Here is a 60,948-nt window from a genome sequence, read left to right on the forward strand (position 1 = left end):
CCATCCCCTCAGTGCTGGGTCCTCTCACTCCACTCCCGCTTGGCCCAGACTTTGTACCGGGTATTACTAAGGATTTTTTTTCAGGAGACATGGCTGAAATCCTCGCCAAGGGTGCTCCAGTTTTTTCACAAGGGGGCTTTTATTGTCAGGGTTGCTTTGATGAATTGCTTTTCTGACGTACCAATTCCTTACTGGTCATACTTTCAAATCCGCCACTACTTGCAAGAATCAAAAGCCTCGTAAACACAATCCGATTGTTGGCCAACAGAGCATGTGCCAGGAACTTGTCTTGCATACAAACGGTACACAATTGTTGGCCAACAAACACGAATGTAGCGACATACTAGGCGTACTACTTGACTACAAAGAGGAAGTTAATTTCTCAAGTGCCACCCTTTGGGCTCCTTCTGCTAATTTCATGTTAGTAGAAGTTTGGTGAGTGTTGATTTGCGCTTTTCAGTTTGTGCTTTTCAGTTTGTTTCTGAATGACCGTTCCTCAACTGGCCATGTTATGGAATCTGAGGAGAGAATGTGCTATTATTGGGCTTGGAGTTATAGTTTTGACCCAAGTACAATCCAAGAATAGGAGGAGGAGAAGTTCTTGGACCAAAAATTGGTCGCTTAATCGTGACCAATTATGCCATATGACATTGCTGTGTGAGCTTCAGGAGAATAATCCGGATGATTTTTGGAATTATCTCCGGATGACAAAAACTCCCTTCTTGTTTGGTTTCGCTAAAGCCTCCCTGAGCTGTGCATGCCTTTCCTGTCCATTCATTGCTGGAAAAACGTATGTATTCTGAGTGGGATCACCCAGATAAGCATTTTTTTCCTCCTAAAAAATTTTCAACACTTTATCCTATGGAGGAAAAGTTCATAAAAAAAATGGGAAATACCAGCAATTGATGCTACTATATCCTCTGTGAATAAAAGTTTGACTTGTCCGGTAGACAATGCTCAAATGCTTAAGGATCCAATGGATAAGAAATTACTATTAAAAAACAAATTTTTCCTGGCAGGTTCAGTCACTCAGCCTGCGCTGGCAGCAATTGGTGTAAGTCAATCCTTGAGAGACCAGTTTAAACAGGTGCTCAAGGTTTTTCCTGATCAGCAGGCCCAGGATTTGTCCGAACTACCTATGCATTGCAATAGACGCCATGAGAGATACTATTCTTCAGGCCTCACGTCTTACGCTTGGGCTGGTGCATATGCATAAAATGCTATGGTTGAAAAATTGGTCAGCCAAAGTGCCATGCAAAAAACTCCTGTCTAGTTTTCCTTTTCACGGTGAGCGGCTGTTTGGGAATGATCTGGATAAATACATCCAAAGAATTTCTAATGGAAAAAGTACCCTTTTGCCAGTTAGGAAAAGGAGTAAGTGTATTTCATTTAGACAAGCTTCCTCTCCAGTGCTAGGGGCATCAGCCTCCAGGCAAGTACAATCCAGGAATAGGAGGAGGAGAAGTTTTTGGACCAAAAATTGGTTGCTTAATCGTGACCAATTATGTCAAATGACATTGCTGTGTGAGCTTCAGGAGAATAATCCGGATGATTTTTGGAATTATCTCCGGATGACAGACCCCTGGTTTCACCAACTTTTGGCACTGGTAACCCCCTATATTAAGAAGCAGGACACATGCACAAGGCTTGCCATCACTCCAGAGCAAAGGCTTATAGCAACCTTGCATTACTTGGCGACGGGGAGAAGTCTCCAGGACCTCAAGTTTACCACTGGCATCTCCCCCCAGGCTCTGGGACTCATTATTTCAGACACCTGCTCAGCCATTATTCAAGTACTGCAGAAGAACTATATCCGGGCAAGTTTTTCCTTTAAGATCACATTCTATGTATTAATGTTTGCTAATGTAGTGCATTAATTTGTTGATTACATAATTATCAATATTGTAATATACTGTGAATGTCCCCTTTGTCCTCATGCATGCTGTAAGCTTTTTCTGCTCCTTTGTTGACCTACTTTCCATAACTAACCTCCCCAGCATGCTATCCTGGGCCCATACACACCTAGCTTAACTTCACAATTTTGGTCAGCTACAATTTGGGGTCTAAACAACCCCTAAAATGTGTACAAATGTTATTGTTGTCCTCAAATTTAGGCAGAGTGCAAGAGACCATTGTTTGGGGCACAAACTCATTTGGAACCCTCTCTCCCCCCCAAAAAATGCAAAGTCAACAGATAGCAATACTCTTTGCTGACTTTGCCAAACCAATACACACTATACCTCTTTCTTTAACGTACATCACGGGACACAGAGCCATAGTAGTTACTATGTGGATTATAGGCCACCTTCAAGTGATGGACACTGGCACACCCTAAGACAGGAAGTCCACTCCCTATATAACCCCTCCCACTACTGGGAGTTTTTTCGCCAGTGTCTTAGGTGTTGGTAGATCTGAGGTGGCTGGTCAGAGTGAGCCATCAGGGCCGTCAAATTCTGCAACTGTTTCCAACACTGCAACCCCTGTCTTTGTTACCAAAGAGGTTTTTTCCTCAACCATATTAGGATTGGAGCAAAGGTTAGCGGCTTTAATTGCATCCTAGAGCGGGAGAAAGCGCGACAGGTCTCCTTCCATTATCCAGGACCCTCAAACTGAGGAACTGGGGGCGGGAGACAATGACTTTCTCGGGAGACCATGAAGAAGCTGATGACTCCTCTTCTGGGGGTTGGATGTTGGAGGGATCAGCTTCACAATCTGAAAGACTGTTGTTAAAATCTCTTACTGAATTGGTCCGCTCCACATTTATGCTACCCTTAACTGAGTCGGCTGATAAACCCACTTCTTGTTTAGATTTGCTAAAGCCTCCCCAAGCTGTGCATGCCTTTCCTGTCCATTCATTGCTGGAAAAACGTATGTATTCTGAGTGGGATCACCCAGATAAGCATTTTTTTCCTCCTAAAAATTTTTCAACACTTTATCCTATGGAGGAATAGTTCATTAAAAAATGGGAAATAACAGCAATTGACGCTACTATATCCTCTGTGAATAAAAGTTTGACTTGTCCAGTAGACAATGCTCAAAGGCTTAAGGATCCAATGGATAAGAAATTACTATTAAAAAACACATTTTTCCTAGCAGGTTCAGTGACTCGGCCTGCGCTGGCAGCAATTAGTGTATGTCAATCCTTGAGAGACCAGTTTAAACAGGTGCTCAAGGTTTTTCCCGATCAGCAGGCCCAGGATTTGTCCGAACTACCAGTATGCATTGCAATAGACGCCATGAGAGATACTATTCTTCAGGCCTCACGTCTTACGCTTGGGCTGGTGCATATGCGTAGAATGTTATGCTTGAAAAATTGGTCAGCCAAAGAGCCATGCAAAAAACTCCTGTCTAGTTTTGCTTTTCACGGTGAGCGGCTGTTTGGGGATGATGTGGATAAATACATCCAAAGAATTTCTAATGGAAAAAGTACCCTTTTGCCAGTTAGGAAAAGGAGTAAGCGTATTTCATTTAGACGAGCTTCCTCTCCAGTGCTAGGGGCATCAGCCTCCAGGCAGTCACAATGGCCTCCACCATCAGGCTCAAGAGGTAAACCGTTGGGTCAACCCCAGAGACAAAAGAAGACCTGGGGAAGGAAACCTACAAAATAAAATACTAAAGCCTCCTTATGAAGGGTTGCCCCTGCTCGCTCGAGTGGGGGGAAGACTTCTGCAGTTCTCAAGGGTCTGGCAGGAAGAGTGTGGAGACAAATGGGTGGCTTCCTCAATATCTCTAGGGTACAAACTAGAGTTCCGAGAGTCCCAAACTCCTCGTTTTCTCAGATTAAACGTTCCCAAGGATCCAGAGAAAAAGAAATTTCTCTTTCAAGCATTGGACCATCTTTTGTCTCAAAAGGTGATATCGGTGGTCCCCATAGAAGAGCAGGGATTCAAACATTTTCATGGTACCAAAACCAAATGAAGACGTCGCACCCATTCTAGATCTCAAAGATCTAAACCGGTTTCTGAATATCCGCTCTTTTCGCATGGAGTCAATCCTATCAGTAGTCTACATCCTACAAGGTGTAGAAGTTCTGGGGTCAATTGACATCAAGGATGCATAACTCCATGTGCCTATTTTTCCCGCTCACCAGAAATATCTATATTTTGAGGTAGAAAATCTTTATTTTCAGTTTGTAGCTCTGCCTTTCGGTCTAGCTACTGCACCTCAAGTGTTTTACAAAGGTCCTGGCCCCTCCACTATCTAGAGGCGATTCAGTTCGCATTGTGCGCTATATAAGTATTTCATTCATTCATTCATTCCTCTAGCCAGATTAAGAGCCCAAGGTATAACGATTATAGCTTACCTAGATGATCTGCTCTTGATAGACCAGTCGGTAGCCCGCTTAGACCAAAGTATGGTCACCACAGTCAACTACCTGGAATACCTAGGTTGAATTCTCAACCTAGAGAAGTCTTCCTTAAAACCATCAAGAAAATTAGAATACTTGGGTCTGATCATAGATACAGCCCAGAAAAGATATTCCTCCCGCTGGCAAAGATCTGTGCCATAAGGGAACTGATTCAGGTGGTCAAGGCAAGGAAGAGTCCTTCTATTCAACTTTGCATGAGGTTGTTGGGAAAGAGGGTGGCTTCATTCAAGGCCATTCCTTATGCTCAGTTTTAATTGCGACTGTTGCAAAACAGTATCCTATCGGCTTGGAACAAGAAGGTCCAAGCTCTAGTTTTCCCAATGTGCCTGTCTCAGAGGGTGTGCTGGAGCCTCAGTTGGTGGTTGATAACCAAGAATCTGCAGAAGGGAAAATCCTTCCTGCCAGTTACCTGGAAGGTGGTAACAACAGATGCCAAATTTTCAGGTTGGGGAGCAGTCCTGGAAGAGGCGACTGTCCGAGGGAAATGGTCCAGATCGGAAATGACCTTGCCCATCAACATTCTAGAGATTCAGGCAGTGCGCTTAGCCCTGAGGGCCTGAATATTCAGGTTACGGAATTGTCCTGTCAGGATCCAATCTGACAATGCCACGGCAGTGGCCTATATCAATCACCAAGGGGGCACGAGAAGTCGTGCAGCTCAGAGAGAGGTGAGTTATATACTAACTTAGGCAGAAAACAATGTACCTTGCCTATCGGCAGTCTTCATTCCAGGAATAAAAAATTGGCAGGCGGACTATTTAAGTTGTCAGCAGTTGTTCCCTGGAGAATGGTCCCTTCACCCGATGTCTTCCTGACAAAATGCCAAAGATGGGGGATCCAAGCCATAGATCTTTTTGTGTCCAGGTTCAGCAAAAAGATTGACAACTTTGTGTCAAGAACAAGGAATCCGCTAGCATGTGGAACAGATGCCTTGGTGTTCCTGTGGAATCCGTTGTCACTGATTTAGGCATTCCCTTCTATTCTGCTGCTTCTACAACTTCTTCGCAGGATCAAGCAGGAAGGGAAGTCTGTGATTCTTTAGCCCAGAAGATCCTGGTATGCAGACATCATAAGGATGGTGGTAGGGGACTCATGGACCCTACCACTACGTCCAGACCTCCTCTTGCAGAGTCTGGTATTCTATCCTACCTTACAAACTCTAAATTTAATGGTTTGGCTATTGAGAGCCATATTCTGAAGAAGCGTGGGCTATCAGGTTCAGTAGTATCTACCTTGATTAATACAAGGAAGCCAGCCTCCAGAATCATATATTATAGAGTCTGGAAGGCATTTGTCTCCTGGTGTGAATCCAGGGGTTGGCCCCCCAGGAAGTATATCATATGTAGAATCCTTGACTATCTGCAGATGGGGCTATAAATGAAGCTGGTCTTGAGTACTATCAAAGGCCAGGTCTCTGCCTTATTGGTATTCTTCCAACGGCCACTCGCTTCGCATTCTTTGGCTCGTAGCTTTATTCAGGGGGTAACGTGGCTTAATTCTCCGGTTAGGTCACCCCTGAACCCTTGGGACTTGAATTTAGTTCTGTCGGCATTGCAGAAATAGCCTTTTGAGCCGATACGGCATATTCCCTTGGTCCTTCTGGTAGCCATGTCTTCAGCAAGAAGGGTATCAGTTGGCTACTCTTTCTTGTAAAGAGCCATATTTAATTATTCACAAGGATTAGGTGGTAGTGTCAGGTTTTCATCTAAACCAGAATATTGGTCTACCTTCATGTTTTCCAGAACCCTGTTCTACGGAAGAGAAGTCACTACATTCTCTGGATGTGGTGAGAGCAGTCAGTCTACTTGAAGGCGACTGCTCAGATTCAAAATATGGATGTTTTGTTTGTGTTGCCTGAAAAAAGGACAGGCAGCATCAAAATCCACTATTTGTAAATGGATTTGGCAAGTAATTGTTCAAGCTTATGGTTTGAAGAGGAAGATTCCACCCTCTCAAATCCAAGCGCAGTGCACTAGGGCTGTTATTGCTTCGTGGGCAGTGCATCACCAAGCTTCCATGGCTCAAATCTGCAAGGCCTCAACTTGGTCTTCAGTCCATACATTTACCAGATTCTATCAGGTGGATGTAAAAAGGCCTGAGCGCCTTTGGGCGTAGTGTGTTGCAGGCAGCAGTATAAGTCCTCTAGTCCAGGGCTCGACAAACCCCGGGTGCCAGGTTGCATTTGCGACTAGAATTAGCGTCCTGGCGCCTGGAACGGCCCAGCTGGGGGGTATCCTGTCTCCATGCACCCCCCGACGTGATCGCGTTGGGCCGCGCCGGCGGCCGGTAATTGAGGCTGCAGCTTTGAGGCCTTCTGTGGTCCTATGCTTCCTTTGGGAATCTGGCGCCCTCTTGTGGTGGCCATTGGTATGACAACCAGCAATGCTAATGGAGTTTCCCCTCCCTGTTTTTTTCACTACCCGCCCATCTCCTTCTCTTTACTTAGAACCCCTAAACATTATATATATTTTTTATTCTAACACCCTAGAGAATAAAATGGCTGTCATTGCAATACTGTCTGTCACACCGTATTTGCGCAGCAGACTTACAAGCGCACTTGTTTGGGGAAAAATAATTTATTTAATTTAAAAAATAAGACAACAGTAAAGTTAGCCCAATTTTATTTGATATTGTGAAAGATAATGTTACGCCAAGTAAATTAATACCCAACATGTCACGCTTCAAAATTGCGTCCGCTCGTGGAATGGCAACAAACTTTTACCCTTTAAAATCTCCATAGGCGACGTTTAAAAAATTCTAAAGGTTGCATGTTTTGAGTTACAGAGGAGGTCTAGGGCTAGAATTATTGCTCTCGCTTTACCGATCATGGCAATACCTTACATGTGTGGTTTGAACACCGCTTTCATATGCGGGCGCTACTCACATATGCGTTTGCTTCTGCACGCAAGCTCGTGCGACAGGGTGCGTTTTACATTTTTTTTTTCACTGTTCTTTTAAAAAACGAGTGTCACGAATGTTAGTTCTCCATTATGAACGCTAGTTTACAAGACCGACCGCTTCCAGCTCGTCCTTGCTTCCAAGCATGCGTGTTTGTACTTTGTGTGAGGGACTTGTGTACAGACGAGACAAAAATCTGACAAAAGACCGTTGTCTGCCAAAAATTTACTAGCCTGCCATCCAACATTTGTTGGCTGAAAGTTGGACAACTATTTTCTGATGGAGCGTACTAATGGTCGGATTTTAGGCAAACAGTCTGTCATCACACAATTCCCTGCTGAAAATCCGATCATGTGTATGAAGTTTAGGTTTTAATTCTCATTCTCCGGCGGAGGGTCCATTATGTAGTGCTTGGGCAGAGGATCTGGGCTTGCAGCTCACTAAGGAAGAATGGAAGCTTGTGAACCTAACAGTGCACAAAAGTTCTCTTAATGTTAGCACTCAGGAGAATGCATACAAGATAAGGGTCAGATGGTATAAGGTACTCATTCTCCTTTATAAGATCTTGTCTACTTTCTTAGACAAATGCTGCCATTTCCTTTAGGTGAAAGGCTCCTTCCTGCATGTGTGGTGGTCCTGTTTGATCCTAAGTATGTTTTGGACAAAGTTACATGAGACTGCTGCTGCGACTGGGGATGATTTGGATTTCTCTCCGCCATAATTTCTCCTGCACTACAACCAAACAGCATCATGGAGATATTGTAAAATGTTAACTGCTTATATCATCAACTCAGTTTTGCATCCCGGTGCATTGGCTTGACATTCGTCCTCCAAGGATGGTTCATTAGCCTAAATAAGATGGAGGAGATGAAGGAATTGATTCATCTCTCATGACAGAATGCCCTTTCTTAACTGAGCCTGCTAGATTCACTATAAATCTACTGATGCATGTGCATGTATGGGTGAGGGGGCAGCATTCTAGATAAGACTGGAGATTGTATAGAGAGTAAGCATTTACAATTCTATAATTTTTGGACAATGTGACCTGGGTGATGATTTGGATGGCAAGCCTAGGGAAGTCATTTTCCTCCCTCGTTTTGGAATAAGCTTTTTATTTGAGATGTCAATTGGGGAGACCCGTAAGGCAGTAGTGGACATTTGCCCTCTGCTATACTAAAGACTTCCTAATAGGGTCTATTCACCCTATTTTCCTAAGCTGTACCTGTGTCCGCTGTCATATACATTTTCTTTATGTTGGTCAGTGTGGAGTCCCTCTGGGGTGACAGCAGTCTACTTTTATTTATTTTTTTTGTTGTCTTTCCTGTAACCTCTTCCAGAGGTGGTCTAGGGTTGAACTGTTTCATGTGTAAAACTTTTGGAAAAACATTAAAAATTATTATGGAACAAAAGAAAGATTTGTACTGGACACACAACCAAATAAGTATAATACAACACAACTTTGTCCTTAGATTGACCAGGCACATTTTACAGCTATAAAATATCTGTTGTTCATTGCATAAACATGATACCTTCCTTGTGATCTCCAGATGCCTGGATTATAGTTTTCCATAGTAATGAATTAATACATCATGTCACACCTATGCTATGTATATTGAATAGGGAGTAAATCCTCCTAAATTCCAGGCCCACGTATTCTTTATGAATATTAAAAGGATAGACCTACAATGTGCTCAGAGACCTACTCGTCACCCTTGCCCGCTTACTTCATTAGCATCTAAACATCTAGTGATGTATTTGAACCAGTAGTTATAAAATACAACTATTGGCTAGCTTTTCTTTTTACATTTATTATTATTAGTGTTAATGTGGTTTTATAATCTGATTTAGGTGTCCGTTTATGAAGCAGTGATCAGTGGAGAACCAGAGGATGGCCGCTGATCACAGCCCATAAACAGTTTATAAACCAGAGATAATCAGGGGGAGAAGTGTTTGAACTTGTTCTCCCGCCGATTATCTCCACACACTGAGAATACTCATTGAATGACACAGTAATGGCCAGTTTATGAAGCTGGGATCTCAGCGCTTCACTGGCGATCTGTGTCAGAATTAACACTCCCCGATTCACCAGCTCAGAGGTGGAGAATCGGGGAGTGAAGAGAGAATGTGGGGGGATCTGAGGAGGAAAGAGGAAGATAATTAACTTCCTTATGCCTCGTTTAGACCCCCCAACACTGTAACCATGTCCCCCTGTCATATTTATGTGTATACATATATATATATATATATATATATATATATATATATATATATATATATATATATAATATGTGTGTGTGTATGTGTATATATATATATATATATATATATATATATATATGTGTGTGTGTGTATATACATGTATATATAATGTCTGTGTGTGTATACATGTATATATTATGTAGGGGGATGCTTTATTTTACTAACATTAATCACACCGTGTGTCAGTGTATTGAGCTGTAATAATTTATCACTGCTTAATAAATTGACATCTCTGTGTATCGGTGAATTTCTAGTACTGTAATCTCGTAAAGTCTCACGAGATTCCAGTATTAGAAGCATTTGTAGATCGCTTCTCTCCTCCAAGGGTGAAGCGATCTACTCCGCTTTATAAACTGGCATACAGAGGAGAAAGATCTCCTCTGTGAATGCCCGAGAATGGACCAGTGAATAGATTTCACTGCTTCATAAAAGGACACTTTAAAGAGTAGTCACTAAAATTAGAGAAAATTAAGACAAAGGTGAAAAATACTCAAGTTTTCTCTGTGATCTAAAAATTATTTTTGCAAACACTGGTCATGTAATTGAAATATTGGATGAAATGCCATCATTGGTTACATGTGATCAGCTGACAGGGCTGGCAGAATGACATGGCCAACTGCGTAAATTTTAATTATTCCCATGATGACATGTCGGCATTTGGTCAAGATACTGGCATTAGTGGGGAGAATTCCTGGCCTGAACTATGTTGCACTTTTTTCAGTTTTCCTTGCATTACCACTTTTTTATTTTACAATAAGCTTGTAGCTGGGCTATAGGTCTTCTTTAACATTTTATTATTTGACTTCAAAACATTACAGTATTAGCTTACAACATTTGAATACAAACTACAATAAGAATCACGATCTCCCAGCATAACCCCCCATTTTTCAGGGCCATAGCAGTTGACCCATATTTGAGGCCTGTGCTTGAAAACGCCTTCCACAGTGAAATCAATGGAATTCTTTTTGTGCAGAGCCACGTCTCTGGTTCAGCTTATTATTGCTGAGTAGTTCATGGTGGTTAAAAAGTCAGCTTCTATGGTTTTTTAGTTGGATTGTGATCAACTGAACCCAAGTGTAGCAGCAGATGATTTAATCTTATCCCCTAGTGGTGACATTCTTAACCCACCAGCTCCTAGATACTTGTAGGCAGGTATTAGACTGAGAAAAACAAAGCAATCCATTATTTAAAATATTTTATTTAAACAAACTTTATGCTTATAGTATAATAGTTTTATATCACTGTAATGTATTAAGATACTATAGCTTATTTGATACACAGTAAGCTTTGGCAGAAGATGAACTATGGATGGAAGCAAAAGAATAATAATGTGGAACAGAAACTTTTGCTATAACAGCTGTTCAGGAGCTAATTCCTTTATCTATGTTCAGTAGGAAAATTACAGCTGGAATATGGCTAGTTGCTTTCAGCAACAGAGACACTTGATGGCACCTCAACTAGCTGAAGTTCTCAGTGGTATAAGAACACGGTCAAAGGGTCAGTCCAACTGGTTCAGTTTATGGACAATGCTGGATAATGAAACCACCAGATGATAGTTTTTTTTCTTTAGATTTTTTAATATGTCTTGGGGTGCGCTGGTAGCAGGATTTGTGCACTAGAGTTCCCAGGATGGTACACCTGCTGCTGCATGTAGGAGAGCCTCTCACCCCTACTGTTGAATTTCCTAACGTTAGATTATATGGTGTGTAACTGGAGGAGTGGGAACACCTCAAGGTTTGTAGGGACACAGACATTTAGAGTGAATGGGAGCAGTGCCACAAACTATAGCAAGTTGAGCTTGATATCTGAATACACAAGATACAATAAGTCAGTTGGAAAATTTGATCCATCAGACTATACTTATGACTGCAGCATATATTTTTAAATGGACTGCCCTTTTAAAGAAACTACTGTTGCCCACAGCAACCAAACCAATTCAAATTAGCCCTAGAAGAATTACCGCTGAAACTCCTCTTTGTATAAGTTAGCCCAAATGTATTGAATGGTGTGCAGTAGATAAATATACAGTGATACCTCGGTTAGCGAACAGAACAGTTCACAAAAATTTGCTTTGGTTCACGAACACGAGCCGCAGGCATCTTCCCTGCTCTGACACGTTCATATTGAAAAGAGAAGTGAACCTGTCCATTCAGATAGGGGTTTCTGTCCCCTGACTACCATGAGGGTGGGCTCACTTGATTGAGAATCATGGATAAACTCTTCATGTGAGTTCTACAACTTTATCATGCCCTCAGACGATCCTTTCCTGGATGCACAGTGCTGTTTTCTGACCCCTAGATTAGTCATTTAAATTGAGGTTTGGGATTGTTTCAAACAAGGATTAAATAGGAGCTATAGTTTTTTATTTTTATTTTTAGATGTACACATGAAAGAGTTCAGCTTAATGAAAAAGACTGAATGTAATACATGTTTAACCGCTTCAGCCCTGGAAGATTTTACCCCCTTCCTGACCAGAGCACTTTTTGCAATTCGGCACTGTGTCGCTTTAACTGACAACTGTGCACCCAAACAAAATTGACGTGCTTTTTTTCCCCACAAATAGAGCTTTCTTCTGATGGTATTTAATCACCTCTGTGGTTTTTATTTTTTGCGCTATAAAATGAGCGTCAATTTTGAAAAAAAACTCAATATTTTTTACTTTTTGCTATAATACATATCCCCCCAAAAATAAATAAAAAAATATTTTTTTTCCTCAGTTTAGGCCATTATGTATTCTTCTACATACGGTATTTTTAGTAAAAAAAAAAAAAAACTAGTAATGGTGGCGATCTACGATTTTTTTATCAGAACTGTGACATTATGGCAGACACATCCGACAATTTTGACACATTTTTGGGACCATTGGTATTTTTACAGTGATCAGTGCTATAAAAATTCATTGATTACTGTAAAAATTTCACTGGCAGTGAAGAGGTTAACCACTAGGGGGCAATCAAGGGGTTAATGTGTTCCCTATTGTGTGTTCTAACTGAAGGGGGGAGGGGAGTGTGTAGGGGAGATGACAGATTGCTGTTCATACTCTGTATGAACAGACGGTCTGTCTCTTCTCCCCTCAGAGTGCCCCGAGTGATCGCGGGAACCTGGCGGTGATCACGACCACTGGGCACTCACATCGGCTTTGTGGGCGAGCAGGGGGCGCACGCCCCTAGTGGCCAAATATAAGTGTGACGTAACATGGCGGCGATTCGCGCAGCCGAGCCATGTTGTCGCAGTACAGTGGTTGGCAAACGGTTCAAATCCTTTTTTTTTGTACATACATTTCATAATTTTACTGTATATATAAACAAAAAAAAGTTCAGAATGGTTTAACCTGACTTACAACCCTATTGGAAAATTTGCCGAGTCATTTCACAAATTAAGTTAGTGAACCGAGGTATCACTGTAACTTACAAAAAACAAACTCGTAAAGGAAATAGACAAAGTTAAATAAAATTACACATTAAAACTCATGTATATATGTGCAACATATGCATATACAGCATTCAGCACTATGGTCAGTGAGGGCTATGTGTGTCACAGCACTGGGCATCAAGTTAACTGGGTTATACCCAGAATACCGGGAAACTTTTTTTTTTCATAAAAGGAAACTGCGTCAATGTAAGATTCTAGAATATAAAAGCAAATAAAGTAGCTTATATGGATATACACACATAGCCTGTACAACATGCAACCTCTGCTCTGGTCACTGGCATCTCTGAAGCTGTGAATTGTAAAGGATGTCAACAGTTACCTTTTTTTTAGACTAAGTTTCTAATTGATGTGCTTAGGTGTAGGTTAGCTAATTTATACATATCTGTAAACAAAAATGACCTTAAACATTAAATAAGTTATCTCAGTAATAACCTGGATAGAACCTATGCACAGTTATGCCCCTATCACACAGGCTAGTCTGTCCTTGCAAGCAACATTATCTCTTAAGAGACCTTGTTATTCTCTAAACAAATCCTATCTGATGTTCCCTGCAATAGAAAAGGTTTTATACTCACCTGTCTGGCAGCCTCTGTTACCAACTTTTCTCCAGGACTGTATTGCAGTCATTCTGTTTCTATTTCTCCCAGCAAGTGTGTTCACGGAGACAATAATCGTTTAGGTATAATTCCTATTTAAATGCATTTGCAATATATTTTTGATACTGGAATGCAAGAGCTGCATCCCCCCCCCCCCCCCCCCATGGGGTTCAATGTAGGCTCTCTGTGTAGACAGGAAGTTTCAACAAAGCACCATCTTCCTGATACGCTGCATCTTCTCCATATAGCGCACATAAGTGCATTGGCATACATGCCAATGCATGTAACCTACTAAAGGGTTAACAACATATAAAAATACACAAATAAGACCAATGACAAAAGCAAATGGGGGTCTAAACTGTGGATCTACAATTAAAAGAATAATAGGATAATACTGGAATAACCTTTAAAACGTGAAAAAAACACTTCCTTAGACCTCTCTTTAAGCCGTCTCACAGGCTTCCTGGGACAAGATACTTAATATTTAACCACCCAGGTTTATCCAAAGTAGATTTGAAACTGCAGGAAGTTCACCTTGACCCTGACAATTTACAGACTTGTTTGTCCTTTTATGTGTGTCATTTCCAGTGAAAACGCAGATCTCATCACAGTCAGGGTTTGAAAGTTAACGCATGTAGGTTAGCACTATATAATGCAGAAGTCAGAGACTAAGTCCAGCGGTTGCTAGAGTGGAGACTTTGTATTTCTAGCTCTGGATGACCCTACTCCAGGCATGGGTGTTCTCCTTCCATTGTTTTAGAGGCAAGCACTCGCACTGTCTGGATGTCCTCATAGGTTGGTGATTGGTATGCCTCCAGCCCCTGTTTTAAAGACATTAAAACAAATTAATTTTTTCTGCAACACAGAAGACTATAATAATAAAAAAAAAACACAACTCCGGCTTCACTGAAGTCAGATTGGATGGATCCTGATTGGTGATTACAGGTACTGCTTTTACAGTAGCATTTAGATCTGTGCGCTAATACATTGAATAACCCAATTGAATGTTGGATTTCTGTGAGCTTTTTATAGACCGTTACAGAAAGCAGGTTTATTGACAGTTGACCTTTTGCAATATATTAGAGTTATTAGGGAGGAGCGACGTGCTGACGTCACCGCGTTCTCGCAGGTCCCGGAGTAACGGGCTGCAGTTTTGAGCCGGCCGACTTGTTTTTATGTTCTATTTTATCTGCATAATTGTAAGTGCATTACAGTTTTTTACTATTAAAATACCCAAAGATTTTATGCTATGGAAGCTTTTTATTTCTTCATGGTGATCCTGTGTCATTGCGATCTATATGAGTGATGGAAGCTTATGAAGATGCTGTGGCTTTTGCTTTGTCCATTAAAGGCCCTGGCTGAGTATTGAGCCGAAAGAGCTTGTGATCTCCCATCATAGGAGCTCATAGGGAGTCGGTAAGCCGCAGTGAATCTAGTGGTGGAAGTCCTCTTTTTTTCACATCACCTTTCCTTGGGTGTAATATTTGTTATTGCCATGCTGATGTCACTTCATTGGATGAACTCTATTTGTTGCCATTATTCACTTATTTCATTGATATTTTTAGATTATTAGCGCAACTTATTATTTGAAAAGGTGTTTGTTACTGTGTGTATCTCACAGGAAGTTGCTGCTTTTTTGCACGTTTATTTATCTATTTTTGCGGCAATTACTTTTTTCTTTACAATATATTAGAGTTAGATTCAAATAGAGGCTTTTTTTTGCTAGTTTCAAAACTGCAAATCTTTTTAACCTTCTTCAATAAAGAGTTCTAATTCTTAGAGACAATGTCAACTTGCCCATTCAGGGAAAAAATGGCAGTATTTGTGCAAAGGGGTCTCCGTTGGCCCGCTGATACTGACTAAAATTCCCAGTGTCAGATGATTTTGGACAGAAGAGCGACATCACGCCCTCTGTCATGGGACAGTGCTCGGGATTAGAGATTGGCTGATAGACCTGAGCTTTGTCACATGCTGCCTCATACCTGGAATCACCTGGTACTGTGACAGAAGGAGTTGATGGGAAGTAGAGATGGGTGAACGGTTTGGCCCAAGCATCATAAGTTCGAGCCGAACATGGGCTGTTTACCCTGTTCGGTGAACACCTGAATTTGCAGGGTGTTTGCCCTGCCGATTGCCCTACAATGCACTGCACGCTACACTGAGCACTCTGTGCCCTAAGAGCTGATTAATGAGCGGGGTCGGGAGGCCAGCCGCGGCGTCCTTAACCAATGAATCATCAGCTGTCAACGGGCTTTCCCCTCTGACAGGTAAATCAAAAAAAAAAATTGCAGTTAAAAAAATGGTGTTCATACCAGACCCTTTGGGTAAGGGGCAGGGTCACCTGGCGACGTCTCCTAGTGGTGCTGCCCCCCTGTCACATCACTGCCCAAGCATGCACCGATCCGTGATGTGCCACCAGGTGACGTTGCCAGGTGGTCCCACCCCTCACCCATATAAGAACTGTCAAACGGCAGAGGCTGCAGTAGGCGGTCAGCCTTCATGGACGGCGGGAGCATTTTTTTTTATCAGGTGTGGTGGGCAGGTTTTTTTTTATTTATTGCGTGTGCAGCAGGCAGCGTGATTGACAATGGATTTACATTGGAGGAATTGTTAAAAACTGTCTCTGTGTTATTACTTTTTGACACTTTTTTTGGTGAATGGGTACTCTGTACTATGAATGGGTACTATAAGCACTATGTTCCCCATACTCATTCACATGGGGGATCTTGGAGCCCCCCTCCCCCAAAGCACCCAGCCCATTTTCTTAATTTTTTTCAATAGCCGGGTGCCAGCAATTGAAACCGCAAGTCAATTTAAATGTGATTTGACTCTTTCGTGTTTAGAAATGTCATTTTTTTCTGCAGCATGTTGTATGCATGCTACAGATGCGCCACTTTACATGCATACTAAGGGGACCCCCATGCACTATATTTAAAGGAATTTTTCCTTTTTATTGTTGCACTTTAACCACTTGAGGACCGCCGTATTGCCATTGTACGTCAGCACAATGGCACAGGCAGGCATAATCACGTACATCTACGTGATTGCCTTCCAGCGGGTGGGGGGTCCGATCGGACCCCCTCCCGCTGGTTACGGCGGTCCGATTCGGTCCAGGAGCGCTCCGTGATGAGGGGATGGCCGTTGGTTTTCGGCCACCCCCTCTGGATCGCTCCTGGCCAATGAGAAGCTTCCTCCCCTGTGTATTGTTTACACAGGAAGGAGGAAGTGATGTCATTCTCCTCGGGGCGGTCTTTTTGACCGGACTACGAGGAGAACAGTAAAAGTAAGTGTGCACCAACACTACACTGACATGTAGGTACACACAGGCACACAAACCCCCCCCGATCCCCCCCCCGGTCGCCCCCCGATCCCCCCCCCGCCCCCCCTCCCCCCCCAGTCACAGTGTCACTGATTGCATTGATCATTTCTTTACTGATCAATGCATTCAGTGTCAGTTGTGACAGTAAAAACTGTCAGGACAGTTAGTGTTAGGTCCAGGGTAGCCCCCTATCACCCCCCAATAAAGATTTAACCCCCTGATTGCCCCTAGAGTTAACCCTTTCACCCCCTTTTGCCAGTGTCACTAAGCGATCATTTTTCTGATCGCTGCATGTGTCGCTAGTGTCGCTAGGTAGCTAGTTATTTTTTTAGGTTCACCGCCAGGTTTTTATATCGCTAGGTACCCCGATATACTACCCAATAATGTTTTTAACCCCCTGATTGCCGCTAGTTAACCCTTTCACCCCCTTTTGCCAGTGTCACTAAGCGATCGTTTTTCTGATCGCTGCATTAGTGTCGCTAGGTAGCTAGTTAGTTTTTTAGGTTCACCGCCAGGTTTTTATAGCGCTAGGTACCCCGATATACTACCCAATAATGTTTTTAACCCCCTGATTGCCGCTAGTTAACCCTTTCACCCCCTTTTGCCAGTGTCACTAAGCGATCATTTTTCTGATCGCTGCATGTGTCGCTAGGTAGCTAGTTATTTTTTTAGGTTCACCGCCAGGTTTTTATATCGCTAGGTACCCCGATATACTACCCAATAATGTTTTTAACCCCCTGATTGCCGCTAGTTAACCCTTTCACCCCCTTTTGCCAGTGTCACTAAGCGATCGTTTTTCTGATCGCTGCATTAGTGTCGCTACAGTCGCTAGGTAGCTAGTTATTTTTTTAGGTTCACCGCCAGGTTTTTATAGCGCTAGGTACCCCGATATACTACCCAATAATGGTTTTAACCCCCTGATTTCCGCTAGTTAACCCTTTCACCCCCTTCTGCCAGTGTCACTAAGCGATAATTTTTCTGAACGCTGCATCAGTGTCGCTAGTGTCGCTGGGTAGCTAGTTATTTTTTTAGGTTCACCGCCAGGTTTTTATAGCGCTAGGTACCCCGATATACTACCCAATAATGGTTTTAACCCCCTGATTGCTGCTAGTTAACCCTTTCACCCCCTTTCACCAGCGATCACAGTATAAGTGTCACTGGTGACGCTGGTTAGCCAGTTAGTTATTTAGGTTCCCCGTCAGGTTTTTATATAGCGCCAGGGACCCCCATATACTACCTAATAAAAATTTGAACCACCTGATTGCCCCTAGTTAACCCTTTCACCACTGATCACCGTATAAGTGTTACGGGTGACTCTGGTTAGTTTGTTTTTTATAGCATTTTATATTCAAATCCGGAAGGCAGTGCTTGGTTTTCGGGGTCCCGTACGTGGCTAGGCTCCCAAAAAGTCCCCCACATGTGGTATCCCTGTACTCGGGAGAAGCAGCAGAATTTATTTTGGGGTGTAATTTGACTTCTGCCCATAGCATGTGTGAGCAATATATCATTTAGTGACAACTTTGTGCAAAAAAAAAAAAGTTTGTAATATTCCCGCAACTTTTGGCAAAATATAAAATATTCCATGGACTCAACATGCCTCTCAGTAAATAGCTTGGGGTGTCTACTTTCCAAAATGGGGTCATTTGGGGGGGTTTTGTGCTATTTTGGCATTTTATGGCCTTCGAAACTGTGATAGGTAGTGAGGAGTTAAATCAAAAATTTGCACCCTTAGAAATCCTGAAGGTGGTGATTGGTTTTCGGGGTGCCGTGCGCGACTAGACTCCCAAAAAGTCCCACACATGTGGTATCCCCGTACTCGGGAGAAGCAGCAGAATGTATTTTGGGGTGCAATTCCACATATAACCATGGCATGTGTGAGCAATATATCATTTAGTGACAACTTTTTGTAAAAAAAATTTTTTTTTTTTTTTTTGTCATTATTCAATCCCTTAGGACAAAAAAAATAAATATTCAATGGGCTCAACATACCCATCAGCAATTTCCTTGGGGTGTCTACTTTCCAAAATGGGGTCATTTGGGGGGGATTTGTACTGCCCTGCCATTTTAGCACCTCAAGAAATGAGATCGGCAGTCATAAATTAAAAGCTGTGTAAATTCCAGAAAATGTACTCTAGTTTGTAGACGCTATAACTTTTGCGCAAACCAAAAAATATTCGCTTATTGACATTTTTTTTACTAAAGACATGTGGCTGAATAAATTTTGCCCTCAATGTATGACTAAAATTTAGTTTATTCGATTTTTCTTATAACAAAAAGAAGAAAATATCTTTTTTTTTCAAAATTTTCGCTCTTTTTCCATTTATATCGCAAAAAAAAAAAATCGCAGAGGCAATCAAATACCATCAAAAGAAAGCTCTATTTGTGGGAAGAAAAGGACGCAAATTTCGTTTGGGTGCAATATTGCATGACCGCGCAATTACCAGTTAAAGCAGCGCAGTGCGAAATTGCAAAAAGACCTCTGGTCCTTAAGGTATTTATTGGTCCGAGGCTGAAGTGGTTAAGCATCATTAAAATCACTGCTCCTTAAAAAAAACTGTTGTTTTACCCGGACCTCCATACCCCTTTTAGGACCAATTACTTGCATATAAGCTTTCAAAATCACATGGCCACCTGCCAAACAGAGCATGCAGTAGGGGCCAGCCTTCATGGATGGCAGGAACGTTTTTTCTTTCCGGGAGGGGCGGGGGGGTTTTATTTATTTTTTCTGGGGGTGGCGTGATTATCAGAGGGTTTAAATCTGGCATTTTTTTTTTAGATTAAGGAATTGTCAAAAACTGTCTGTGTTTTTATTACTTTTTGACACTTTTTTAGTGAATGGGTAGGGGTACTATGTACCCTATACTCATTCACATGGGGGGGCGAGATCTTGGGGTCCCCTTGTTAAAGGGGGCTTCCGGATTCTAAAAAAGCCCCCTGCCTGCATACCCCCACAACCACCAGCCAGGGTTGTGGGGACAAGGTGCTTAAGGGTGGGGGGCATCGCTCCCCTTGCCCCAAAGCACCCACCCCCCCATGTTGAAGGCATGTGGCCTGGTATGGTTCAAGAAGGGGGGCCTCACTTGTCGTCCCCCATTTCCTGACCTAGATTTTGGTGGGGACCTCACACCTTTTTTTTTTCTGGTATGGACTGGGAGGGACCCCATGCCAATAGCCAGGTGCCAGCAATTGAAGCTGTGAGTCCATTTAAATGTGATTTGACTCGTATTTTCTTTCTTTAGAAATTTTTTTTCTGCAGCATTTTCTATGCCAGTGTCATTAGTACAATGTCAGTGCATATTTTTAGCACTGATCACTTTATTAATGTCACTGGTTCCCAAAAAGGTGTCAAAAATGTCAGTTAGGTGTCCGATCTGTCCGCCGCAATGTCACAGTCCCACTAAAAAACACAGATTGCCGCCATTACTAATAAAAAAAATAATAAAAATGCCATAAATCTATCCCCTATTTTGTAGATGCTATAACTTGTGCGCAAACCAATCAATAAATGTTTATTGTGGGGTAGGAAGTGGTTAAGCATCATTAAGATCACTGTTCCTTAAAAAAAACAATTTTACCCTAAACCCTCATACCCCTTTTTTATGGCCAATTACTTGCATATAAGCATTCAAAATGGGCACTTTGGATTTGTCCTGTTCGGCTCCCATAGACTTCATTGGGGTTCGCCGTTCGGGCTAGAACTTTTCCCCTGTTCGCGAGTTCTGCGGCAAATCAAACAGGGGGGTGTTCGTCCCATCTCTTCTGGGATGGGGTGGGGCTTTGCAGAGACACTGTTTCTTTGCTCTAAATGTCAAAGGAGACTGTGTTTCTTTGAGTATTAAACTTCATAAGCCAATAAGAATCTATTTTGTATTTATCTAAGCTAATAAGAGGAAATATTTATGAATAAGGCCATTTGTCTTCAAAGGCCAACACTTCGTGACTGATACTTGAATTTTCAAAGAGAAACAAAATATTTAATCTTCAGCTGATTTCTTTTAATTTCTTAGTTTCACATGTATAAATGGAACAGCTCATCCATTTGGTAACACAGCTAGGGAGCCCACCTCAATAGGCCCTGTTTGTGCCCTGACACAGGCTGTAGGCTGCACTTCTAACAAATCCCTATGGGATCAGTATCATTCTTTACTATGCTACAACTGCATTTTGAACAAAAAACAGCAGGGGGCACCAGCACTCTGAACTGAAACACGCTGTCATTTGGGTTTGAAATAACTGGTAGAGTTAGACGGATGTATGTTTTATACTTGTATGATATACAGGTAGGCAGAGAACAGCGGAGGTGGACAATTAACTTTCCCAAAGGGAAACTGAGACTGTTGTGGAGGGCCAAACCAATAGGCTGAATTTTTAACTTAACATACATTTAACCTTCACAAAAACAGTGCTGAAAATGTGTATGTTTTGTATGTTTAACCACTTTCAATTGCGCGGTTGTGCGACGTGGCTCACAAACAAAATTGACGTCCCTTTTTCCCCACAAATAGAGCTTTCTTTTGGTGGTATTTGATCACCTCTACAGTTTTATTTTTGGTGCTATAAACAAAGAAAGAGCGACAATTTTGAAAAAAAAACGCATAATTTTTTACTTTTTGCTATAATATCCCCCAAAAAAATATATAAAAAAAAACATTTTTTTTCCTCTGTTTAGGCCGATACGTATTCTTCTACATATTTTTGGTAAAAAAAATCGCAATAAGCGATTATTGATTGGTTTGCGCAAATTTTATAGCGTTTACAAAATAGGGGATAGTTTTATGGCATTTTTATTAATAATTTTTGACTAGTAATGACAGCGATCAGCAATTTTTATTGTGACTGCGACATTATGGCGGACACATCGGACATTTTTGACACATTTTTTGGGACCATTGTCATTTATACAGCAATCAGTGCTATACAAATGCACTGATTCCTGTGTAAATTACACTGGCAGTGAAGGGGTTAACCAGGGGGTGGCAGTGTAGGGGTTAAGTGTGTCCTAGGGGCGTTACTAACTGTGGGGGGCATGGCTGTGTGTTAGTGAACACTGATCTCTGCTCCAATCACAGGGAGCAGAGATCAGTGTCACTTGTTGCTAGGCAGAACGGGGAGATGCTGTTTACTTCCGCATCTCCCCGTGAGACAATCGCAGGTATCCCCGCGGCAATGGAGTCCGGGTGGCGCACACGCGATGGCGCGGCAGCAATTTTAAATGGACGTAACTGTATGCCAGTTTGCCTGTCCATGCCATTCTGCCAACGTACATCGTTGTGCGCCGGTCGGGAAGTGGTTAAGACCAGCAATAAACTTTATGAAGAAAAAAGACGAGTGCTGCTGTGTTTTTTCTACATGGCATGCCACAGAGTTTGATTTAAACTCCTTAACTGCTTCCCGACTGCCTCACGCAGATATACTGCGGCAAAAGGGCACATACAGGCAGATTAACGTACCTGTACATTGCCCTTTAAGAGGTGGCTTGCGGGCGTGTGCTCGCCGGGAGCTCCGTGATACCCGCAATTGTCTTACGTCATTTCCCCGTTCTGCCTAGTGACACTGTCACTAATCACTGCTACCTGTAATCAGGAGCAGTGATCAGTGACGTGTCACACACAGACCCTCCCCCCCACAGTTAGAATCACTCCCTAGGACACACTTGGCCCCTACAGCACCATCTAGTGGTTAAACCCTTCACTGCCAGTCACATTTACACAGTAATCAATGCATTTTTAATCACACTGATCGCTGTATAAATGTGAATGGTCCCAAAATCACACCAAAAGTTTACGATATGTCCGCCATAATGTTGCAGTCACGATAAAAATCACTGATCACCGCCATTACTAGTAGAAAAAAAAATCAATAAAAATGGCATAAAACTATCCCCTATTTTGTATACGCTATAACTTTTGCACAAACCAATCAATAAACGCTTATTGCGTTTTTTTTTTTTACCAAAAATATGTAGAAGACTATGTATTGGCCTAAACTGAGGGAAAAAAATGTTTTATATAAAAAAGGACATCAATTGTGTCGAGCCACGTCGCACGACTGCACAATTGTCAGTTAAAGCGACGCAGTACCGAATTGCAAAAAGTGCTCTGGTCAGGAAGGGGGTAAATTCTGCAGGTCGAAAGAGTAAGCACTTTTCCTACTGAGGGGCCTAAATATGATGTGTGTGATGTGTGTTGCTTAGTGTGATTTTGAATACTTTACTTGGAGAACACCATCTGAAATCTGAAATGTTTTATTTAGCTGTGACGTTTGAACTGATGTGAGTACTTGAAATTTTCCTTTTTCAGAACTCCCTGCTTGGAAGGTAAAGCTTCCTTTTGAATCTCCTTCCCTTGCGGTCTCCTCACAACAATCCAAAAGGTACGGGGGGGGGGGGATGTTACTGGAGATGGTCAATATTAGGCTAGTAGGAATCCCTTGCGCTACAATATCTCTAATTATTATTTATAAAAATGTCCAGCGGTGTTAGAAAATATTCATACCTCGTATGTATGATCTTCAATCTTCAGAGTGCGCTTTTTCTTCTGCAATAGAGAATGAAAATGATTATATTTTAAATCATCTCTGCAACAAAGACTACGAATGTAAAACTGGTAAGTGATAGAAGCAAGAAAATACAGCCATGTTAATACAAAGCAGTGGGTGGTGGCTGGTGGTCAAAACTTTGGGGGTGTGACAAGCAGACCTTGCCCCCTCACTCGCACCTCCCCCCCGTGGCTCGCAATTGATCAACCAAAACTGAACGATCCACTAGCACTTCACAACCCCCCTGGCCGTGATCCTCTCGCACTAGCACCACCCCCCCTTCCCCATACGATCAATGGCCATACCATACTGCGGTAGAGGTGCAGGGAGGAGGATGGGGTTGCGATGCTCTAAAGCATCCCGGATAGGAAGAAGAGACTGCTGCTCCCAGGGCGTTGCTTCTCGTCCCGGCTGAACAAGGGGCAGGTCCTGAGACCCGTCCTAAGACAGGAGAAACAGGAAGACATTTGCGAATATTAATTCGCTAATGTCACACAAATGGGTGGGCTCGGGGAGCAGTGCTCTGCACCCCGAGCCCACCCTTTTTTGAAGCCAATTAGAGCCTCCGGCTGTAATCATGTGTTTAAAAAACAAACAAAAAAAACCCCCCATTGGAATCCATGTGTCTGGTGCCCTGCATGGATTGGGGGACCTAATGGACAGGCCGCCACTGATGCAAAGGCTGCAATATTTACTAAGTTGATGACCTGGAACCTGTTTGTAGATTTTTGACTTCATTCAGAATTCACTTGCTTGTTCTAAGCCAGTGACTCAAAAAGTCAGGCAAATAGCGTTTTCTAAAGGAGCTCAGTTTTTTTCACCACAGTTTACTGTAAAGACACACTGTATGTAGGATGCAGTAATCAACCTTCACATTGTTTTATACATGTTAAAGCTGTGTTTGCAACCTGCAAGGCAATGTCATAATGTGCTAGTATGCATCACATACCAGTAGATTATGTGAAACTTGCTTTAGAACAAAGCCCTCCAGTGAAAGCGCTTCCATCTTCACCCGGTCTTCCTTCTGGATTCCTGGACTCTGGCTGTGTGATTGGCCAGAGTTGCAATGATGTCACTCCCCTGCAGGAGCTGGCGATTACGGCACAGGACAGTGACTTCACCGGCTGCATCTACAGTAAATATCTCCTAAACGGTGCATGTTTAGGAGATATTTACAGTACCTATAGGTAAGTCTTATTATAGGCGTACCTATAGGTAAAAAATATGCATTGGAGTTTGCTCCCACTTTAAATGCAATAAATATGAAATATAACATGATATTACAGAATGACATAGTGCTAAAAACAAAAGGTAATTTGTGTTTAAATGTAACTTATTTTTGACCCCTCCCCTTTGCCTATTGCTGCTTTGCTTTCTTGGCTGAAGGCAAAGCATTTACATATACTGTATGATGATGCTACAGTAAGTGTTATAGTGCATGTCCATGATTCTGTTGTAGCACGAAACTTCTCCAGCAGATGGCATTGTATGAAATGAAATAAAAAAACACACGCTCTTAAAGCAGAACTAAACCTATTTAACTGTTTCCTAAAACTGTTGCATTTAAGACATAACATGAATATGAGAACTGTCACAGTTGCCTGTGCTCTCAACCAGTCTAGCCATCAAATGGCTGGCGTGATACACTGGCCATACACTAGTAGAATTTCAGGAAATTTTTTTTGCTTTAAGAACATTCATTTTATTAGTTTTCGTTCAGCGAATTACCATTTATTCCAAAATCAAGTGTTTAAAAAAAAAAAAAAAAAAAAAAAGTTTGAAGTACATTCGAACAACATTTGTCAAGTCATTGAATTCAGTGTTTGCGATAATTTTTGTACAAACGTTCCAAAATCTACTATTTTGTTGCCAGATTTAGTCTTCTTAAAAGCAGGACAATGGGAAGGGAGGAATTCTATACACAAAGAATGGAAGTAGATGTGTGGTTTCCCTTTAACATTTTTTTTTTTTTTTGTGCGCTATCAAGAGTCAGTGTCCCTGGTCACCACCACACCAGTTATAAGATGTTGTACTGCACTGGTTGACAGTATGTAAAAAATAAAAATAAATTGGGATTTTTTTTTTTCGTTCATCCCCCCCCCAAAAAATAATTTCAGAGATATATTTCATAGTTTGTGGACTCTCCTACAGATATAACTATAACTTTCCTACAGACTAAATAATATACACTGATTTGGGTTATTCTAACCAAAGAAATGTAGCAAAATACACTTTTGGCTAAATTTTATGAACCATTATTTACTTTGAAAATGTTATAACAGAAACAAAGAAAAACTTTTTTTTTTTTTTCAAAATTTTAGTCTTTTCTATTTTTTTAGCAATAAATAAAAAACCCAGTGGTGATTAACCACCTCAATACACAGGGCCCTTTCACCCCATTCCTGCCCAGGCCATTTTTCAGCGCTGTTGCACTTTGAATGACAATTGTGGGGTCATGCTACACTGTACCTATATGAAATGTTTATCACTTTCTTCACACAAATACAGCTTTCTTTTGGTGGTATTTAATCACTGCTGGGATTCTTTACGTAAAAAAAAAAAGTTTTTCTTAGTTTTTGTCAGTAAATTTTGTAAATAAGTAATTTTTCTCCTTCACTGATGTGCGCTGATGAGGTTGTACTGATGGGCACTGATAGGCTGCAATGATGGGCACTGATGATGTGGCACTTAGGGGCACTGATGAGGAGGCACTAATATGCCGCACTTATGGGCACTGATAGGTGGCACTGATGGGCAGCACTGACTGGCATCACTAATGGGCACTGGTGGGCACTGATTGATGGCAATGATTGGGCACTGCTGGTGCATGTACTGTAATCAGGGCACCGATGATCAGTGCTCTGATTACCTGTCCTGGTGTCCCCTGTGAGGAGATGCAGCTGATCGGCTCTCCTCGCCACACAATTTGTCAGTGTGAGGTGATGAAAGCCAATCACCTGCACTTCTGCATTTACATATGATTGGCTGTGATTGAACACAGCCGATCACATGGTTAAAGAGCCCCTCATTGGCTCCTTACGGAGGAATATGTCCTAGGAGAACAGCCATTCTGGAGCAACGTCAAATGATGTCCACCCAGAATGAGAGGAGGAACCCCCTACATGTCGCTATCCAGTCCTCTGCCTCCTGAATGTCATTCACCTTTCCAATCCACTCCTCCCGTGTAGGGATTCGTGGTTGCTTCCAATATATTGGGAATAAGCATCTGGCCGCATTCAACAAATGGGACAGTGCACTTTTCTTATATTGACTAATCGGGATCTGAGGGACATGTAAAGGAAGTGGACCGGGGATAGAGGGATATCCAGGCCCAGGATGTCTTTTATTTGGGATCTAATGTCCTCCCAATAAGGCTTAATCTGAGGGCAATCCCACCATATGTGTAAAAGTGTGCTTCGGTGTCCACAGTCTCACCAGTATAGGTCTGATACAGAAGGGTAGATACGTGCCAGGTTTGCTGGCACCCTATACCAGCAGGACAGAACATTATAGTTTCTTGAGTTTTAGACTCTATAGAGCTTGAATGAGTGAGCTGGTATAGGTGAGCCAGCTGAGTTGTGGTAAATTCAAGCCCTAAGTCTCTCTCCCATGCCCGCTTCTCGGCAGTAATAGAGTAATGTAAGATCAAGTAGGATTTCTAGGAAGGGGTTATGTGTAAGGGAACAAAGTCGCCCCACAGCAATGGCAAAGGACCTCAGGTACAACCGTGGAGTCCAAGAAAGCCTGCTCCGTCAGTCTCTGGAAGTGAAGGGACCAGGGGCTGGATGCTGCTGATCTCTTTTACGACTTCTGCGTTTAGTAGGCAACCATGGTTGGGCAACCTGTATCACAGGGATGTTGGAAGATCCAATCTGGGAAATCCACAGAGTCTAGCCCAAGAGTAGATAAGAAGTGCGGGAGGTCATCTTTGGTGCGTAGGGTGACTTGTTTGCCATCTTTAGTCACCTGTAGAAAGAAGGGAAAACCCCAGCAGCATGTCAGTCCTGCTTCCTGGACGGCAGCCAATAGAGGGCATAGTGCCCTGCGCTGCATGACGGTATGTCTGGAGATATCCTGATAGAAAAATAAATGTGCTCCATCAAAATAAAAAAAGGGCTTGCCACATAATTTTTGCACGATGCAGTCTTTAAGCGTGAACTTATGTAGCTTACAAATGATGTTTCTGGGATTGTCCACATAATGAGATAGAGGTTGCGTGCTCTATGCGCATGATCGATCTCGATGGGAGCAGAGGCTGGTAGTTCCAGTAATTCCATAAAAATATCTACCAGAGTGGGGATAATGTCCCTGGAAGCTGTGGCTTCTAGCAGGCCCCCGGAATCTGATATTTGACCCCCGACTACGGTTTTCCACATCATCTAACTGACATAGTAAGGTATCAATTTGTTGATCCTGCATGAGGCATTTAAACTGTAGCATAGCAATAACAGGGAGAGCTTCCTCAATTCTCTCCTCTAAAGGTTCTACTCTGGCACCCAGGTGGGAGGTGTCAGCTTTTAGCTGTGCAATGTCTTCTGTAAAGGCTTTCTTTACCCTGCTAGTGAAGCGCTCCAGGTCCTCTTTGGTGGGGAGGGACAAGATATGGCATCTAAAGTCCTCATCCCTAAGGAAGTCAGGCACTGATTTCTGAGCAGATGTCACTGATCAGAGCCTCCATCTGGAGAGACGGGGGGGGGGGGGGGTCTGATTCACTCAAGGACCCTGGGGAGGGAACCGGGGAAGCTGCAGTCTTCTGGAGCTAAGCTGCAGCATACTGGGAGGATTTTCCAGCCTTCCCGGTCGGCGCCATCTTGGAAGCCTCGCAGCCTTGCCTGCGGGTCCATGGGAAGTAGGATTCTAGCTATCCCTGCCGAGAACGATCGGTCCATGATGGCTGGGAAGAAAGCTGCTATTCCTGGGACATTGGAGGAGCTGTTGGAGATAAGAATCCTCCTCTAGAGCTGTGCTGTATGTGGCGGTGGTACGGAGCTGAGGCGATACACGTCCTCACTCCTTCATAGCTATGACACGCCCCCATGAGAGTTTTTAAAGATTGGAAGAGTTTATCACTCTTCATATGATATATTGACTTTGCATGCATTCCCATATAGATGGTGAATACAAGCCCTACCATATCACTTCAGTATTGTTTAATACAAGCTAGTACAAAACATACTTTGACACACAAAGAGCCTTCAGTATTCTCTGCTTCAAGCCCTGGAGCATACACTTACCATTTCCATAAGAAGTAATACGGGCACAGTTATGAAAAGCACAATAAGAATAGTTTGAACCATTATGATTGCATCTTTCATTCTATTTCTTGACGCTGATGTAGCTTTGTTCCCAGTACCTGCAAAATTAGAAAAAGGTGTATTCATGTCTGTCGATGATATGACAGTATCGGTTTTAGTGCTACCGGGCTAAATTTAGAGGGAGACTTACAAAGGTTAAAGCAACTCTCTTATACACCATTATGGTGTTAAGATTGCAATCGCAAGAAAATGTACACATCTGTGCACCACCTTCTCATACGTATATAACAAACAACATATAAATCCTTGGTACAGGTTCAAATGCTTCCACAAGTTGCTGAACAAAATGCTTAAATTGTGGGTTGGGTCCCCAGTAGAGAGATTTGCCTTGTTTCCTTTTCCAAATAAAGACCTGAGTGAAGTTTTGAACTATATCCAACATATTATGATCTTAGAAGAAAAAAAGTCTGCTATAATCTGCCTGCACTTGTCTACCATCTTTTTTTTTAATTTTTTTTCTGTAAAGTGTAAATCTGGGCAAAAGAAAAAACAAAAACATATTCACTAATTCTCTGTAATACACAAATTTTCCCCATGTTTAATGCCTTTAAAACACTGCAATTACAGAAAAAGACCTTTTTGTCTGCCAGAAATCCAGTGAACTCCTAACTTCCTGTTGGAGCTGACAACACAATGCCCCTGTAGTACTGATATCCCAAGCAGTGTTATCCCTGCCCAGTTCTCTATTGTTGATCCACAAGTCACTATCCATTATTTTCATTTCTTTAACATAAGGGGGAGGGAGGTATTTTGTAGTCAAGCAGATGAGAATTCAGGCAGTGCTGATAACACTGCCTGGAATTTCAATGCAGCACTGGATTTCTGGCTGGATGAGTAGATATTTTTCTATACCTACAGCATTTTTATGCAAATGTAGATTTCCAATATATGATACACATAATACTGGTAATACACAACTGATTTGCAGCATTGTAGACATGACAGTGTAGGAGTTGATGGTCACTCTGATATGAGTCAGCTTTGGGGGGGAGCATTGGTCGTGTGAATGGAACCTGTCAAGATAAAAGTATGAGAGCTACTATTAATGACTTATTTGCAAGCTCCAAGGCTGTCACCCTGATCTTCACTACAATGCTTAGATCAGGGTTTCTCAACTAGGGTTCCTCCAGAGGTTGCTAGGGGATCCATGAGCAATTTATACCTATTAGATAAGGTCCCACTGACACCATTGATCTTTTTAGCTATCTCTAAGGGGGTAATTCTTCCCAATTACCACAAATGTAAGGAGCATTCCTCCCACTGACCATCATATTAATGTATCATGAGTTGTACATATAGTACATTTTAGTAGGGGTTCCCTGAGTCTGGAAAGTTATTTCAAGGGTACCTCTGTGTTGCAAAGGTTGAGAAATACTGGCTTAGATGGTCACTGGCCCATACAGATAAGTGCATATCATGTGCCGGGATCCGAAATATCCATGTGCTTGCTCCTATGACCAAGTAATGAAATAGAAGGGCTGAACGTGCACCTTAAAAATAAATCTACAATGACAAATGTTCAAGATTACCTATTGGGATGGGTACCTTTGAAATGGGCAGAAAAAAAAATTCCCACTGATTTAACTGTCTCCCAAAACGGTTATATTCAAGGCATGCCTTGAACAATGACTATTACAGTTACTAGAAGGCTTATGTTTGCAATTAGTCAAAATGTCAATCCATCAAATGACTGGTTTCATAGCTGATAACATGTACAACACCATGGCAACTGCAAATCAGACAGAGGCTAAGATGGCACCTTCCTTGGCTGTAAAGGATAGGAGAGTTTAGTTCCACTTTAACTGCCAACCTAAAATGTCCTCTCTTGGACTTAACAGCCATTTTGAGGAGGCATCCTAAGTTACTGCTGGCTTTTTTCTGGGACAGACAAGGACCATAAATGCTTGATAGGCGAAAAGGGTATTTGTGCCAGGAACTGTGCATTGGAAAATTCAGGCAAATGTATGTTGCCATTTAATATTAACTCCAATTCCCAGGCTAGCCATAGTGAACTTGTAAAGCTTCCTCTCCATCTTAAAATATTTTTTCTACCTCTTTTCCTAAGGCGAGATATTCTTATTCTCTAACCCTCAGATACAATGAGTCAGTTGGTGTATGGGCTTTGACAGGACAGTAGAGAACAGCTTGGGAAAGAGGAAGAGCCAGACAGGAAGAGCTGGCGAGAACCCTGACAGCATGCACAGATTAGATCCATAGTGACACCAGCTTTGCCTGCAGTAGGACTACAAAGGGGTGATGACGTGACCTGTTACCCTCCACACAGGCAGCAGGCTGAAGTGACCGGTCCCCATGGGAGGAAATAGCAGGTTATTTTATGGCAGTAGAAAAACATTAAAATATCTTTGCTGGCCATTAGGATGTCCAGCTTCTCCACAAAAATGGTGAGCTGCCTGCTAGATAAACACACAAAATGTTTGTTGCCCTGATTTCAGCTTTAAGTTACAATCATAATATCTTACTACCAACAATTCAGAAACGGCTTCTAGGTTTTCTTTTGCTTTTATAATTTAACTAATTTTTTGTATTTCTTTGTTCCCTTGTACTCCAATGGTCCCTTTACCAACAAATCAACTCTACCATACGTTTAAAAGACAATTTAGGAGAAATAATGGTTCAGAGGGCACTTGGAGAACACAAGGATTATTACAGTGGTACACTGGCTGAAGCTAGGGGGAATGGCGTAACACTAATCCTACATCAGGTCATCATATGCACATAGATCTGCTTCGGTGTGAAGGTGAAAGGTTTGCTTTGACATCTGCAGCCCTCTGCCTTTCCTTTTTTCCATTCAGTGTTTATAAAAGTTTATAGAAAATACGGTATGTTCCTTTCCACAGACCTCTGCAGATAAAATTAAAATGCAGCAGCAGAATATTTTTGGCTCGGTATGACTGCTATGAAAAACAGGAAACAGGCCTGATGTCACTCCGGTATGATCTTTAAGCAGACTTTCTCTGTTTGTAACACAACTTCTTTGCTGATACAGTAGCTTATAAAAGTATATTAATACATCTAACAAGGGTCAAGAAAAAATTGTTGAAGAATTTGCACAATTCTAAAGAAACCTTGCTTTGTTTGAAACTCTCAATCCTAAAACTATTAAGTAGGCCAACTTATAGAGTTATTGTATGTAGTATTAGGTTTGGGTTTTCATATGTAACCAAAACATGAAAAAACGATGCATTGCCTCCAGTAGCCAATCTGATGACAGCTACATTACTTTTTTTTTTTCTTGTTATGAAAATGTTATGACATAACATCGTATCTGCTGATATGCTGTCTTGCAGCCTTGACAGATTGTTTTTTGAAACCCAATCCCAAGTTAGTGAGACACGGTGTGCTCTGTTAAATAAGAACCATCTTTACCTTGTCACATGGGGCAGATACATTTTAGCATATTGGTTTTACTGTATCAAATTTCAACATTTCCAGGAAAAGGCTAATCGGGCATCGTAAATGGAGCTAACAACCCATAAAACCTACTACCGTAAGTGGGTCCCTAACCCTTTGTCCCCATAAACACCCACCACCCTTTTTCTTTTACACCAACTTACCCCCTAATACAGCGATTCTCAAACTGCGTGCCGCGTGGGAGTTTTGAAAAATATTTCAAATGGTTAGCATTTTTAAACCTTGAACATATCAGGAAATTAAATGGTAAATCAATGTCGCAAAAGTTGAAAAAGTAACATATATAAAAACGCAATCTCTGACAGTCTGTCAGTCATTGGCTCCTTTCGTAACGCAAGACTTGTGCGAGATCTCGGGAGAACTTGACCGCTCTAATTATATTATGATAATAGATATCGTTCCATTCCAAATTTGATGCTTATAAATAAAGTTTGTTCATTGTTTAGCGATGGTGAAATGCTTGCTCTCGAAAGCAGGCATACCCTTTACATTAAATTTAAAATTAAATATATATGTAAAAATAAATAAGTTCTTCAACGCAAAAATTGTTAAATCTTTAATCTTTTCAGGTGTGCCATGAAAAATTTTAGACCTATTTTGGTGCACCGCAAGACAAACAATTTTGAGAAACACTGGTCTAATGCAACCTCTTCTCTTCCCTCTTTACCATCCAAGAACCTAATCCCCCCCCCCCCCCCCGACATGGGGATAATTTCTTTCTTACATATCTAAAATACACTATACAGGCTGTCCCCAGATTACAAACAAAATAGGCTCTGTTTGTTGAATTTGTATGCAAGTTGGAACAGGTACATTTTTGTAAGTGTAACTTCAGCCAAAAAAATATTTTAAAGTTTTTTTGGATAGCATAAGCCGATCTGTGCCCCCTGTTCAGAAAATTTTATCTCACTTTCTGTCCCTGTGACAGTTGGATTTTAGAAATGTTGGATTGTTGTGGAAACAAGGATTGGTGATAAACCTTCAGTGGAGACATCCTATTCCCATGATAACTTTTACAGGAGTAAATTTCCCTTCCTAGGTATAGATCTCATCTCACCTCTTGTATCTCCCCCCCCCCCCCCCCCCCCGTTAAGAAGTACGAGTTGTTCGTAACTCAAATGCTCGTAACTCGGGGATTGCCTGTACCACAGTGCATTTGTATGGTCTTTCTAATGAAGCTATAGAACTCACAATTTTTGGACTTATTTTATTTATTTTTGCACTTCTTCTTTTATAGGTGCCTTTTTTAAAAATGTTCTACCATTCTATCCTCGAAACCCTAAACCTGCAGTTCATGTAAACCATGCTTTCTCAACCTTTTAACCCTAGAGGAACCCCAAAAATAATTTTCAGGTCTTGAGGAACCCTTACTAAAACCAATTCATCAGGGGTCAATAGAACAATGCACCTTATACTGGTGGTCAATAGGAAGAATGGTCCCCTGAAAATGGTGCTCAGAATGCCACCCTTAAAGACAGCTAAAAATATATTTTGCTTTGCTAAGTGGTGCTGAACCCTGAACTCCGTAGGCACCATCAAAAAGGGGGTTCATTAGCCACAGCTCAAGGAACCCCTAGCAACCTCTGGAGGAACCCCAGGGTTGCATCGGAACCCTGGTTGAGAATGGCTGATTTAAACAAAGGCCAAAACCCTTTATAAAGCATGATCCACACAGGGAAAAATGCTCCTTATTGTTCCCCCAAAAAAATCCGATAACACCCTGGATCAACATTCAGCAGTATAATTTCTTATTAAGAATAGCCAGTTCCATTTTATGCATGTAGAAATGCATCCAGTCTTTTTTGAACTAATCTGCTGAGGCTGGAGGAACTATTTTCTGTAGGATGCCATCCAGATTTTTGTTTGCAGCTCTTGCTGTTAAACGTTTCTGTAGGTGGAGATCAAACCTTTTTTTCCAGGTTTAAAGAGTCGCTCTTTGTCTTTTGTAGGTGCATTAAAGAGAACAGCTTTGTACCAAGTGCACTAAAGGGACCATTTATGTAATTATACAAAGGTGATTGTCTCCCTTAAAGTAGAACTGAAAGGAAAATGTTTTATTATGTTGGGTAGGGTAAGGAAGGGTCTTAAGCCTTGTCAGATTTATTTTTTGGCTAAAACAAGAAGTGAGAGGAAATCCCTGGTTGTCAATCAGGGTCACCAGACCTAGTTTTCCCATTGGAAGCTTTCTCCTCTATTCCTGTTCTGGTGACCACTCAGATTTGGGATTTTCTTTCATGTACGATGATAACGGTCATCGGGACAAATAGAGATGGTTCCTCACAGGAACACAGACAGCAATAACAATTTATAAATAAGAGAAAGGTTTTGCCTTCAGTTATGTTTTAATCACCGCCTCTTAAAGCGGTAGTAAACTCTTCGCGGGGGGAAAATATAAATCTTCTCCCTGCATGGTAATGTCATAATGTATGCATTCCATACTAGCACATTATGAAAAGCGTACCCAAAAACGAAGCCCTCCGGTGGCGCCCTTTCACTGCTGACGTGGCTTCCATCTTCACCTGGTCTTCTTTCTGGGTTTGCAGACTCTGGACTTGAATGGCTGAGCCGCAATGACATCACTCCTAAGCAGGCATGTGCCACAGGAGTCATGGTTTACGGCACAGAACTCTGAAAGCACGGCACGGGTATGCCATCTCTTCAGAGCCCATGCGCTGGTGACGTCACCTGCTGCATGCAGTGCGAGTATCCCCTAAACACCACAGGTTTAGGAGATCTTCACTTTTCCCTACAGGTAAGCTTTATTATAGTCTTACCTGTAGGTACAAATGTCCAAACGGAGTTCACTACCAGTTTAAGGGGGAATAGTACAGAGTTGTAAAATAGATTATGCTGCTCATTATAATAGTCAGATCCACCTAGAGCTACAGGTACAAGGTTTCCTTGAGCCCTTGAAAAAAATCAATGCATAACGGCTAAACACTTTTATTTTCCTGCTTTATATTCTGTATGGAATAGAACAATTATTTTCTTTCATTATGTAGTTCATACTGTTATCTGTTGCCTTAGGTGCTCAGTGAACCAACCAGTGTGGTCTTATGTGAAATGAAGGGGCCTTGATTGTTATGTGTGTGTTCTGTTGCATTGCAGAGCACCTGTGTTTTGTAGACTCCTCAGGAAGCGAGGGGTGGGGTGCCAATCAGCAAAGCGGAACAAATTTGGACCTACACCATCAGTATCTACAGTAAATGCCATTTAACCCAATGCTTTGGATGTCTTGACACATACTGTGTGTATTCTTATTTACACCCAATCTCTCTATCTGGAAAAAAAGAGACCACATAAAGTAATACTGAGTATAATGGTGCATGAACTTACCTAGAACCATTAACTCTGTTCCACAGGGAAGTCTATTTGGTCCAGCTATTGTGAAATTACAATAGTAGATCCCATTGTGGTTTTTATGGACCTTTTTGATAAACAGAACACTGTCTTCAATTTCTATATGTTTATCTGATTCCAGGTAGCTGATAAATGATCCATTTTGATGCCCAAGGTACCAAGTGATGTTGCTGTCTATAGGAGGAGGAGTCAGACATCCGCATCGTATGCTGATATTCCGCCCTTTTTTCACACCTATAAAGCGAGGCTCTTGCAGCAATAAATCTGTAAACAGAAATTAAATATCAGTACACTATCAAACCATCAGATCTCATGTTTACTCAGGGATGTGCACATATAATTAAATAATTCTAAATGTCTTAAGCTAGCTAAAGGTGTTTTTTTTTCCTCTGTTAAGCCTGCAGGCAGAATAAAAAATAAATAAAAATAAGCAAATGGATTCCTCCATCCAAACAAGCTAGATGGATGAAGGAATCCTCCCGAATTGAGACAATGTATTCTGACAGTGGGGGCTGTCAGAATACATATTCCAATTGGAGAAAAGTTGATCAGCAGATCGCCTTCTGTCGAGCAGGAGCGGGCCGCACATGGATTAAAATTTGGCCGGTCCCTGTTGAACCAGCCGAATTTCGATCTATCTATAGTCGGCTTTATAAACCTCGAAGCCAGTGCTGACTCATAATTCCACAATATTAAGCAAATCACATTATATTAAAGCCGAACTCTAAGCAAAAAAAAAAACTTTCATCAAAATATATTCCTCAATATATATCCCTCAATAGAAACAAAACATTCAAGTTCACTTTGTGTGCACAAATGCCTTCAAAAAGTAACACTCATATCATCATTATGCTGCATGTATCTTTTACAGAGCGCAAAGCTATGGGAGGGACCCAGAAAACTCCACCCACTACAGGTTGCCTGCAGAAAACTACAGGAAGGGCGGAGACCAAGACCAGTCACCCTGCACAAGGAGAGAGCAGCAGTGGCTGGTTTGTATTACAGGAAGCTCCTGCATAGAGGTGACACTGGATTATTGCATAGATCTGAAAGAAATACAAAAAGCACACCAATAATTAAAGTGTTACTAAAGACTAACAGTAAAATCAATTTGCAGTAAAGCATGCTTGTTATACTCACTGTGGAACCTAAGGGGTTAAACCATTGCATTGTGTAAAAAAGGCTGTTTGATCCTGTGTTCTCTGATCCTCCCCTTCTTTTACTGCCCCCAATCCATCTCCTGATATTACAGAGCCCTGGTGGTTGCTTTGCACATGCTCAGTTTGGTGTTTATTGCTAGAGGAGAGTTTTTTTTTTTTGGGGGGGGGGGGGGAGGGGGTGCATATAATCAGCACAGGGCCAATCAGCACTGTCCAGAGAGGGGGGGCGGGGGGGGGGGTCAGTGGTCATAGAACAGTCAGAGGAGAATTTAAAACTTCTCTTAAAAGCTTTAACTAGTGCTCAGCTGGACAGTGATGGAAGTCACAAGATTGCTACATAAAGACTATTGCATTTGCATGTTCGGTGTATTGTAGGAGACCAGATATAGTGAATGGGGGATCCTGGGTCTAGTAAAACTTTAAGTTAAATTTCACATTTTTTTCTATTTTTTTCTTTTTCTATTCAGCCAAAATTTGCTTATACCGGAGCTTATCATTAAGTAGGAATTTGAGCCAGCTTGCATTCTCTGTTTTTGGATTTCTGGAATGGTTATTGCTATATAGTGATTTGAAAATTTATTTTATTTTAAATGCCTCTTAAAGTGGAAGTATCGGCTAAATAGAAGTCTACCTAAAAACACTGCTTCCCTTCCTCCCCCTGTCCGTGCTTGTATACTATTTGTGACTACAAGTGATGTGAGCAAATACCTTTTCTTAAAACTGCTTTGCTTCTGTGTCAGAGACCATTGGACAAAGAGGTTGAAATGCCAGAGCCATGACATAACCCACCTGCTTCTACTGCATCTGTTGTCAGCAGGAGCCACTGCTTCTGCATTACTTGATTCAAGAAAATATGTTTACAACACATCTCTTTATAACTTAGTGACACTGCAAATGTGCTATGAGCTAGAGAGGTAATAATTTAGCAGGGGTTCCCCTGAGGCATCAAAATTATTTCAAGGGTTCCTTTGTATTAAAAAGTTTGAGAGAGGCTGGTATATAGCATAGGTAGGAGGAGGAGAAGCAGTATTTTTAAACGTCTGTTTAACCGCTTCCTGACCGCCTCACACAGATATACCGTGGCAGAAGGCCACGTACAGGCTGCCCTTTAAGAGGTGGCTTGTGGGCGCATGCGTGTCAGGAGCTCTGACTGCGATCGTGGGTCCTGCGAACCCGATGTCCGTGGGGATACCCGTTATCGTCTCACAGTGAAGAACAGGGAGATGCTAATGTAAACAAGCATCTCCCATTTCTACCTAGGGACACTGTCCCTGATCAGCTCTCCCTGTAATCGGGAGCGGTGATCAGTGATGTGTCACACACAGCCCCTCCCCCCCACAGTTAGAATCACTCCCTAGGACACACTTACCCCCCGTCTGCCTTAATGTCGCAGTCACAATAAATATTGCTGATCGCCGCCATTACTAATTAAAAAAAAAAATATCAATAAAAATGCATAAAACTATCCTCTATTTTGTAGACGCTATAACTTTTGCGCAAACCAATCAATAAATGTTTATTGCGTTTTTTTTTTACCAAAAATATGTAGAAGAATACATATCAGCCTAGCCCTAAACTGAGGGAAAAAAAATGTTTTTTCAAAATTTTTTGGGGGGATATTTATTATAGCAAAAAGTAAAAAATAATGTATTTTTTTCAAAAGTGTCAAAATTTTTTTGTTTATAGCGCAAAAAATAAAAACCGCAGAGGTGATAAAATGTGGGGAAAAAAAGGACGTCAATTTTGTTTGGGAGCCACGTCGCACGGCCGCGCAATTGTCAGTTAAAGCGACGCAGTGTCGATTTGCAAAAAGTGCTCTGGTTAGGAAGGGGGTAAATTCTTCCAGGGCTGAAATGGTTAAATAGATGTAGCCTAAACTTATATTTTAAGAATACATGATTTAATTACATGGCAGGAATGATAACTGCCAGGTTCAGATGCCCACATTCCTGGAATTTTCTGTCCCTGAGGGCGATAAGAACTCCATAGTAACAGTCAGCATAGAGATTTGCCAGGCTGCACTCAGCAACTTGCAGTGGGTACACTTGGAAATTCCAAAACATGACTTACATAATGTAATGTTTTTTTTTTTTTTTTTTTTTTTTAACACACTGAGCACAATTAAGTACACATTCCCCAGTAAAGTATTAATGGTGCACCAAATTGAAAATTCTGGACCGAAATTTAAAATTCAGGATGCACTTGTCCAAAAAAATTTTTTTTATATCGCCTATCTAATGTTTAACTACTGTTTGACAGTACACACTTCCTTACTGTTTAAGTTTTCCGAGTAATGTTTGTATCACATGCAGTTACAGATATATGCAAGTGGAATTTTCCATAAATGGTTTTCACTTTTTGTATACATATGAAACCTTAAAGTGGTATTGAACCCAAAAACAAGAAATAATTATATTGCAGTCTGACAATTATTATCTCTGGTTGCTACATTAGTTTTTATTTTTTTTTCCCTTGTGATCTGCCCAGTAAGTCTATTATTTTTAAGTGAAAGTTGCATGGTTGAGACAACTCTGCTTACAACTGTCAGCTTTATTCATTTATCGCAAAAGGGAAAAACTTGTTGATGTAACTACACTTGACCATTGGGCGCTTAAACCCCCTTCCTAACCAGACCAATTTTCAGCTTTAGTGCTCTCACATTTTGAATGACAATTACTCAGTCATGCAACACTATACCCAGGGCAGGACTTAGGGTGGTGGGGGCCCCTGGGCTTGAGTCACTTTCGGGCCTTACCTTCTATACATTACCGTATTTATTGGCGTATAACACACACCCCAAGTTTAGGAGGGAATTTTAAGGAAAAAAACTTTTAGGAGGGAAGTTTAAGGAAATGCCCATCAATGCAGCCTTATCAATGTCCATCTGCAGCCTTGTCCAGTGTAATTTTCAGCCTTGTCCAGTGTCATTTGCAGCCTTGTCATTGCAGTCTTGAAGTTTAAAAATGGCACCGCTCTCGGGTCCTCTCGGCGGCTCTCGGGTCCTCTCTCAGTCCCGAGAGTAGCCGAGTGTACTCGGCTCAGCTCACATTCATGGCCAGTCAATGTGTTATGTCCATCATAGGGCAGGACTGGGCGTGACTGTGAGTGGAGCCGAGCCCGCGGGGCCCCCTATTGGGTGGGACCCATGGGCTTGAGCCCAGTCAAGCCCAATGGTAAGTCCAGTCCTGACTATAGCTATATAAACTTTTTGTCCTTTTTTTCACATAAATAGAGCTTTCTTTTGGTAGTATTTAAAGCGGGACTGTACTGCGGAAAAAAAAATTAAAAGCCAGCAGCTACAAATACTGCAGCTGCTGACTTTTAATAAATGGACACTCACCTGTCCCGGGGTCCAGCGATGGCGGTAGCGGAGGCCGATCGATCGCTCGGCTTTCGGCTGCTGCCGTCACAATTCTAGGTGAGGGAATCAGGAAGTGAAGCAAAGCGGCTTCACTTCCCGGTTCCCTACTGCGCATGCGCGAGTCGCGCAGCGCAATAGGAATGGTCCACACTGTCTCTGGGACTCGTGTGTGTCCCAGCAGACAGCGCGCAGGGACAGGAAGAGGCATAGGCTCCCGTGGGAGTCTATGCCTGGAAGTGGGTGTAAATACCTGTCTTTGACAGGTATCTGCACCCCCTCCCCCTTGAAAGGTGCCAATTGTGACACCGGAGGGGGGGAGAGTTCCGATCAGCGAAAGTTCCACTTTAGGGTGGAACCCTGCTTTAATCACCACTGGGTTTTCAATTTTTTGCGCTATAAAAGAAAAAGACAGAAAGTGATGTAAACAAATGCATTTTTATTCGTTTCTGTTATACATTTTGCAAATTGGTCATTTTTCTTCATATATTTTGGCCAAAATTTATACCGCTACATATCTTTGGTAAAAATAACCCAAATCGGTATATATTATTTGGTCTTTGTGAAAGTTAAAATTGATCACACCTGAAGTAACGACGGCCTATCTCATTTCTTGAGACCCTAACAAGGCAGGAAAGTACAAATATCCCTCAAATTTTGGAAAGTAGACATTCCAAGGTCTTTAGTAAGAGGCATGGTGAGTTTTTTGAAGTTGTAATTTTTCTATTCTAGTTCATTGACGGACACAGCTCCAGTAATCTTGACCGGAGGGTTATTTTACCAACTTCAGGAGAGCACTAGGCAGAACATGTAATACACGTGAAAAACAAAAGAACTTTACAGTTCCGCCCAGGTAGCAGTCCCTCTGGTAATAACCCCTCAGCCTGCTTCCTGCAGCTCAGTTTTTTTTCTGTCTAGTGAAGGAGAAGGACCTAGGCTCCCTGCGGGACCATCGGTCCTGGGATTTTTTCTGGATAAAATGTGTAAAGAAAATGAAAATGCATTTTTTTTACCAAAAGTTACACTCCAAAATAGATTCTCCTACTCCTCCTGAGTACGGCGATACCACATGTGTGAGACTTTTCAACAGCGTGGCCACATACAGAGCACCAACATGCAGGGAGCACCATCAGGTGTTCTAGAGGCATAAGTTTCAAATCTAATTTGACTACCTATTACACTTTTGTGAGGCACTGTATTGGCATGGATGATAGCTGATGTGGCATGGATGAGCATAAATAGGGATGGATGAGCCGGGTACGACTGAGTATAGCTGGGGTGACTAGGTATGGCTAAGTGTGGATGGGATGGCTGAGCATGGATGAGTATGGATGGATGGATAGGTATGCTGAGTATGGTAATAAGTGATATCTGGAGTTTGGCTGTATTTGTAAGTCCATCTAAATCTTCTAGTGCAGGGGTAGGCAACCCCCGGCACTGGTGCCGCAAGCGGTACTCAAAGCCTCTTTTGCTGGCACTCAACTCCCTCCCTATCAGTAGAGCAGTGCAGAGAATTGTCAGTGAGACACTAATGAATTCCATTTTCAGAATTCCCCATGCCACACCTGCACTGAGGGGGAGGCACTGTGCACATAAAGTAAAAGATGGTAAAATTTGGTTCTCTAGCTGTGATCGTCAGCTTTTGTGATGGTGAAGAGATTGGGTGCAGTTTTGCTAGGGAGGGGGTGATCCCTGTTTCCAGGAGGAGGAGGACTGTCTTTGGCCATGGCTAAAGCCAATCACAGTCCTGCTAGCCCCTTCCACCATCTGGAGGAAGATGACTCGCTCGGCTGCCACTGCCAATCTCAGAAAGAAGGGATTTCACTGTGATTCACTGTGCTTGAGAAAATAACAATCAGGTTACAGTTTGTGGAATTACTGTTGAGCTTACTGTTGAGCTTCTGGGAACTTTGTTGAAATATTTCCTGAACCTTTGCATCACTTACTACTAAACCCTTGCACTCTGTGTCTCTTTAAGTCACAGCCAGTATTTAGCGCAATGAAAAACACACCTAAACACTTTTTCTCAGCTGCGGTGGCCCAACTTATGATCCTTCACACCGGACCACTGCTTTCAGAAAATACCCTTGACCTGAGCTTATCCGTTCCAGATTCTTGTATGACATCACATACAAGCAGGTGGACTGGATGTGAGAGTTGGATCAGCAGGATGAGTGTGCCAGGACAGGTAGATGTGTCTTATCTCTGCTTCCTTTCACCACTCTGCATATCACACATATCATAGTTGAGAAGAGGGTACATTGATGCAGCAGATGAGCAGGAGGGTACAGCAGTGGGGAAAATTAGCAAAATGGGTTCAGAGGTGGGACACAAGAGCAGGAGAGTACAGCGGTGGGGCAGAGGGGCAGATGTGCAGGGAGGTACAGTGGTGGGGCAGATGAGCAAGGGGTTTACAGTGGTGGGACAGAAGAGCAGGGGCTTATAGTGGTGGTATTAAAGAAAAAGAAAGCTGGGAACCTGAATAATGGATGGTGCCGCCCAACATGCGGTTACAGTGGTGGGGCAGATGTACAGGGGGTTACAGTAGTGGTGCAGATGAGCAGGGGGTTACAGTAGTGGGGCAGATGTACAGTGGTGAAATGGATATGCAGGAGGGACAGTGATCTGAGGTGTGAAAGTGCATGAATTGGGGCTCATCTAAAGTGTGGAGTTGCAGGAATTGGGGCTGATCTGAGGCGTGAGTGCAGGATGTTAATTTCTCACTACTCAAGTAGTTTACAGCATTTACTTTATAAAAAATCCTTTTCGTGATTGAGAGTGTGAAGTTGAAATTTTTTGTTATAAAATCGGCACTCTCAATTTCTTAATATTGTGCTCAAAAGGTTGCCTACCCCTGTTCTAATGCATCTAATGCCGCGTACACACGATCAGACAAACCGCCAGACTTTGAAGCAGAGGTCCGCCGGACTTTCCAAACGAGCAGACCTTCCCACACATGACCAGACTTTTCCGGTGGACAATCCGCTGAACTATGGTGGGAGTCCGCCGGACTTTTGAAATGAACGGACTTGCCCACACACGGAGGAAAGTCCATTAATTTTGAACGCGGCTCCAGGTAGCCGGGACTAGGGAAGGAGGTCAATGTCACCGCCTCCATTGGCGAGATTGACAGCTTGCTGGCCCCGTCACCTGGTATGGACCTAAAGGGGACCAGTCAGGAAAGGGGTTAGGGACAAGCGAGCGCCCCCTCCTGAGCCATACCAGGCCGCATGCCCTCAACATGGGGGGTGCTTTGGGAAAGGGGGCCCCTGCGGCCCCCCACCCCAAAGCACCTTGTCCCCATGTTGATGAGGACCCTGGCCTTGTCCCATGTTGATGACGGCCCTGGCCGTTGGTTGTCGGGGTCTGCCGGCGGGCGGCTTATCGGAATCCGGGAGCCCCCTTTAATAAGGGGGCCCCCAGATACTGGCCCCCCACCCTATGTGAATGAGTATTGGGGTACCATGTACCCCTACCCATTCACCTGGTGAAAAAAAGTGTAAAGAAAAAAACACAACACATGTTTTTAAAATGTATTGCACAGCTCTGGTGGTCTTCCGTCTTGGGGGGTCTTCTCGCCAGACTCCTCCGCTATCTTCTGCTAGCTCTTTTACTAGCGGAGGAGCCCGGCTTTCTTCTTTGTCATCGCCACCGCCGTCCGGGGGTCTTCTTCCGACTTCGGGGTCTTGTCCCCCTCTTCTGTTCTTCTTGCCGGGCCTCCGCTTTCTTCTTCCAGCTCTTTTACTAGCGGTGGCCCGGTCTTCTGTCGATGTTGCCGCCGCCTTCTCTTCTTCTTCTGTTCTTCTTCTTCCTTGAGATGTTGACTCGACGCTCTCTCTGGCCACAATGACAGGGACGCATTGTGCGGCGACTTATATAGGGACAAGGGGCGGGGTCACGGATGATGTCACATGGTGACTCCGCCCCTTATGATATCACCGTCCCGGAGGATGCTGGGACTGTGACATCATAAGGGGGCGAGGCGGGGACTAAGCCACATCTAAGGGTTGGTAAGCAATATATCATTATATATACATTTTTGTTTAATACCGCTTTAAAGTGTATTCAAACCCTAACAGTTAAACTCTTTTATTTGTTAAATATACCATAGAATATTTATTTTTTATTCTTGTTTGATAAGTGGAAAGCAAATACCGGTTGGTCCTACCAGAATTCTTGGGAGCTCAGAACTTCATGTGCTCTCTGCCTGTTCTGCATTGTCATTAGTTAGTATTGTTACTAGTTTTCTCTGTTGTCCTAAGTTGACAAAGTTGCTCCTCCACAAATACAGCACAAAGAGTGAGTTGTCAGCCTAGGACAAAGGGATGTCACTGTAATGCCACGTACACACGATCGGAATTCCAGCCAGAAAAATACCGATGAGAGCTTTTCATCGGAAAATGCGACCGTGTGTATGCGCCATCGGAATTTAGCTGTCCGAATTTCCGCCAGCCAAAAATTTATAGCATGTTCTCAATTTTCCCGATGGAAAAACTTTCTATCGTAAATGTGTGTATGCAATTCCGACATGCCAAAAATCACGCATGCTCAGATTGAACTACGAGACAGAAGCTATTGGCTACTGGCTATTGAACTTCCTTTTTCTAGTCCTGTCGTACGTGTTTTACGTCACCGCGTTATAAATGATCGGAATTTGGTGTGACCGTGTGTAGGCAAGGCAGCTTGAGCCGAATTCCGTCGGGAAAACCATCAGAGCTTTTTCTGATGAGAATTCCGATCGTGTGTACGCGGCATAAGGATCACGCTAAGGAGAATTTCCCATAGGTAATTCGTCATATCAGTTTGAAGTATTGGCATATTATGAATCATTTTTGCATCACATATCTGTGAGCATTTTTAGTGATTTAAAACAATGTTAAAGGAGTTGTAAGATGTAAAGGCATTCTATGCATTAAGATAAAAAAACTGTGTGTGTGGCAGCCTCCCCAGCACCCTCTAAATAATTACCTGAGCCCCATCCCTCTCCAGCGTTGTTCACGAGTCTCAGCCATACGGGACTCTCCTCCTGATTGGCTGAGACACAGCAGCGGCGCCATTGGCTCCCGCGGCTGTCAGTCAATGTCAGTTAGCCAATCGGGAGAGAGGGAACAGGGCCGGATCGGGCTCCATGTCTAAATGAACAGACGGAGCTGTGACATGGCTCGGGTGCCCCCCATAGCAAGCTCCTTGCTTTGGGGGAACTCAACAGGAGGGAGGGGCCAGGAGCAGTGAAGAGGGACCCGAGAAGAGGATAATCCGGGCTACTCTGTGCAAACCAACTGCACACATGTTTGTTATATAAATATATATTTTTTTTTTTAAAACAAGACTACAATCACTTTAACTTTAGCAACACCATGGAGGGGTTAAAATAGACATTTACCCTAACACTAAAATCTGTAAATCTACAGGCATCCACAATCCTAAACTATCTAGCCCTGTAAAGAAGAAATTGCTATATATCCCTTTTTTAAGCGGTCTGGTCTCCAGTGGCGGAAGCTCTGTGCAGGAGACAGCCGACAACGTTTGTGAAATGCCAGAAAAGGGATATCACCCATAAAGTTACTATGGTGCTTTCGTTGTTAGCTGCCTCCCCTGTACCCGCCTCCACAGAGAAGCCTCTGATGACAGCCTAGCGTGAGACAGGACCGGAATGGCTGCAGAAAAGGAATGTATAGCGATTTTTTTTTTTTTGGTACAGTGCTAGAAAGGTTAGTCTTAGATTGTGGATGCCTGTAGATTTAAAGATTTTATTGTTAGGATGAACTTCTACTTTAACTCCTTAACCACCTCCCACTCGGCCACTGCACATATACGGCCTGGTGGGGGCTTCCTCCTTCTGAGTGGACGTTCAGGAACGTCCTTCAGAAGGAGAGGGATCACGTGGACGTGCCCGCGCGATCCCGATGCGCTTGTGTCACCTGCACATGGCACATCTCAGATCGTCAGGAGGGCTCTGTGACTGGCCTTCCTGATCACATGATGTCCAATCACAGCCATCGTGTGACGTAAATAGAGAGCCGGTTGCTAGGCGATCTGCTCTCTTCTCCTCACACGGAAGTTGTCAGTGAGGAGAGGAGAGCGGATCGCTGCATCCGGCTGGTGATCAATGAGTATGAGCTGTTTTTTTACACACTGATCACCGGCCCAGTGTCCCCAAAATAGTGTCCTCACAACACTGTCACCATACACATGTCCCAACACAGTAAAAACACCTGTCCCCCACATATGTACCAATGATCATTTGCACACATATGTCCGTGATCATCTGCGCACATCTGTACATGATCATCTGCGTACATATGTCCGTGATCACACAAGCCAATTATTATACACTTAACGGGAATTTTATTTACCAAAGACATGTAACAGAATACATTTTGGCTTAAAGGTATGACTAAATTAGATTTTATTGAATTTCTTTTAAAATAGAAAGTAGAAAATATTGTTTTTTTTTTTTTTTTTAAATGGCGCTCTTTTTTTCGCTCATATATCGCAAAAAATAAAAAACTGAGTCGTGATTAAATACCACCAAAATAAAGCTCTATTTGTGTGAACAAAATGATAAAAACATCATCAGGGTACAGTGTTGCATGATCGCGCAATTCTCACTGAAAGTATGAGAGAGCTGAAAGCTGAAAATTGGCCTGGGAAGGAACGTGTGCTGCAATTGAGTACTCTACAAGGCATTTCTGAGAGTTGCACATTTCATTATTTTGCATGCCAAATAAGTGTTTCTTACTGTCTGTAGGCCAGGGAACAGGTTTGTGGATTGCAAGGAGTAATGGTTTTGTTGTTTCTGGACATGTAGTTGTATTTGCAGGACCTGTGTGAATAAAATTGAAAAAAGTCAAAGAAATTACAGGTGTCTTTTTTTTCACTGTATATAAAGGCAACTCTTTTTTTTTTTTCTTCTTTTTAGCTTTGAATGGAATGAGGAAGAGTTACAAACCCCTCTTGGAGTTTTAACTCATTCCTAGTAACTCATTTTCCCCAAGGCAGAAAATGAGAAAAAAAATAACCACAGAATTTTAAACCGGTCACCAGAGCAAGAGGTGAGGGGAAATGGGGCAAATGTTCTGGTGACAAGTATCCAAGTGTCATTCAATTTAGGAAGGTTTCCTCTCACTCCTGTTGAATCTCCAGGACAAGAAGTAAGAGGAAATCTATCCAAAAAAATAAAAATAAAAGTTGTGGCTATACATACACATTAACTCACTCAAAAATATTTTTTGCAGAATTAGAAAAAGTGTGATTTTAGAGCATACTGCGGTCGAACATATCACTTCCAACTGAGATGCTATTCATTAAACTCAGCAAAACTGTTCATTGGGCCCCAAGAAATTTTTTAAATTTTGCACTTTTTTAAATGTTTTTGTTAAATAATAATAATGGTTAATAAAAAAAAAAGTACGACGTGAAGGGAGAAGGAGGCAGTAATTCGGGCTGATTAGAGTAAGCTCATCCTTTTGATCTGCAGATGAATGAAACAGACTAGATACAAATTAATAAAAAAGATTGGTATTACCTGGGCTTGCAGTTCCCACTGCTCGGTCGCCATGCTCTGAAAAAAAGAATAGGTAAAAGATTTGCACCAAACTCATGCCATCTTTAAAGCTTTTGTCTTGTTACAATCCAACCATACAATCTATCAACATGTAGTGGAAAGACCTACCTGATTAGACACAGATTGGTTGGATAGTTTAGGTCTGGCCTAATATAATTATAGTTTTGGTAACTTTAAACCTATTTGTACAAAAATTGTACAGTTGGATTGTAATGTGTAAGGTGAGATTATTATTATTATAACAACACAGGTTTTGTAGAGAATGTCATAAAAGATAAGGTATACGTTAATCCTGACTCAAACTGTAAAATGTAATCTTTCCCCTCAAAATGACACTTAACCTCCCCTCAACAACTTACTTTAATATTGAACTTTAAGAGTTAGGCTTTATGTACACAGGATATTTTACAACCTCCCCTGAACGATTTAACTTGACAGATAGTAACTGACGTTTAAAAACGTCCCTTTTGCCACGCTTACATGTAGCATTTTTTTTCCCCAAAAAGACAAAAATTAAAACCGCCTGTAAATGAAAAGCGGCTACCGCCTTTACATGCGTTTACAAGCTGTTACAGGCGTTTGCCGTTTCAAATGCCTCTGAAAATCTGTTCTGAATGCATTTTTTTGCTTTCCAAAAAATGCTTCTAAACTCAACTGTCTAGAAACTACTATAAACGACCCCGTGTACATGTTCTGATACGATAACATAGAGGAGAGTTCAGGGCAGCGGAAAAAAAAAACTAACTGCTCCTAAATGTCTGTTTACCAGCAGCAGTGTACATGAAGCCTTAACTTTATCCAAACACTTAAGCATTAACCACTTCAATACCGGGCACTTAAACACCTTCTTGCCCAGACCAATTTTGAGCTTTCAGCGCTGTCGCACTTTGAATGACAATTGCGTGGTCATGCTACACTGTACCCAAATTAAATTTTTATCATTTTTTTCCCACAAATAGAGCTTTCTTTTGGTGGTATTTGATCACCTCTACGGTTTTTATTTTTTGCGCTACAAATAAAAAAATACCGAAAATTTTGAAAAAAAAAAATGTTTTTTTTTGTTTCAGTTTCAAAACGTTGTAAATAAGTAAGTTTTCTCCTTCACTGATGGGCACTGATGGGGCTACACTGATGGGCACTGATAAGGCGGCACTGATGGGCACCAATGATGTGGCACCAATGAAGTGGCACTGATGAGGTGGCATTGATGGACACTGATATGTGGCACTGATAGGCGGCACTGATGGGCGACACGGATGGACACTGATAGGTGGCACAAATTGGCACTGATAGCTGGCACTGATTGGCATGGATGGGCGGCACTGATTGGCATGGATGGGCGGCACAGATGGGCATGGATAGGCGGCACAGATGGGCATGGGTGGGCACTGATAGGCGGCACAGGTGGGCACTCATAGGTGGCACAGGTGGGCACTCATAGGTGGCACAGGTGGGCAGTCATAGGCGGCACAGGTGGGCACTCATAGGTGGCACAGGTGGGCACTCATAGGTGGCACAGGTGGGCAGTCATAGGCGGCATTGGTGTTATACTGTACTAATGGATGCCAATCAGTGCCAAACAATAATGCATGCCAATCAGTAATGCCCATTGTGGGCACTGATTGGCATCCATTATGGGCACTGATTGGCATCCATTGTCAGACGCGAGTGAGGAAAAGCCGATCACTGGCTCTTCCCATTTACACTGTGATCAGCCGTGATTGGACATGGCTGATCACGTGGTAAAGAGTCTCCGTCGGAGACTCTTTACCGAGATCGTAGTTGCCGGGTGTCAGACTGACACCCCGCAACAATGATCGCCGCAATGCGCGCCCCCGGGGGCGCGCAGCGGCTCATAATCCTGATCACATCATATGACGTCCAATCAGGATTATGAAACCACTTTGCCACCGTCAATTGCCTATAGGGCGGGCGGCAAGTGGTTAAAATTGATGTAAACTGAAAACCTGTTTTTAATATGTTTGGTATCATTCTTCGCAATACACATGTTGCTTAAAGCAGAGTTCCACCCAAAAATTGAACTTCCACTTTAAGCGAAGGTGACCCCCTGACATGCCACATTTGGCATGTGATTTTTTTGGGGGGAGTGGAAATCCTCTCTTTAGAGGGTTCCAGCTCCCACTTCCTCCCGGGGCACCGTGGCACCAGAAGAAAGTTCACCTCTCCCCCCTCCCTCTCGGCAATCATCTGGGACACATCTCAGGTCCCAGATGATTGCCCGGCCAGTCACAGCGTGCAGCGTGGCTCACGCCCACAGTGACAATGCCGGCGCCGCAATGAGGAGGGGGAGACTAGCGGGGCTTTGTTCCCCCACATCGCTGGACCCTGGGACAGGTAAGTGTCCAATTATTAAAAGTCAGCAGCTGCAGTATTTGTAGATGCTGACTTTTAACTTTTTTTTTTTTTTTTGTTAGAACTCCGCATTAAGCAAATAGTTTTTTGTGAATTAGTTACTTGTTTCTTACTTGGAGATCCTGTCTGTAACAGTGCTTCAACGCTTCCTGTTGAAGGCTGACAATGCTAAGCTACTGGCTCACAATTAAACACAGCATTGTCAGCCTACCATGTTTGCTTCTTTAAATGGCCTTTGGGTTGCCTATCAAGTCTATCAGATAGGCAGGCCAATAATCGACTGAAGGAGTTTGCACAGTGGGCTGATTATACTGTTATCAATTGCAAATCAACAGCTTAGCATTGTCAGTCTGAAACAGGAAGTGCTATTAGTGGCAGGATCTCCAGGTAAGAAACAGCAATTGACAGCAGCATTGCCAGCCTGCAGTGAGAGCAAACCAATGGGCAACTAAAGGAGTGGTAGGCTGACAATATTGCATCTAATTGCAAGCCATTGGCTTAACATTGTTAACCTGCAATAGGCAATGCAGGATATCCAGATAAGAAACTTTGTAATTTATTAAAAAAAAAAAAAACAATTTGTCCCACAGCAAACAAGTCGTCCCACAGCACATCACCGATCAGGGTAAAGAGCCATTGGCATTGGCCCTTTACCACGTGATCGGCTGTGTCCAATCACGGCTGATCACAACTATAAACAAAGACTGGTAACTCACTGTTACCAGCTTCATCTCCTTACACACAGATCCTGTGTGAGGAGAAGCATCCAGCAAAAGTGAGTTACAGCCATCAGTGCAGCCTATCAGTGTACTTGTCACCGCATCCACCAGCACAGCCTAATCAGTGTACCTGCCATTGCAGCCATCAGTCCAGCCTACCAGTGTACCTGTCACCACAGTCTTCAGTGCAGTCTATCAGTGTACCTGTCACAGAGCCGCCATCACTGACGCCCATCAGCAGTTTACCCATCATACAGCGGTAAGAGGCAATGCTGTTAATGCAGGATATCCAGGTAAGAAGCTTTGCAACTGACTCAAAAAAAGTAATTTGTTTAAGAAACCTGTGTACAGCAAGGAGTGATGCCAAGCATGGTTAAATATAGGTTTTGAGTTTATATAAACATAAAGAAAGTCCCTTTACTGATATAAAAAAGTTGTACTTTACCTTTTCCATTTGGCCATTTATAATGCATATATCACTTATCACAAGTCCATGCAAAGACCCACCGCCTTTCTAAAATTTATGTCATCATTGCCCTTATCTACCAGCAAGGATCTCCACCAGAAAAGATTTGCTCTGAATCTGTGAGCAGACTTCATGAGCGCCATTTGCCTGAGAACATTCCACCCACAGAAAGAGGCCGAAGACACCGAAAAAGATATCGGGTAAACGGCACAGGGGCAGTTAGGAAAGACACCAGTTTTCATTGTCCCCAGTGTCCCTCCCAACTGGGTTACTAACTTGTTAGATAAAGTGCCCATATTTCTAATAGCCTACCATTTCCCCATTGTGCGCTGATCATTTGCCTGCTGCCTTCCGCCTTAACTGACCCTGGCCTGTTTATTGAAAGTGCCTCTGCCTGCCATCTGGATTTCTTATCAACCATGTTTCTGCCTTCCATTGGAACTGACCTTGGCCTGTTATTGACCGTTTTTTTTACCTGCCACTTGAAATTATCTTTTGCCCTGCTACTGTAGTAGTTGGATTCAAGCTAACACAGGGGTCTCACATATGTGAGAGGCTTCAGAGTAGTGTTCAGAGTTAAGTAAAACAGTTTTTGGTTTTCTCCGGGATTTGTAATTCCTTGATCAGGGTCTGGAGGCTTCAAAGTGATTTGGTGGGAAGAAGCCTCTATGCCTGTGCCCTAAGACTGATGTTTCTGCTTTCTGCTAAATACTTGGGCTGTGCTGAGCACATCTCTGCCTGCTTTCTGTAATGATTCAAACTTTTAATGGACCATGTTTCTGTCTGCTGCCTGGACCAATACTTTGGCTGTGCTGACTAAATTTCTGCCTGTAATAACCCAGGACTTTTTATGGACCATGTTCCTGCCTGCTGCTTGGATGTCAGCCAGCTCCCTGTACTAAACCTTGCCTGTTTATGGACCAAATTCCTCCCTGCTGTCTGGATGATTTCTATGGCTGTTGCTGACCACATCTCTGCCTGCTTCCTGGACCAATGCTCCCCTCTGTGGACAACCGCTATACTAAGACCACAGGTAATGTTTTGTTTACTCTTTGTTTAGCTAGGCTATGGAAAAGTCTCACACATGTGATATTGCCATAGTCAGTAGGAGTAGCAGAATGTATTTTTGGGTGTAAGTCTTTGTGTCCATGCTGTGTGTTAAAAATATCTTAAAAATGTACCACTTTGTTTTCAAAATGTGCTAACTTTGTGGGTGTTTCCATTGTTCTGGTGCTCCAGGGCCTTCAAAGTGTGATAGGTAGTCAGGAAATTAGATGTCTCTAGAACAATTGAAGGTCCTCCTTGGATGTTGGGCCTCTCTATGTTGCTAGGCTGTGAAAAAGTCTCATGCATATAGTAGAATGCATTTTGGACTTTAATTCTTGGTATGTTCATGCTGCGTGTTAGAAATACTGTATCTTATAAATTGACAACTTTACGTAAAAGAAAAAAAAAAAAAAAAAAAGAAAACTTGTTGACAGTGACATGTTCCAAAAACTCATCATGCCTCATAGCATATACATTTTGGTGTTTGCTTTGGGCCTTCAAAAGTGTGATCGATAGTGTGAAAATGTAATATGTAATTTATGACCCCAGAACACCTGAAGGTGCTCCTTGGATGTGTGGCCAGGCTGTGGAAAGGTCTCACACATATGGTATCGCCATACTCAGGAGGAGTAGCAGAATGTATTTTGGGGTGTAATTCTTGGTATGTACATGCTATCTGTTAGAAATGTATTTATAAATTGACAACTTTGTGTACAAAAAAGTGTATTTCATTTTCTTTCCACGTTTTCCAAACACTTGTGAAAAAAATTACTTGTTCAAAAACTCATTATGCCTCATAGAAAATACATTGGGGTGTATGCTTTACAAAATGTGGTCATTTTATAGGTAATTCTATTGTCCAGGAGTTCCTGTCCCTTTAAATATGTGATAGGTAGTCAGGAATTTAGATGTGTAATTTATGCCCCTAGAAGGTACTTTTGGATGTTGGGCCTCTGTATGTGGCTGGACTGTGCAAAAGTCTCACAAGTGGTATCGCAATACTCAGGAGGAGTAGCAGAATGTATTTTGGAGTGTAATTCTTGGTACGTACATGCTATGTGTTAGAAATATCTTATAAATTGTCAGCTTTGTGTGAAAAAAAATAATAATTTTCCTTCCACATTTTCCAAAAACTTGTGGAAAAAAATGACTCATTCGGCCTCAAAGAAAATACATTGGGAAGTTTGCTTTCCAAAAAGTGGTCATTCAAAAATATAATAGGTAGTCAAGAAATTAGATGTGTAATTTATGCCCTAGAACGCTTGAAGGTGCTCCTTGGATGTTGGATTAACCCATGAAAAAGTCTCATACATGTGGGATCTCCATACTCAGGAGCAGTAGCAGAATGTTTTTTGGGGTGTAATTGCAAGTATGCCTATGCTGTGTGTGAGAAGTCATTTGTTAACCACTTCAGCCCCGGAAGCATTTGCCCCCTTAATGACCAGGCCATTTTTTGAGATACAGCCTTGCATCACTTTAACTGACAATTGCGCGGTCGTGCGACAATGTAACCAAACAAAATTGATTTCCCTTTTTTTCCACAAATAGCGCTTTCTTTTACTGGTATTTGGTTTTTGGTTTTTAAATTTACGCATAATAAACAAAAAGTGTGATAATTTTGAAAAAAACACAATATTTTTTACTTTCTGCTATTATAAAAAAGAAAAAAAAACACATTTCTTAATCAGTTTAGGTTGATATGTATTCTTCTACATATCACAATAAGCATATATTGATTGGTTTGCGCAAAAGTTATAGCGTCTACAAACTAGGGGATAGATTTATGGCATTTGTATTATTATTATTACTTTTGACACTTTTTTGGCACCATTGACATTTATACAGCGATCAGTGCTGAAAATAGCCACTGATTACTGTATAAATGCCATTGGCTGAGAAGAGGTTAACACTAGGGGCGATCAAGGGGTTAAATGTGTGTCCTAGGGAGTGTTTCTAAGGCCCCTTTCACACTGGGGTGCTTTGCAGGCGCTATAGCGCTAAAAATAGCACCTGCAAAGCGCCCTCAAAGAGCCGCTGCTGTGTCTCAAGTGTGAGGGCTTTCGCAGTGAAGTGGTAGGCTGGCAGGACGCTAAAAAAAGTCCTGCTAGCAGCATCTTTGGAGCGTTGAAGGAGCGGTGTATACACTGCTCCTTCACCGCTCCTGCCCATTGAAATCAATGGGGCAGCGCGGCTATACCGCCTGCATAGCGCTGCTGAAGCAGCACTTTGCAGTGGTTTTAATCCTTTCTCGGCCGCTAGCAGGGGTAAAAGCGCCCCGCTAGCAGCCCAATAGTGCTACAAAATTGACAGTAAAGCGCCGCTAAAAATAGCAATGTTTTACTGCCGGCACACCCACTGCCCCAGCATTAAAGGGGCCTAACTGGGGGGGGGGGGGGGGTAGGACTGCCTGGAGGAGGAGACCGATCGCTGTTTATAACCAGTATGAAGTAAACAACAAGTTCCTCAGATTGGGACTTTAAACGGACCACAAACAGTATTATAGTAAAAATATATATAAATTTATTGAATATTGATATAAATATATAGAGATATAAATTTATAGAACCACCTGGCAGACACAAACAGCCACACCATTCCATCTCAGCTATAAGATCAATAGGACCTGTCCAGCCATCAGGTAGACTCATGTAACAACATGTAACCTGTAAGGCTGCGTACACACGCGGGGACTGTTCGCCCAACTTTGTCCGTCAAACAGTTTCGGCAAACAGTCCGCTCAAAATTAGCATGGACGGACATGGCCACACACGACGGACGAACAGTTTGCTGAAACCGTGCGCGATGACGTGAACGGCACGTACGACGGGACGAAAAATACGACGTCCTATACACTGCATTATAACTTTCGGCGTGAAAATCCTTTCTGAGCATGCGCGCAACTTTGTTTGACGAACAAGCCTACACACGAGCGGACTGTTCGCTGAAACAAGGTTTCAGCGGACAGTTTTTCGGAAATTCCGAAAAACCTTGTTCGTCAAACTGTCCGCTGAAACTGTCCGCTGAAAGCCCACACACGAGCGGACTGTCCGCCCAAACACTGTTCAGCGGACAAAGTTGGGCGAACAGTCCGCCCGTGTGTACGCGGCCTAACAGTTTGGACGTTTGGATCCAACACACAGATTCTACTCCATACTGACCCGATTCGTGTTTGTGGGGAACAAGGACTATATTTTTCCTCTAGAGTCACTGTCAATATATACCACAAACTTTGTAGTGGGACTACTTTGTCCTATGTGCATCATTGGATGTCGCCATCTCCCTGGTCTGATGCCTGTGCGCTGCTCTGACAGACATAGCTCTCTTTTCATTATTGAGTTATGATCTCTCTCTGTATGAGTGGAGCATCAACATTTGGGATATAAGCTACAGATTTGGAACTCGTAAGCCCTCTGTCCCTGAAGATCTGCATTTTGTTTTTTCAAAAGGCATTGGACGTTCTGTCGGTCTGACAGGTTTTGGGCTTTCTTCGTTGCTGTTTGCATTTCTGTTCCCAATATATGTGTTTATTCCCACTCCTGTGTCGTTGATTGGTATTAATGTTCAAAATATTTATATATATTTTTACTATAATACTGTTTGCGGTCCGTTTTAAAGTCTCAATCTGACGAAGCAGTTTTTTACTCTGTTTTGGGGATGTGGTCCACAATCAGTATAGTCAGCTAGTTGCAGCAAAGAGCCTATGTATAACCAGTATGAACAGCAGATCTGTCTCCCCTGCTGACATAATGGAGATCTGTCTGTTTACATTGACAGACCTCCGTTCTGTCTCTCTCAGGAGTGATCGCGGGGTGCCCGGCAGACATCGCGCCTCCTATACTCTTTAAAGCGCCTATCATCTATTAAGGATCATTGCCCTGCATCATATATGGGTTGTTACCTTGTTCACAATGTATCTATTATTGCGTATACATTATGTGACTGTTATCCGACATTTGGTTTGTTATCATGTTATCATCTATTGTTTACCAATAAAAGGATTTTTTACAACGGTGACTGATCCTTTGGCCCCACCTACCAACCTCATTCAAAGTCCCAAAACCCATCCTTTTTATACCCCTTAAAGCACCCACCGTACAGTTACGGCGTTTCACACAAGGGAGCCAACTTGCTGCCATATAACGACGGCAGCTGGTCGCCAACTGGTTAATATGATATAAAATATATAAAATGTCTTAATTTTCTAAAAAATTTTGAAAAAAATTACAACTTCAAAACACTCAAGCCGCGTACACACGGGCGGACTGTCTGTCCAACTTAGTCCGCTGAAACACAATTTTTTCACAATCTCGTGTCTTTTTACGCTTATATTGCAGGAGGAAAAAAAAACAGTGGTGATTAAATACCATCACAATAAAGCTCAACCTGTGTCAAAAACATGATAAAAATTTTGTTTTGGGTACAGTGCTGCGTGGCTGAGTAATTGTCATTCAAAGTATAAGAGTACTGAGAACTACTGCTTTGTATCCTCTGTGGGTAGCACATGGAAGGATTTGATTGCAGGACATCAAAATACACTTGTCTTAGTGTCAACTATCAATGGCCGGGATTAGAGGGGGCGCATGAACTTAAAGGCTGATCTCCTGTAACAACCCTTAAGCGTATGTAAAGCCCAAAATGTATTTTTTTGAATAGAATACAGAAGCGCTGGGGACGCTCGCTCGTCCCCACCCCCTTTCCTGACCGGCCGGGCTGTGTGCTTAGATAAGGGTCTGGTATGGACTTTGGAGGGACCCCCAAGTTGTTTTTTCAGCGTAGGGGTTCCCCTTTAAATCCATACCAGGCGGGGCTCGCGAGGTGTCAATCTCGCCGATGGAGGCGGCGTCATTCACTTCCCTCGCTAGTCCCGTCTATAGAATATTTTAAAAAAAGTCACAGTTATTTTGCTGAGTAACTAATTACTTTACTTTTTCAATGTAGTAACTGAGTTACTAACGCAATTACTTTTTGGGAGAAGTAATTTGTAACTTAACTAATTACTTTTTTAAAGTAAGATGACCAACACTGGTGGTCAACCAGGTAAATGAAGAAGTAAAATTCGCAGAACGGTCACAGAGAGCAAAAAAAGCTTGACAAAGGATATAACCCTTCCCTGCTTTATTAAAATGTAAAGAATAAAAAAATAATTGACCTTACATAAACATTAAGCCCTTGCATGTATTTAAATGTTAACCCTTTCAAATTTCAACAAAGGCACAATGCCACCCAGAATCAATGAAAAGTAATAATGATTGCCATTATTCACCCCAAAGGTGTTCTATCGGGTTGAAGTCAGGAGACCGTGCAGGTCAGTCAAGTTCCTCCACCCCAAATTCTCTCACCCATGTCTTTATGGACCTTGCTTTGCGCACTAGTTCAAATCATTTGGGGCCATTATGGTGTGGGTGTTTTTTTCAGGGATTGGGTTTGGCTCCTTAGTTCCAGTAAAGTGATACTAAAGTTACTCTTCTCGGGTCCCTCTTCGGTGCCCTTGGCCCCTCTCTCCTGTCGAGTGCCCCCCACAGCAAGCAGCTTGCTATGGGGCACCAAAGCTTAGCCGCAGCTCCCTGTGTCCCTCTCTCCTCATTGGCTGACTGACAGCAGCGGGAGCCAATGGTGCCGCTGCTGTGTCTCAGCCAATCAGGAGGGAAAGTCCCAGACGGCCGAGGCACTGGTGGACATCACTGGATCTAGATGGGGCTCAGATAAACATTAGGGGGGCTGAGGAGGGTGCTGCACACAGAAGTTTTTTTTTTATCTAAATGCATTAAGATAAAAAACCTTCTGCCTTTACAACCACTTTAAGGTGAAGCATACCAAGACATTTTGGACAATTTCATGCTCCCAAATTTATGGGAACAGTTTGAGGATGGCTCCTTCCTGTTCCAACATGACTGCACACCAGTGCACAAAGCAAGGTCTATAAAGACATAGATGAGCGATTTTGGGGTGGAGGAACTTGCCTGGTATGCACAGTCCTTACCTCAACCCGATTGAACATCTATACCTCGTGGACAGCCTTCCCAGAAGAGTTGAAGCTGTTATAGCTGCAATGGATGGGCCAACTCAGTATTGAACCCAACGGACTAGGCAGGTGTCCCAATACTTTTGACAATATAGTGTATATTTCTTCGGAGAATCCTTTCGCACATATTTTAAAGCAATCACTATTCATTTTTTTATTCTTTTCATTGATTGTGGATTGCGTTGTCACTTTATTGAAATTTGAAAGCTTCATAATATTTTTTCACACTTTTTGCACATATTCAACTTTTTTTCAGCACAGTCATTATTATATTGACAAGTCTAGCAAAGTCATTTTCAAACTTGCAGCTCAATTGCTTGCTATCTGGGCTATTGAATACAGCACTTCCAGAAATTGAGTATGCATGTCAATGCATGGAGAGAAGATAACGATTAAGCACTTTCCGACCAGCCACTGCAGTTGTACTACGGCAGAATGGCATGGGCAGGATAATCTCCGTTATGATACGTCGCTCCTTCTGGTGGCCACTAGGGGGAACGCCTGCAGCTCGCCCCAGAGCCAATGCGAGTGTGGCTCCTGCGATCACTCGCAACACGGAAAGAACTAGGATCTATGTGTGTAGACACGCATATAATGGTTCTCTGAGGGCGATCTGTCATCTCCCCTAGTTAGTCCCCTCCCCCTTCAGTTAGAACACACACTAGGGAACACCATTATCCCCTTGATCGCCCCCCTAGTGTTAACCCCTTCACTGCCATTGACATTTTTACAGTAATCAATGCATTTTTATAGCACTGATCTGTATCCTCCTGTATGGTCCCAAAAATGTGTCAAAATTGTCCAATGTGTCCGCCATAATGTCACAGTCACAATAAAAATATCGCAGATCACTGCCATTACTAGTAAAAAAAAAATGATAATAAAAATGGTATAAATCTGTCTCCTATTTTGTAGACGCTATAACGTTTGCGAAAACCAATCAATATACGCTTATTGCGATTTTTATTACCAAAAATATGTAGAAGGCCTAAACTGAGAAAAAAAATTAGCTTTTTTTTTTTTTTTTAAAAAGGGGGTATATTTATTATAGCAAAAAGTAAAAAATATTGTGTTTTTTTCAAAATTGTAACTCTTTTTTTGTTTATAGCGCAAAAAATAAAAACCTCAAAGATGATCAAATATCACCAAAAGAAATCTCTATTTGTGGGAAAAAAAGGACGTCAATTTTGTTTGGGTATAACGTCGCACGACCGCGCAATTGTCAGTTAAAGCGACGCAGTGCCAGATCGCAAAAAGTGCTCTGGAAGGGGGTAAAATCTTCCAGGGCTGAATCAACACATCCCCTATGTAGGGCTAAAGTTCATCTATTTTTTAAATCGGCATTGTATCTGAACTTATTGTAGATAATACAATACAGTTCTGCCTTGCTGCTCCAATAGACTTCTAGACATGGCTCATCTGCTTCCTCTTTCACACAGATGTGCAGGAAATGGTATTTTCACAGAATAGTCACCGTTTGGCTCTACTCTTGTAAACAACTTTTCCTTGTGCACAGGTCTGAATAGGCAACGTCAGATATATATTGCTAAAATACCGGCATACAGATTAGATTGCATAAACCTGCATATTGATTGAAATGTAAAAAAAGGCCACAGTCCTGTAGGTGCTCTTTGACAGAACACTAGTGACGAATTGTGAACTGTCAACTTCTCCAGATAATATAGTCAAGATTTTTTAAGAAATGTAGTCCTATTTTTAAATTAGGATATGGTGTGCTACTGGTTGAACTAAAATTTGACCAGTTCAAAGGAGACTCCTTTTGGTAGTCATTGCATTTTAAGGCTTTAATATCAGATTTCTCCAGAAGGTAAAATCTGTAACTAGATTTGTCTATCAACCTCGGGACCTCTGTGTGTTTCTACAGCGACCTTGGCACATGGAAGTTAGGTTTTTATTTTCTCAAACTCCCCTTTAAAAGCACAATCTTTAACTATGTGGAATATAACAATTTTTCTGATAATATTTTCAGCTGAATCAGTAAATAAAAATGAAGCCAGTACTAAACAATTACATTCTATACCTTTAAAGTAGAAGACTGATTTAACAAGGTTGTACAAAGAGCAGCGTGTACAATAACCCACAGCACCTAGATTTCATCTTCTATCTTAGAACCCTAAGAGGTGAGTGCAGATTGGTTGCAGTGGATTATTGCATGTGGTACATTCCTCTTTTCCTTCCTAAACACAGGACTCTATCCATTCAGAGACAGTGATTTTCAATAAATAAATAGCCACCTACCTATGATGAAAATGGCAATAAAGATGACAGACAACGTGGCCTCTGGTATGTTCATCATGAATTGTCCCCACATTCAGTTTGTTGTGCATGAATTTAGATCATTCTCAAGAGACCAGCAGGGAAGAGGCTGGGCAGGGGGCACTATGCAAATACTTCAGGGTAGGAACTTCCTCCGGCAACTGACAGGGTCTGTGGAACCAGGCATATTTACCTAGGGGCGCTTAAGCAGAACAAACCTTTCAAGCACAAAGAATTCAATTTTCAGTACAGTTCTAAAACTTAATGCGCATCTGGTATATTTATCCTGGGTTCTTATTTTAGAGTTACATAATTACTATCCAGATTTAGGCAAGATTTCTAGTGAAGCTCATGGTGTTTATTAAAATAGCAAAAAGAAATCCAAGGTGCTTTTCTTAGCCATGTAGGTTGATGCTAAACGTACAGCTGTTTCTTGGCTCTG

At 42.2% G+C, this 60,948-nt stretch overlaps 1 protein-coding gene across 1 annotated transcript; it reads right to left on the reverse strand.

Moving 5' to 3' along the window:
* Nucleotides 1-10,704: 10,704 nt before the first annotated feature.
* CD79B (CD79b molecule) lies at nt 10,705-60,616 on the reverse strand. The gene is made up of 7 exons (XM_077460159.1): nt 60,489-60,616; nt 47,564-47,599; nt 46,778-46,861; nt 35,494-35,781; nt 28,645-28,763; nt 23,368-23,409; nt 10,705-14,375 (listed from the first exon to the last, which is right to left on the reverse strand). The coding sequence occupies exons 1-7, from the start codon at nt 60,559-60,561 to the stop codon at nt 14,277-14,279; spliced, it is 741 nt and encodes a 246-aa protein (XP_077316285.1). The 5' UTR covers nt 60,562-60,616; the 3' UTR covers nt 10,705-14,276.
* Nucleotides 60,617-60,948: the final 332 nt, after the last annotated feature.

Source organism: Lithobates pipiens, unplaced genomic scaffold (genome assembly GCF_037356315.1).
Source record: "Lithobates pipiens isolate NorthernLeopardFrog02 unplaced genomic scaffold, aLitPip1_a1.2 Scaffold_28, whole genome shotgun sequence".
In the NCBI taxonomy this organism is placed as follows: Eukaryota; Metazoa; Chordata; class Amphibia; order Anura; family Ranidae; genus Lithobates; species Lithobates pipiens.

Coding starts and splice junctions, on each gene's coding strand:
- CD79B (XM_077460159.1), bottom strand. CDS start 60,561: ATGTGGGGACAATTCATGATGAACATACCAGAGGCCACGTTGTCTGTC. Junction 46,862..47,563: donor AGTGGGAACTGCAAGCCCAG/GTAATACCAATC, acceptor TTATTCACACAG/GTCCTGCAAATACAACTACA. Junction 14,376..23,367: donor TTGAAGATCATACATACGAG/GTATGAATATTT, acceptor TCTTTAAAACAG/GGGCTGGAGGCATACCAATC.